The sequence below is a fragment of the Oncorhynchus clarkii genome, chromosome 5, assembly GCF_045791955.1.
Source record: "Oncorhynchus clarkii lewisi isolate Uvic-CL-2024 chromosome 5, UVic_Ocla_1.0, whole genome shotgun sequence".
Classification (NCBI taxonomy): Eukaryota; Metazoa; Chordata; class Actinopteri; order Salmoniformes; family Salmonidae; genus Oncorhynchus; species Oncorhynchus clarkii.
The window spans coordinates 81,474,706-81,546,794 of record NC_092151.1 but is presented as its reverse complement, the minus strand read 5'-3'; the positions used below and the strand labels follow the sequence as shown (position 1 = coordinate 81,546,794).

Sequence of the window (72,089 nt, the reverse complement as noted above, 5' to 3'; positions counted from 1 at the left end):
ATTTTCTCAGATTTCCTCTTTGTTTGAGCTGTGCAGTTGCTACCCAATGCAATACACGCAAAAAAAATCCACCTTCCTAACTACAACATATCCCTCGGTTGACAAGGAATATTATCTGGTGTCTCTACTCCTACTACCAATATTTCTTCCACTTCACTCTTTTCTTCCACTCTTCTCACCGCCTCCGGGGAGACATGCTGTGTTCACTGAACTTTTTTCCCAATTCCTTGATTTGGCCTGTCACAACATCCGAGGATTCCAATTTCAACCAATGGTAATTCCTGAGTCTGATTGACAAACGGTCTACAGTTTCAGTGTTTTGAAAATGACCTTTATTTGTAGCCAGTCAGTGGAGTAAAAATCCTCCAATACATGTTATAATGATGATACTTGAAAAATTCAATGGCACAGCTTGTCTAGAGACGATATCACACTTTACTTACTGTAGCCTACATATTTCCTCTAACTTCATTGGATAGGCCTACGTCCCCCTCCATGATACATTGCAGCTAGTACAAATATCTGTTGATGTTTGGACACAAAGGCCTTTGATAGTCGTGGTTTTTGATTACAATTTTTTTTGGATGATCAGCAATAAATCAGGCATTATGTTTATTATTAATGTGCTCAACAAAACGTTTTATGTGCAAAATTAACACAGAGCTATATTTGTATTAATTGTTCCACAAAGACACAATTCTCTCTGATTGACATTTAAAGTAACAGTTACATTTAAATGGACAACAGACCAGTGCTTCACTCAATGACTGTATGCCTATGTATGAAGGCTGCACTTAAAGGAGCTGGATGGTCAATCTGATGTCTGCATTGGCCGTGCAGCATTTACAGTGAAGGAAGTTGTCAAGGAAAATAGTTTGCGTTAATACAGGACCTCCCACCCCCCACAGGACCGTACTATCTGGGCCTCTGCTCTCCCTAAATTGTGGTATTAAATGGTTCAGCAGACTTTTATCCCTCCATAACTGGCTAGGAGATTATTGCAGTTCTGTGGGTGTAACAATTATTGACCATTTTGATACCGTCTGGAAACAAACGTTGTATTATAAGGAGGATGGGTTCCTGGATCCTTTCACTGCATTATAAGGCTGTGTTGAGACAATGACTTATCAATGACCCAAGTCCAGCTCATTGAATCCCTACCATTGTGTCGCTGAGTTCTCATAATGCTTCAGCAAATGTACATTATCCTAGGGGCGATGGACGACACAATGTAAGTAACCTAATATATGTCCCTCTTACAGCCCTGAATGCCTCTGCTGATCCTACAGCTATTGTATGCAGTAATCACATGCCTATGAACCAGAGTAATACTGTTAGCACTGAGGTGGTGTGCCCGGGTAAGAAGTCCACTGTGTGCAGCTCAATAAAAATAACCTGAGCATGTCTACCTCTGCTAAGCTTCCCAGTAAAGAAAGAAAAACAATCAAGCATCCCAGAAAAGTGTTAAAAATAGCCCACGTCATCATATGTAGCCTAAGAAACAAGGTTCATGAAATAAATTATTTGCTAGTAACAGATGATATTCATATTCTGACAATCTCTGAAACCCACTTAGACAATAACTTTGATGATACAGTGGTGGCAATACATGGTTATAACATCTACAGAAAAGACAGAAATGCCAAAGGCTTATATTCAGAACCACATTCATGTAAAGCTTAGAGAGGATCTCATGTTAAATACTGTTGAAGTACCACCAAGTGCTAACAGTCAGTATCTGGATAATGTGTGAAATGCTTGATAATGTATGTGATATCAATAGAGAGGCATATTCTCTGGGTGATTTAAATATTGACTGGCCACTCAAGAGAAAGGTTCAAACTGTAACTAGTGCCTGTAAACTGGTTCAGGTTATCAATCAACATACCAGGGTAGTTACAAACAGCACAGGAATGAAATCATCAACATGTATTGATCCTATCTTTACTAATGCAGTCAGTATCTGGATAATATGCGTGAAATGCTTGATAATGTATGTGATATCAACAGAGAAGTATATTGTCTGGGTGATTTAAATATTGACTGGCTATCATCAAACTGCCCACTCAGGAAAAAACTTCAAACTGTAACCAGTGCCTGCAACCTGGGTCGGGTTGTCAGTCAACCTACCATGGTAGTTACAAACAGCACAGGAATTAAATAATCAACGTGTATTGATCACATCTTTACTAACGCTGCAGATATTTGCTTCAAAGCAGTATCCAAATCCATAGGATGTAGTGATCACATGGTTGAGAGGGACAAGGCAAAAGGTATGGCAATTAAGTCTGGCAGACAACTGATTGGCAAACATACTGCAAATTAAGAAATCATGTAACTAAACTAATAAAAATAAAAATAAACTACACTATGAAACAAAGATAAATTAAATGAAATTTTGGGGAAAAAAAGCCAACTCGGCTCTTTCATTCATTGAATCAGATGGCTCATTTATCACAAATCCCACTGATATTGCAAACTACTTTAATGACTTTTTCATTGGCAAGATAAGCAAACTTAGGGATGACATGCCAGAAACAAACGCTGACACTACATATCCAAGTATATCAGACCAAATTATGAAAGACAAGAATTGTCTATCAACAATGACAAGCCACCGGGGTCTGACAATCTAGATGGAAAATTACTGAGGATAATAGCAGATGATATTGCCACTCCTCTTTGCCACATCTTCAATATAAGCCTACTAGAGAGTGTGTGCCCTAGAGGGAAGCTAAAGTCATTCCGCTACCCAAGAATAATAAAGCCCCCTTTACTGACTCAAATAGCCGACCAATCAGCCTGTTACCAACCCTTAGTAATCTTCTGGAAAAAATTGTGTTTGACCAAATACAATGCTTTTTCACAGTAAACAAATTGACAACAGAATTTCAGCATGCTCATAGGGAAGGACACTCAACAAGCACAGCACTTACACAAATGATTGATGATTGGCTGAGAGAAATTGATGATAAAATGATTGTGGGGGCTGTCTTGTTAGACTTCAGTGGAGCTTTCGACATTATCGATCATAGTCTGCTGCTGGAAAAACATATGTGTTATGGCTTTACACCCCCTGCTATAATGTGGATAAAGAGTTACTTGTCTAACAGAACACAGAGCGTGTTCTTTAATGGAAGCCTATCAAATATAATCCAGTTAGAATCAAGAATTCCCCAGGGTAGCTGTTTAGGCCCCTTGCTTTTTTCAATTTTTACTAACGACATGCCGCTGATTTTGAGTAAAGCCAGAGTGCCTATGTATGCGGATGACTCAAAACTATACAAGTCAGCTACTACTGAAATGACTGCAACACTCAACAAAGAGCTGCAGTTAGATTCAGAGTGGGTGGCAAGGAATAAGTTAGCCCTAAATATTTCTAAAACTTAAAGCATTGTATTTGGAACAAAACACTCAGTAAACCCTAAACTTCAACTAAATATTGTAATAACTAATGTGGAAATTGAGAAAGTTGAGATGACTAAACTGCTTGGAGTAACCCTAGATTGTAAACTGTCATGGTCAACACATATTGATGCATTAGCAGCAAGATGGGGTCTGTCTACAATAAAGCTATGCTCTGCCTTCTTAACAACACTATCAACAAGACAGGTCCTACAGGTCCTACTTTTGTCGCACCTTGACTATTGTTCAGTCGTCTGGTCAGGTGCCACAAAAAAGGACTTAGGAAAATTGCAGTTGGCTCAGAACAGGGCAGCACGGGTGGCCCTTGGATGTTCACAGAGAGCTAATATTAATAATATGTATGTCAATCTCTCCTGGCTGAAAGTGGAGGAGAGATTGACTTCATCACTACTAATTTATGAGAGGTATTGACATCCATGCATACCCCACAAAACATGCCACAAGAGGTCTCTTCACAGTCCCCAAGTACAGAACAGACTATGGGAGGGGCACAGTACTACATAGAGCCATGACTACATGGAACTCTATTCCACATCAAGTAACTGACGCAAGCAGTAAAATTAGATTTAAAAACAAAACAGATTAAAAAAACACCTTATGGAACAGCGGGGACTGAGAAGCGACACAAACATTGGCACAGACACATGCATACACACACACACGACAACATACACACTGTACATACACATGGATTTAGTACTGTAGATACAGTGCCTTGCGAAAGTATTCGGCCCCCTTGAAATTTGCGACCTTTTGCCACATTTCAGGCTTCAAACATAAAGATATAAAACTGTATTTTTTTGTGAAGAATCAACAACAAGTGGGACACAATCATGAAGTGGAACGACATTTATTGGATATTTCAAACTTTTTTAACATATCAAAAACTGAAAAATTGGGCGTGCAAAATTATTCAGCCCCTTTACTTTCAGTGCAGCAAACTCTCTCCAGAAGTTCAGTGAGGATCTCTGAATGATCCAATGTTGACCTAAATGACTAATGATGATAAATACAATCCACCTGTGTGTAATCAAGTCTCCGTATAAATGCACCTGCACTGTGATAGTCTCAGAGGTCCGTTAAAAGCGCAGAGAGCATCATGAAGAACAAGGAACACACCAGGCAGGTCCGAGATACTGTTGTGAAGAAGTTTAAAGCCGGATTTAGATACAAAAAGATTTCCCAAGCTTTAAACATCCCAAGGAGCACTGTGCAAGCGATAATATTGAAATGGAAGGAGTATCAGACCAATGCAAATCTACCAAGACCTGGCCGTCCCTCTAAACTTTCAGCTCATACAAGGAGAAGACTGATCAGAGATGCAGCCAAGAGGCCCATGATCACTCTGGATGAACTGCAGAGATCTACAGCTGAGGTGGGAGACTCTGTCCATAGGACCACAATCAGTCAGTCGTATATTGCACAAATCTGGCCTTTATGGAAGAGTGGCAAGAAGAAAGCCATTTCTTAAAGATATCCATAAAAAGGGTTGTTTAAAGTTTGCCACAAGCCACCTGGGAGACACACCAAACATGTGGAAGAAGGTGCTCTGGTCTGATGAAAGCAAAATTGAACTTTTTGGCAACAATGCAAAACGTTATGTTTGGCGTAAAAGCAACACAGCTCATCACCCTGAACACACCATCCCCACTGTCAAACATGGTGGTGGCAGCATCATGGTTTGGGCCTGCTTTTCTTCAGCAGGGACAGGGAAGATGGTTAAAATTGATGGGAAGATGGATGGAGCCAAATACAGGACCATTCTGGAAAAAAACCTGATGGAGTCTGCAAAAGACCTGAGACTGGGACGGAGATTTGTCTTCCAACAAGACAATGATCCAAAACATAAAGCAAAATCTACAATGGAATGGTTCAAAAATAAACATATCCAGGTGTTAGAATGGCCAAGTCAAAGTCCAGACCTGAATCCAATCGAGAATCTGTGGAAAGAACTGAAAACTGCTGTTCACAAATGCTCTCCATCCAACCTCACTGAGCTCGAGCTGTTTTGCAAGGAGGAATGGGAAAAAAATTTAGTCTCTCGATGTGCAAAACTGATAGAGACATACCCCAAGCGACTTACAGCTGTAATCACAGCAAAAGGTGGCGCTACAAAGTATTAACTTAAGGGGGCTGAATAATTTTGCACGCCCAATTTTTCAGTTTTTGATTTGTTAAAAAAGTTTGAATAATAAATAAATAATAAATTATCAATAAATGTCGTTCCACTTCATGATTGTGTCCCACTTGTTGTTGATTCTTCACAAAAAAATACAGTTTTATATCTTTATGTTTGAAGCCTGAAATGTGGCAAAAGGTCGCAAAGTTCAAGGGGGCCGAATACTTTCGCAAGGCACTGTATGTGGTTGTGGTGGATTAGGGGCATGAGGGAACACAGTGTGTTTTGAAATCTGTGAATGTCTTGTAATGTTTTTAAAATTGTATAAACTGCCTTAATTTTGCTGGACCGCAGGAAGAGTAGCTGCTGCTTTGGCAGCTAATGGGGAGCCATAATAAATACAAATACAAATAGAAATGCTTCAGAATTTGTTTGAAAGCAGTATCCAAATTCATCAGATGTAGTGATCATAATATAGTAGCCATATCTATCAAAAACAAAGTTCCAAAGGTTGGGCCTCATATAGTGTATAAGAGGTCATACAATACATTTTTAAAGATTCCTGTTGTTGATGTGAAGAATATTTGTTGGTCTGTCGTGTGTAATGATGAGCAACCAGACGCTGCACGTGACACATTTATGAAGTTGCTTATCTGTTACTAATAAGCAAGCACCCATTAAGAAAAGGACTGTAAAAACAGTTAAATCCCCATGATTTGATGAGGAATTGAAAAATTGTATGGTTGAGAGGGATGAGGCAAAAGAGATGGCAAATAGGTATGGCTGTACAACCAATTGGCAAAAGTACTGCAAATTGACTAAATGTGACTAATATGAAGAAAATGAAGAAAAAAACTACACTATGAAACAAAGATAAATGACATAAAGAATGATAACAAAAAGCTTTGGAGCACCTTAAATGACATTTTGGGCAAAAGGAAAACTCTGCTCCATCATTCATTGAAACAGATGGCTCATTCATCACAAAACCCACTGATTTTGCCAACTACTTTAACAAATGTTTAATTGTCAAGATTAGCAAATTTAGGCATGACATGCCAGCAACAAACGCTGACACTACACATCCCAATATATATGACCAAATTATGAAAGACAAGCATTGTAATTTTGAATTACGTAAAGTAAGTGTGGAAGAGGTGAAAGAATGATTGTCTATCAACAATGACAAGCCACCGAGGTCTGACAACTTGGATGGAAAATTACTGAGGATAATAGTGGAAGATATTGCCACTCAACCAGTGCCTTCGGAAAGTATTCAGACCGCTTGACTTTTTCCACATTTTGCCACGTTACAGTTTTCATCTAAAATTGATTACAATTTTTATTTTTCCACATCAATCAACACACAATACCCCATAATGACAAAGCAGTACTTTGTTGAAGCACCTTTGGCAGCAATTACAGCATTGAGTCTTCTTGGGTATGATGCTACAAGGTTGGTATGCCAGCAGCATACCACCCTGCATACCACTGCTGGCTTGCTTCTGAAGCTAAGCAGGGTTGGTCCTGGTCAGTTCCTGGATGGGAGACCAGATGCTGCTGGAAGTGGTGCTGAAGGGCTAGTAGGAGGCACTGTTTCCTCTGGTCTAAAAAAATATCCCAATGCCCCAGGGCAGTGATTGGGGACACTGCCCTGTGTAGGGTGCCGTCTTTCAGATGGGACGTTAAACGGGTGTCCTGACTCTCTGAGGTCATTAAAGATCCCATAGCACTTATCGTAAGAGTAGGGGTGTTAACCCTGGTGTCCTGGCTAAATTCCCAATCTGGCCCTCAAACCATGACGGTCACCTAATAATCCCCAGTTTACAATTGGCTCATTAATCCCCCTCCTCTCCCCTGTAACTATTCCCCAGGTCATTGCTGCAAATGAGAACGTGTTCTCAGTCAACTTACCTGGCAAAATAATGGATAAATAACACCTGTATTTAGGGAGTTTCTGCCACGTTCGCTGGAATAATTATCAGACCAAGGCGCAGCTGATGTTGAGTTCCAAATAATTTATTAGAAAGTGAAACGTAGCAAAACTAAACAATAAACTAACAACGAACCATGACTACAGAGGTGCTACATGAGCTAACTCAAAACAATATCCCATAAAACACAGGTTAAAAATGATCCCCAATTAGAGACAACGATAGCCAGCTGCTTTTAATTGGGAATCATACCAAACACATAAACTAGAACCCCACATAGAAAATAATAACTAGAAAACACCCCAGTCACGCCTTGACCTACTATACCATAGAAAAACAAAGGCTCTCTACGGTCAGGGTGTGACAGTACCCCCCCCCCCCCTGGTTCTGGTGCAGGTCGTAGCCCCCACTCAGCTCGCGGATCTGCCAGCATTGGTGCGGGACAAAGAACCCGCTCATCCCACGGATCCGCCAGCATCGGGGGCGGCTCTGGTGCGGGATGAAGAACCCGCTCAGCTCGCGGATCCACCATCTTTGGTGGCAGCTCTGTTGCGGACCGAAGAACCCGCTCATCCCGTGGATCCTGCCATGGACCCGGGCTGAACACTGCGCCTGGACTGGACCTCGGTATCAAGGAAGGCTCCTGCCATGGAGCGGGACTGGACACCAGATCTGTACTGGACATCAGTGCAGAGAAAGGCTCCGGACCGTGGACCGTCTCAGGAGGTTCTGGACCGTGGACCGTCTCAGGAGGTTCCGGACTGTGAACCGTTGCCGGAAGCTCTGGACTGGGAATCATCGCCGGAAGCTCTGGAGTGGGACTCGTTGCCAGAAGCTCTGGACTGGGGACCGTCGCCGGAAGCTCTGGACTGACGGTCCCCAGTCCTGAAGCTCTGGACTGGGGAGGCACACTGGAGGCCTGATGCGTGGGGCCGGCACAGGTGGCACCGGACTGGTGACACACACCTCGGGGCGAGTGCGAGGAGCAGGCACAGGACGTACTTGACTGGGAAGGCGCACTTGAGGGAGAGTGCGAGGAGCAGGCACAGGACATATCGGACTGGAGAGGCGCACTTGAGGCCAGAAGCGTGGAACCGGCACAGGTTGCACCAGACTGCTAACCGGATCCTCTGGTTGGATGTTGAGTAGAACACACTTGCACAACATCTCTCTCATCTCACTCTCTCCCAACTTCGCAATTGCCTCCCTGACAGTCTCTGGCTCTTCCCTCTGCTCAGCCGCCAGCTCCATTCTGTAGCCGTGAACCCTGTCGTCGTCGCTGACCTCCATTATCTCCTTCCGTCTGTCACCAAGGAAGGGTTTCGCATCTCCCCATCACTTCTTCCCATGTCCAGAAATCCTTTCCTCTTTGGGCCCGCTGCTTGGTCCTGGTTTGATGGGATATTCTGTATTTTGTGTTAGGGTTTGTTATCCCTGCGTGGATTTATTGGCTGATTATTTTTCAGAGTAAAGTACGTTATTTTACCCAGTTCTGTGTCCTGCGCCTGACTCCGTCCTCACCTCTGCACAACTGACACTTAACAGTTTATCCTATTTTTCTTTGCAGATCATCCCAAGCTCTGTCAGGTTGGATGGGGAGCGTTGCTGCACAGCTATTTTCAGGTCTATCCTGAGATGTTTGATCGGGTTCAAGTTCAGGCTCTAGCTGGGCCACTCAAGGACATTCAGATACACCCAAGGACATCCCAAAGCCACTCCTGCGTTGACTTTGCTGTGTGCTTAGGGTCGTTCTCCTGTTGGAAGGTAAACCTTTGCCCCAGTCTGAGGTCCTGAGCGCTATGGAGCAGGTTTTCATCAAGGATGTCTCTGTACTTTGCTCATCTTTCCCTCGATCCTGACTAGTCCCAGTCCCTTCCGTTGAAAAACATCCCCACAGAATGATGCTTCACCATAGGGATGGTGCCAGGTGTCCTCCAGACGTGACACTTGGCATTCAGGCCAAAGAGTTCAATCTGGTTTAATCAGACCAGAGAATCTTGTTTCTCATGGTCTTTGAGTCTTAACCTCTCTAGGCTAGGGGGCGGTATTTTCACTTCCGGATGAAAAGCGTGCCCAAAGTAAACGGCCTGCTACTCAGGCCCAGAAGCTAGGAAATGCATAGTAGATCTGAATAGACAACACTCCGAAGTTTCTAAAACTGTTTAAATGATGTCTGTGAGTATAACAGAACTTATTTGGCAGGCAAAACCCAGAGGACAAACCATCCAGGAAATTTGTTTTTTGAGGTGATAGTGTTTTCAATGAGTTTTCTATGTGGATCTAGATTTCTAAGGCACTTGCTTGAGCCCTTCTTTGGACACTGTGTTAACTAACCTCCAGATAAGCTTCAATGCCATGCAACTCTCCTTCCGTGGCCTCAAACTGCTCTTAAATGCAAGCAAAACTTAATGCATGCTCTTCAACCGATCGCTGCCCACACCTACCCACCCGTCCAGCATCACTACTCTGGAATGTTCTGACTGCAAATACCTAGGTGTCTGGTTAGACTGTAAACTCTCCTTCCAGACTCACATTAAGCATCTCCAATCCAAAATTAAATCTAGAATCTGCTTCCTATTTTGCAACAAAGCATCCTTCACTCATGCTGCTAAACATACCCTCGTAAAACTGACTATCCTACCGATCCTAGACTTTGGCAATGTCATTTACAAAATAGCCTCCAACACTCTACTCAGAAAATTGGATGCAGTCTATCACAGTACCATCCGTTTTGTCACCAAAGCCCCATATACTACCCACCACTGCGACCTGTATGCTCTCGTTGGCTGGCCCTTGCTTCATATCCGTCGCCAAACCCACTGGCTCAAGGCGTTATCTCAGCTCACTGGTCACCATAGCAACACCCACCCACAGAACCGCGCTCCAGCAGGTATATTTCACTGGTCACCCCCAAAGACAATTCCTCCTGTGGCCGCCTTTCCTTTACAGTTCTCTGCTGCCAATGACTGGAACGAACTGCAACAATCACTGAAGCTGGAGACTTATATCAATTAAATTCAATTAAATTCAATTCAAGGGCTTTATTGGCATGGGAAACATGTGTTAACATTGCCAAAGCAAGTGAGGTAGATAATATATAAAGTGAATATATAAAGTGAAATAAACAATAAAAATGAACAGTAAACATACAGAAGTTTCAAAACAATAAAGACATTACAAATGTCATATTATATATATGCAGTGTTTTAACAATGTACAAATGGTTAAGGTATACAAGGGAAAATAAATTAGCATATATCTCCCTCTCTAGCTTTAAGCACCAGCTGTCAGAGCAGCTCACAGATCACTGCACCTGTACATAGCCAATCTATAAATAACCCACCCAACTACCTCATCACCATATTATTATTTATTTTGTTTATTTTTCTCCTTTGCACCCCAGTATCTCTACTTGTACACTCATCTTCTGCACATCTTTCACTCCAGTGTTTAATTTGCCATACTGTAATTATTTTGCCACTATGGCCTATTTATTGCCTCACCCCCCTTATCCTACATCATTTGCACACACTTTCTCTATTGTATTATTGACTGTATGTTTGTTTATTCCATGTGTAACTCTGTGTTGTTGTTTGTGTCGCACTGCTTTGCTTTATCTTGGCCAGGTCGCAGTTGTAAATGAGAACTTGTTCTCAACTAGCCTACCTGGTTAAATAAAGGTGAAATAAAAAAATAAAAAATAAAAACTATTAGGACTATGATAATTGTGGTCCCAGTTTACCAAATGTGAACAGAAAATATGGTTTTGGTTGTGTACACAAATTTGTGTGTCATGCCTCCTGCGAATATTTTTTTTTGTGTGATTAGGAAATATCCTTTTAGAATTGTATTAGGTGTTGCGCTAATATAATATATAATGGAAAAGCAAAATGTCTCTCCCTTTTTCTGAATTCACCCTGCTTTTCTATTTTTGGGCTTTGGCTATTTTCTATCAATAAGACTTTAATGAATACAACCCACTGTAAATGGTTCAGTGACCCCATCGCTCCAAATACTTTTGTATTTCTTGGCAATTTTCTATGAATTTAAATTTACTTTACATTAAAAGTACTTACTTAAAATGTCAATGGCTTTCATCCCATAATGCTTTCATGAATACAACTAGAGAGGAAGCGCAGATAGATATAGATATTCATGGCATGAGGCTGGCAGCATACCATCTATCTCCGTGGAGATTACTGGCGGTTGACTACAACCCTCATCGAATATTCAAAAAAGTATTACAATAATGAGATGTATGCACCAATCCAAAGAAAGATAGGCGGGAGGAAGCCAGCCCGAGGTGCCGACTCCCATTGTTAGGGCGGTTAGACAAGTTTCTTGTCAGTATATCCATATTCTTTGATACACCTACGTTCAATAAAGGTACCCACAATGCCCTATGCAAGAATTAACATGGCGTCTATGGTGCTGTTTTGATCATTACCGCAATGGTTTTGATCCGTGAATGAAAACAACAAAATACTGAGCAGGAAGATTAAGGGAAATTAGACGTATTTTAGAGCTAAAATCTGCATGTTACAGTAAGGCATTGTATATTATTTTTCATGTTCTGGTGCTTTTGTCGTGTGTCAGTTTTATAGGGTCGGGTGGCTAGTCAAACACTTATAGAAAGGCTTACCAGCCGCTGGCCAGCTAGCGGATAGATGGCTAACTTGCTAGCTAGCCATTTATCAGGTACTTCGATTTACGAGGTGGCTAGTTAGCTACCGTTAGCAAATGCAAACATTTGTCAGGTAGCTAACAAGTCTGCTCTAGCTGCACGGTATTTATTTGTCTAGCTGTTATTTTAAATGTCACTTGCCCCGTTTGTTTCCATCTGCAGTGTGTCTCGCTACGCGAGAAGGCCCTTGCAGTATATTGTGGGTTGGTTTCGTTTCATAACAAACACAAGTGCTTCAGCCTAGGTTTTTTCTCAGCTAGCCACTCTTCGTTATATCGTAATAATGTATATTTGCAATAAAATTCGCAAGTTATATTACTACCCTTTATGCACCAGTCTAACTACTGTAACCCATATGTAACTATATATATATATATATATAACTAGGATGTACTTGTTTTGATCAGGCCTTTGTGGCTTCATTGCAAGCTAAATGTTTTGCCACTGGCTACTTTCTCAGTTCATCCTAGCAGATGCAGAATTAGTTCAATATGCTATGTTTTGATAGTATTAAGTGTCTGAATAGTTTAGGCTATTGTTCTTTTAAGATAAATGTAAGTAATGCCAAAAATGTCTGACTTTCATCTCTTCAGATTTTCATTGGACTAGCTGCCTCCCCATCCTCAATACAGAGTAGTAGTTAGTTCTCTTCAGCCCGGGTGAGGGAGAGGACTGGATTGTGGCATGGAGGAATCAAAAAGCCCCCTAAAATTAATCAAGCCCTCACGCAATGAGGACAGGGGAGCCACAGCTCCATCCTCCACCAGCTCCAGGTCCCTGAAAGAGACTCCAGTGACACAGAGAGAGGGGTCTGGCCCCAAGCCTGCCACTGCCTGCCGGAGCAAGGAGAACATCACCACAGCCAGGGAGGACCATAAGGACCAAGGCAGTAACCGTGGGACAGGCAGAGCCTCCACGGCCAGCCCTCAGGACCCAGGGAGAGGGAAGCCTCGCAGGCTGACTGGGAGGACCAGCTCTGGGGAGAGGAGGAAGGGGAAGGTGGGACTGGGAGGCCAGCAGCAGGCTTGGCAGGGGGGTGATGCTAGGCCCATGGTGGCTACAGACAGGAGTCCGGCTGGTGGAGGGAGAGACACAGGGGCAGGTACGGTGGCCACCTCATCTGACGAAGTCCTTACTGCACAGACCAAGACCCCCAAGATGGGGCCGTTGAAGGAGAAGTCACCTGGTGCGTTATTCTATACTTTAGCTACATAACTGTTTAATGTTTGAGCCATTTGCTGCTATAATATGTCTGTGTTAGAGTCCTGTTGCAGTTTTTTGTTTGTTATATAAAAACTTCCTGGTCATAACATTTGTTATCTACATGCTGACTGTAAGTGAAGAGTTGGTTTGTCTGTGTTTTCAGGCGTGAAGGCCGTTGCTGTGTTGGAGACAGGGCAACCTGCTGTGGAGGGGTCAGCGGTCGATGAGAAGGGTCATGGGAGGAACATGACCTCTGAGCAAAAGCTGGGTCTCAGACAGGCTGAAGATCGCCTCTACAGAGACTACATACACAGACTGGTCAAGGTGAGGCGAGAACATAAGTTACTTCAGTTTATCAGTTGTCTGTATTTACAGTGCCTTCAGAAAGTATTAACACCCCTTAATTTTTTCCACATTTTGTTACAAATTGGGATTAAAATGGATTTAATTGTCTTTTTTTTGTCAATGATGTGCACAAAATACTCATGTCAAAGTGGAAGAAAAAATGTAACATGTTTTAAAGATGAGTAAATGCTAATAATCCGTGATTAGATAAGTATTGAACCCCCTAAGTCAATAGATGTTGGAATCACCTTTGGCAGCGATTACAGCTGTGAGTCTTTCTGGGTAAGTCTCTAAGAGCTTCACACACCTGGATTGTTTAAACACTTCAAGCTCTGTTGAGTTGGTTGTTGATCATTGCTAGAAAGCCATTTTAGCCTTGCCATAGATTTTCAAGCAGATGTAAATGAGAACTTGTTCTCAACTAGCCTACCTGGTTAAATAAAGGTAAAATAAAAATTTCAAAACTGTAACTAGGCCACTCAGGAACATTCACTGTCATCTTTTTGTAAGCTAAGCAACTCCAATATATTTGACCTTGAGTTTTCAGTTATTATCCTGCTGAAATGTGAATTTGTCCGCTAGTGTCTGTTGGAAAGTGGACTGACCCATGTTTTCCTCTAGGATTTTTCCTGTGCTTAGCTCTTCTATTTATTTTTATCCTAAAAAAAACTCCCTAGTCCATGCAGGTGACAAGCATATCCATAACGTGATGCAGCCACCACCATGCTTGAAAATATGAAGACTGGTACTCGGTGATGTGTTGGGTTTTCCCCATACATAATGCTTTGTATTTAGGACAAAAAGTTTGCAGTGTAACTTTAGTGCCATATTGCAAACAGGATGCATGCTTCGGAATATTTTTCTCATTCTTTTCATACTTATTGAGTCAATACATTTCAGCTTTGAGTTTATTAATTTGTAAACAGTTATTTGAAGAAATCCACTTTGATTATTGTGGGATATTGTGTATAGATCAGTGGCACAAAATCTCAATTAAATCCATTTTAAATTCTGATTATAACGCAACAAAATGTGGAAAAAGTCAAGGTGTGAATACTTCCTGAAGCCACTGTGTTGTCTGTAACAGTTGACTGGAATTTGTGGACACAACTTTACATTTTAAGGCAACTTCTTAGGTCAGATGTCTTATCAACTTGTTGTTTGTTGCTGAGAACCCTCCACCAGGAATAACAATGTTAATAGTCAACAGTTCAACACATCGCTGACGGGTTTAAAAAAATAATAATAATTTGCATGTGTACAGTGAGGGGCACTATCAGTGACTGGTCTCTCACATATATAATTGGTTTCACTGCTTTCTGTCTCTACAGCCGTCTCCAGAGTACCCTAACTTCCAGTACCTATGCAAGCTATGTTCAATACACATAGAGAACATACAGGGGGCACACAAACACATCAAGGAAAAGAGACACAAGAAGAGCATCATGGTGAGAGAAAAAGTTAGCAACTTTTATTTATTTTGTCATAATTGTCATGTTCTCCAACAACTGATGTGTACTGTAACTTGAAAGAAAATCCTAGGTTGTTATTTCCACCTTTGTTATTTCAGAAGTGGAAATGGTTAATTGAGGTGGAGCTTATTGGTGTATCTGTATACATTCTTACTATTTTGCTGTTTCCTAAGGCTACGTCGGCCATTTTGTATCTCCCCCAAATCCCAAATTCTGTCCACATTCTCTCCAATCGATTAGACGGTGGCATTAGAGGGGATTTGGATTCACCCTGCCTTTGTCCCTCTCACCTGTGTTGTGTTTAGGAGAAGCAGGAGGAGAACGAGCTGCGTGCGCTGCCTGCCCCCTCCCCAGCCCAGATCAGAGCCGTGGACGCAGCCGTCCTTCAGGTCACCCAACAACATGGTATCTCTGACCAGGACTTCCTGATGCGAAAGGAAGTGGTCACCAGGATGGAGCTCATCATCCAGCAGCACCTCTCAGGTAACCAAGTATTTCTATCCTCCCGTCTCCTTCCTGTCATCTAGACTGTTCATATGCCATGTCTAGATGGTTGAAAGTAGCTCATTGTAAGTATCGGCTTACAGGAGTGGCAAAGGTTCCCAGGGTGGCAATAAACAAATAAAATGCAATAGTAGGGAAATGGTATGAATGACATCCTGTTGAATGTATGGCATGAATAGAATACTGTTTAATGTATGGTATGAATAAATCCCTGGTTAATGTATGGTATCAATAGATCCCTGGTTAATGAATGGCTTTTGTTGCCGTTATTTTTCTTTTCAGTTTGCGCCCTCCGCCTCTACGGCTCCTGTCTCACCCGATTTGCCTTCAAGACAAGTGACATCAACATTGACGTCACCTACCCCTCCACTGTAAGTCTTGTCTGTTTCTTAACTTCTTATGGGCAGGTGGGACGGTAGCGTTCCACCTGGCCAACATCTGGTGAAATTGCAGAGCGCAAAATTAAAATTACAGAAATATAAATATTTAACATTCATGAAAATACAAGTGTTTTACATCAAAATAAAGCTTAATTTCTTGTTAATCCAGCCACTGTCATATTTCAAAAAGGCTTTACTGCAAAAGCACACCATGCGATTATCTGAGGACAGCTCCCCGCATACAAAAGCATGAAAAACATTTTTCAACCAGGCAGGTGCGCCACGAAAGTCAGAAATAGCAATATAATAAATACCTTACCTTTTTAAGTTTTTCTTCTGTTGGCACTCCAAAAGGTCCCAGCTACATCACAAATGGTCATTTTGTTCGATTAAGTCATTCTTTATATCCATAAAAACTCAGTTTAGCTGGCGTGCTTCATTCAATAATCCACCGGTTTCCCTCCTTCAAAATCAATCCCAAACGTTACCAATAAATTTATCCAAACAAGTCAAACAATGTTTATAATCAAACCTCAGGTAACCTAATACGTAAATAAATGATACAATTTAAGACGGAGAATAGTATATTCATTACCGGAAATAAATAACAAAGAACGCGCTTTCATCCACGCGCATGGAAACACTACAGCCAAAATGGGAGCCACTTAGAAAAACCACAACTTCTAGCTCATTTTTCAAAAAGCCAGCCTGAAACTCTTTCTAAAGACTGTTGACATCTGGTGGAAGCCCTAGGAACTGCAATCTGGGAGGATTTCGCCTCATAATAAACATGACAGCAATTGAAAACAGTGGTAGGCTGAAATGTTTTTTTGGGGGGGGATGGTTTGTCCTCTGGGTTTTGCCTGCCATATCATATTATACTCAGACATTATTTTAACAGTTTTAGAAACTTTAGAGTTTTCTATCCAAATCTACCAATTATATGTATGTCCTAGCTTCTGGGCCTGAGTAACAGGCAGTTAACTTTGGGCACGCTTTTCATCCAGACGTGAAAATACTGCCCCCTACCCAAGAGGTTAACAACTCACTAATGCAAATTATAATTACGCAATTGCCAGTTTATTTGCTACACCACCCTGTTCACGAAAATGGTTTGCTCCTACAGACAGTAAGTCACGTGGCCTTGGCTTGCTATATAAAGCAGGCAGACAGGCATCCAGTTACTGTTCGATTGAACATTAGTGGACAAAACAAGTGACCTTTGAGTGTGGTATGATCATCTGTGCCAGGCGTGCCGGTTCCAGTGTCTCAAACGTCCTCCTGGACTTTTCACGCATGACAGTGTCTAGGGTTTACCGAGAATGGTGCGACAAACAAGAAACATCTTGTCAGTAGCAGTCTTGTGGGTGAAAACAGCTTGTTGATGAGAGGTCAAAGGCGAGTCATGCAAGGTAACAGTCGGGCCACAAATGGCGCAGAACGGCATCTCGGAATGCACAACTCGTCGGTCCTGGTCAGGGATGGGCTATTGCAGCAGACGACCACACCGGGTTCCACTCCTATCAGCTAAAAACAAGAAGAAGCGGCTCCGGGGGGCATGCAATCACCAACACTGGACAATTGAGGAGTGGAGAAACAGTGCCTTGTCCGACGAATCCCGGTTCCTGAGTCAGGATTGTCGAAATCAGCATGAGACCATGACCCCATCCTGCCTGGTGTCAACGGTACAGGCTGGTGGTGGTGCTGTAATGGTGTGTGGAATGTTTTTTCCTGACACACGTTAGGTCCCTTGATACCAATTGAGCAATGATTCAATGGCCCGTAGAATTCAGGCTGTTCTGGAAGCAAAGGTGTGTCCGACCCAGTACTTGGCCACTGAGTGTAAATTGGCCACTGAGTGTAAATGCGAAGTGTGCAGGTGTTAAATGCAATGTGGGTGCAAGTCAAATGATTTTAAGATCAGTGGTAATCAACATAGGAAACAGGAAGGAGGTTATTCAAGACTATTGGGACACAGCCTTGATTTGCATTATTGCCTTATTGTCAGTCTGTATCGGATGATCTCTGATCTCTTTCACCTTGATTGTCTTCGATATGAATTAACTGATTGGGTATATTTATCAGTTGGAGGGATCCAAGAACCAGTGAATGATTGGACTCCTAGACAGGACACTAAAACAGGACTCAAATGAACTGTGGACTGAATATGATTTGCCTCCACTCCTGTTAGGTCTTTGGGTTCTAGGCTGGGGCCACAGTTAAAGCACTTTGACTGCTGCTGATGATGCATAAACTGCTTTATGAAGACATGTGATTGAATTTAATGTGATAAATGTTGATGCCTTGACTCTTAATAATAAATGTCATGTTTTTGTCTCTCTAGATGACTCAACCAGATGTGCTGATACAAGTATTGGAAATCGTGAAGAACAGTGGTGTGCTAAACACACACACACACACACACACGCACACACACACGCAGTGTTGAGAGAGACTGTAAATTCAGCATAAGAAGCTATATTGAGTTATTTGTTAGCTTGGAGAGCTCATATTAACCACCTCGAATGACGGTTATGAGAAAATAAAATTAATAGAAATCCGAACTAATGCACAGTAGTTTTAATACAAACACCTTTGGTAAATTAGATTGTTTAATCCTTTTCAGGTGTTAAGCTATGTAAATTAGGTAGCCAGCCAGGAGATAATTGTGTTGGGTTTGGGAGCAGTCAAAGAATGTTGGCTTTTCTTTTTCCAGCTCAATATTCTGAGGTTGAGTCTGACTTTCACGCCAAAGTTCCGGTAGTGTTTTGCAGAGATGTCAACAGGTCAGTGGAAGGTTAATTCTACTGTTTTCTATGAGCTCTACTGTTATCCATTTACAACCTACTTTTGTGAAATATCCTCTGAGTTAGTTGTTCCTGGGTGCATTTTTAATTCCTGGGTACAGCGTAGCAAAACATTTCGCAACAAAATAAAAATGAGAGTTCCTTATTGGACAAGTTCAGGTAACCCATCTCTGCTTCAGTCCGTTTTCTTCCGTTTGGTGTCTAATGAATACAACCCTGATCAGTGTTTTGTATCTCCACAGTGGGTTGATGTGCAAGGTGAGTGCAGGTAATGATGTGGCCTGCCTCACCACAAACCACCTGGCTGCCCTAGCTAGACTGGAACCCAGACTGGTGCCTCTGGTCCTGGCCTTCCGCCTCTGGGCTAAGGTAAGGCTGGTCTAGGGAAAATAGTATTTTATGGATACCAGCATATGATATAAATAGCATCTGTCTAGTTGACACTAGTGCTTTTAGTGGAAATAGCAAATGTAACTAAATGTATTGGCATTTGGCATTGATGACTGAACTAGCATTTATGTGTAGAGTGGATTTCATTGTAAATTATTTGGTTGCTTTACCTAACTTAGCATATTGTCGCTTTAGTGGTTTTGATGACAACGACAGCCCCTGACCAGAGAGAATGTGTTCTTAATGACTTACCTGATTTAAATAAAGACTATCGTTTGTGTGCTTGTTTGTCCCTCTAGTTGTGCCACATTGACTGCCAGGCAGAAGGGGGAATCCCGTCCTACTCCTTCTCCCTCATGGTCATCTTCTTCCTCCAACAACGCAGAGAGCCCATCCTTCCTGTCTACTTCGGCTACTGGGTAGGTGACACCACACAAAGGTCGATATTTTATTAAAATAGTCACCACTATTGCTGCACACATTTGAACTGATTCATTTTCTTTCAGGTCATATTTTTTTTGCTTTTGTATAAGATGTTTTTACTGTGCTTGTTTTTGTTAATGCTGTTTATAACTTTGTGGTTGATTTCAGATCGAAGGTTTTGATGTCAAGGCTGTGGATGAGTACCATCTGACAGGGATAGAGATGGATATATTTGTGGGGTGGGAGCACCGGCCCCCCAGTACAGAGGGACGGGGGGACGGCAGGGGGGAAGGAGGGAAGGTCAAGCCTGAGCAGAAGAAACCAGCTCTGAAGAACCAGCATACAGAGGGAATGGTGAGTACTCTCGACAAGGCTTTCATTTTCTTTTTCAAATAAAGTTTTTTCATTCAAGAAATGATATGACTGCACATTGTAATATGTTTCTGTTCTGCAGTGCTAAAAGCAGAGTTCTTCAAAGGACTGAGTGTATCCCCTTTTTTCAGGAGGGCTACAAAGCATTGTATGACTGTGTTAGCTAGACTGATTACTCACCATATTTCTTACACCAGTCCATTTCCTTTTTTATCAATGCCACCTATGGCGTTGAGTGCCTCTGTTTTTCTTTGTGGTTACTGTCCATGTAGTCTTAGGCTTAGTTCATATGTCCCATCTCACTCTGTTCTCGCTCTGCTCCCTCTCAGACGCGCCTGGCCCTGGACCTGGGTAAGGGGGTGTCCCTGGGCCAGCTGTGGCTGGAGCTGCTTCGGTTCTACACTCTGGAGTTCGCCCTGGAGGAACGCATCATCAGCATCCGCCTCAAAGAGCTCCTCTCCAGAGAGATGAAGAACTGGCCCCGACGAAGGCTGGCCATCGAGGGTAAGACTGAGGGAGAGAGACCACTAAACAGACAGGCTGGCCATCGAGCGAGAGACTACTGAACAGACAGGCTGGTGAGGGAGACGGACCACTGAACAGACAGGCTGGAGAGGGAGACGGACCACTGAACAGACAGGCTGGAGAGGGAGACGGACCACTGAACAGACAGGCTGGGGAGGGAGAGGGTGACGGACCACTGAACAGACAGGCTGGGGAGGGAGAGGGAGACGGACCACTGAACAGACAGGCTGGGGAGGGAGAGGGTGACGGACCACTGAACAGACAGGCTGGGGAGGGAGAGGGAGACGGACCACTGAACAGACAGGCTGGGGAGGGAGAGGGAGACGGACCACTGAACAGACAGGCTGGGGAGGGAGAGGGAGACGGACCACTGAACAGACAGGCTGGGGAGGGAGAGGGAGACGGACCACTGAACAGACAGGCTGGGGAGGGAGAGGGAGACGGACCAAAGAACAGACAGGCTGGGGAGGGAGAGGGAGACGGACCACTGAACAGACAGGCTGGGGAGGGAGAGGGTGACGGACCACTGAACAGGCAGGCTGGCCATCGAGGGAGAGACTACTGAACAGACAGGCTGGAGAGGGAGACGGACCACTGAACAGACAGGCTGGGGAGGGAGAGGGAGACGGACCACTGAACAGACAGCCTGGGGAGGGAGAGGGAGACGGACCACTGAACAGACAGGCTGGGGAGGGAGAGGGTGACGGACCACTGAACAGACAGGCTGGGGAGGGAGGGACCACTGAACAGACAGGCTGGGGAGGGAGACGGACCACTGAACAGACAGGCTGGGGAGGGAGAGGGTGACGGACCACTGAACAGACAGGCTGGGAAGGGAGAGGGAGACGGACCACTGAACAGACAGGCTGGGGAGGGAGATGGAGACGGACCACTGAACAGACAGGCTGGGGAGGGAGATGGAGACGGACCACTGAACAGACAGGCTGGGGAGGGAGAGAGAGACGGACCACTGAACAGACAGGCTGGAGAGAGAGACGGACCACTGAACAGACAGGCTGGGGAGGGAGAGAGAGACGGACCACTGAACAGACAGGCTGGGGAGGGAGAGGGAGACGGACCACTGAACAGACAGGCTGGGGAGGGAGAGAGAGACGGACCACTGAACAGACAGGCTGGGGAGGGAGAGGGTGACGGACCACTGAACAGACAGGCTGGGGAGGGAGAGGGTGACGGACCACTGAACAGACAGGCTGGGGAGGGAGAGGGAGACGGACCACTGAACAGACAGGCTGGGGAGGGAGAGGGAGACGGACCACTGAACAGACAGGCTGGGGAGGGAGAGGGAGACGGACCACTGAACAGACAGGCTGGGGAGGGAGAGGGTGACGGACCACTGAACAGACAGGCTGGAGAGGGTGACGGACCACTGAACAGACAGGCTGGGGAGGGAGAGGGAGACGGACCACTGAACAGACAGGCTGGAGAGGGAGAGGGAGACGGACCACTGAACAGACAGGCTGGGGAGGGAGACGGACCACTGAACAGACAGACAGGCTGGAGAGGGAGACGGACTACTGAACAGACAGGCTGGGGAGGGAGAGGGTGACGGACCACTGAACAGACAGACAGGCTGGGGAGGGAGAGGGAGACGGACTACTGAACAGACAGGCTGGGGAGGGAGAGGGAGACGGACCACTAAACAGACAGGCTGGGGACGGAGAGGGAGACGGACCACTGAACAGACAGGCTGGGGAGGGAGAGGGTGACGGGCCACTGAACAGACAGGCGGGCCATCAAGGGTGAGGGAGAGAGACCACTGAACAGACAGGCTGGAGAGGGAGATGGACCACTGAACAGACAGGCTGGGGAGGGAGAGGGTGACGGACCACTGAACAGACAGGCGGGCCATCAAGGGTGATTGAGAGAGACCACTGAACAGGATATTCAGAGTTGAAACATACAGAATGTTGCAGATAGAAATGTAATGAATAGAGCTGACATGATCAATCAATTATGGCATAATGGGTGGACCGGCAACCATTGTGAGTGTACCCATAGGAGCAAAGCAGGAAGTGTACCTATCAATTTGTGCTGGGATTTGTTGATTCAACTCAAATGTCATTACAAACAACACATACAATTGCATGAACCACATCAGTTAACATCATTTCAATGAACTTTCTACTTTACTATGGAAATTATTGCATCACAATACTAGACAGCCATTGCGAGTGTACCCATGAGTTTACCTGTTAAATTGCCTAGGTATGAATAGCTTAAAGTAATGTGGTGGAGTCAGAATCAACGTTTTTTTTCATGGCTAGTTATTTTAGTCAGTTTCTACACACCACTGCTCTACCACCTTTAAACTTATCCTCCTCTATTTCTTCTCAGATCCGTTTGCCCTGAAGAGGAATGTTGCCCGCAGCCTGAACAGTCAGATGGTCTTTGAGTACGTCCAGGAGCGCTTTCGCACTGCCTACAAATACTTTGCCTGCCCGCAGAGCAAGGACAGGGACACAGGAGGGCGCCAGAGAGGCAAGAAGACATGCAAACATGGCGACATGAAACCGGAGGAAGGAGAAGAGGTGGCTGAGAAGAGTGGAGGTGGAGTGCGCAATGGGAAGCAAGGGAACAGTCTGAGCTCTGAGACAGGACAGAAGGAGGATGATGAGGTTGAAAGTGATGAAGAGGATGGAGCAGAGCGGGCATTAAACGCTGGCCTTATGGACTTGGTCCTCGGTGAGGGGGACAGTTCTACAGATGGGACTGGAGCTGAGCCTTCCGCTACCCTGGAGTATTCTTCCGCCTCCCCCTCGCCCCAGAACGGCCTGCTGGACAGTGATGAAGAGGGGGAAGAGGAAGTTAAGCCTGTGTTTAAGATGCAGGGACATATTGCACCAGAGGACCTGCATTATATATTTGACAGGATGATCTTCACAGGAGGAAAGGTACCTGTACAAAATGCTTTTTTGATTGTTTTGAATTGGATAATGAAAATTCTAGACTTGCTTTGACAGAAGTTTAGTGTAAATTCCAGAATTAAGTTCACAGGCTTTGCTTAATTATCTTTATTTATCTTCTCTGCAGCCTCCTACAGTCGTGTGCAGCATCTGCAAGAGAGATGGCCATCTGAAGGACGATTGTCCTGAGGACTTCAAGAAGATCGAGCTCAAACCGCTGCCTCCCATGACCGATCGCTTCAGAGACATCCTGGATGGCCTTTGTAGACTCTGCTACCGTAAGTCATTTGCTGCTTAACATCATTCTGCTGTCTTGGAAGGAGTTTGTTTGAGTGATTATGTCCAGATTTTGTCAAAGCAGATCTTCTATATTATGGAGCTAAGACATGTCTTGAACACTACACTGGTAAAACCTGTATATATAGACTTCACATGCACAAATAGGAATACTCAAACACGTTAAATATACTTGTTCTGATTGTTTGTAGATGAGCTGTCCCCCTCTCTTGGAGAGCAGCAGAAGAGAGAGCAGGTCATGGGTAGTCTGGAGAGGTTTATACGAAAGGAATACAATGGTACGTGCACAACTGAATTGCATATGTAACAGCAGTTCACAAGAATATGGAACTTACTATTCTGTGTAGTACCACCTCGGTATTATAAAACATCTATGATATCATCACACAGACGAGGCCCAGCTGTGTTTGTTTGGCTCCTCCAAGAACGGCTTTGGTTTCCGTGACAGTGACCTGGACATCTGCATGACCTTGGAGGGCCACGACACCGGAGAGGTACGTGGGCTCACTGTGATTGGTGTCCATTTTGAATATTGAAACTCATTCCCGCAGGTCTTTGTCTCCCCAGTCATTCTGAGATGTATATCTGTCTATCCCTCTACTCAACAGAAGTTGAACTGCAAAGAGATCATCGAAGACCTAGCCAAGGTGCTAAAGAAACACGCAGGTAAAAGAGGTTCTTTCATAGCACATTACATTGACCCCTTTCAGGATGCGTGGTTTGACTACTTGTTATGAATGCAGACTGTCATATTTTGTGACTTGGTGATTGATGACCTGTGTTTTCCTCTGTCAGGTCTGAGGAACATCCTGCCTATTACGACAGCCAAAGTGCCTATTGTGAAGTTTGAACACAGACCGAGCGGACTGGAGGCAGACATCAGCCTCTACAATACGCTAGTGAGTAAATGGAGATCATTACTTAACGTTACAGATAGCCATAACAAGGACTGGTAAGGGACAGAGTACTATCATTGGGTAACATGTCATTTGTAAGCTAAGTTGCTGTGTAATCAGTGATTGTGTACTATCCATCTGTATGGATTCATTGGTGTCGCTCCTCTTTCAGGCTCAACACAACACCAGAATGCTGGCTACCTACGCGGCTCTAGACCCGCGTGTGCAGTTCCTGGGATACACCATGAAGGTGTTTGCAAAGCGCTGCGACATAGGTGACGCGTCCAGAGGAAGCCTGTCATCCTATGCATACATCCTCATGGTGCTCTACTTCCTGCAGCAGAGAAAGCCCCCCGTCATCCCTGTTCTCCAAGAGGTACTGTTCACTTACCCTCTGCTAACCCTTGTTACAGGTCCATCCTGTTATAGCCAGTCAGTGTGGATGTAGCTGACACCAACAGAACCCACTCAGTCTTTGTAAAAGCTTTAGGAAATAACCCAATGTCCACCTGTTCCTTAGATCTTTGACGGACATACTGTACCACAGAGGATGGTGGATGGTTGGAATGCCTTCTTCTGTGATGACCTCGAGGAACTGGTGAGTTAAGTCATCAACGCAACTGAATGTAGCAAATCCTACACATACCTGCCTCTCCTAAATGATGACCTTGAATACGTTTGTTGTTTTGCTTACTAGTCATTGTAGTCTAAAGCGTTCTATTAAAGAGTTCTGATAAAGCTCGCTCCCTTGTCCTCCCTCATAGCGTCGTCATCTGCCAGAGCTGCAGCAAAACCGTGAGTCTGTGGGGGAGCTGTGGCTGGGCCTGCTCAGGTTCTACACCGAGGAGTTTGACTTTAAGGAGCATGTCATTAGCATCCGCCAGAGGAAACGACTCACCACCTTCGAGAAGCAGTGGACCTCCAAGTGCATCGCTATTGAAGGTAGTGAAACGTTCCTTCTCACTCACATGGTTGTGATGATGAAAGGACCGATTGATCACTGGTTACTTTTTGTTTGTTCCTTAGATCCCTTTGACTTGAATCACAATCTTGGTGCTGGAGTTTCTCGCAAAAGTAAGTGAACTATGTTTCAGGAACTTCCAATAAATTCCCTAGTTTACCCGAAATCCTGGTTGGAGGTTGTCAGGAGATAATGAGCAGGAAATCCGGAATACGCCATCCAGGATTTCTGGAAAATGACAGAATTTATTAAGAGTAAGGTGGCAAAACTCTCAAGTTATCCTTATCAGGCCAAGTATGTATCATCTACCACAGTATTTCAGTGATTATGGTCTGTGCTCCCTGTAGTAGTTCAGTGATCATGGTCCCCAACACACCCCTTCTCTGTCTCTCCTTAGTGACTAACTTCATCATGAAGGCCTTTATCAACGGCAGGAAGCTGTTTGGTACTCCCTTCTACCCCCAGCCTGGCTTGGAGGCGGTACGGCACACACTAGATACAGGGCTGTATTCAGAGTGCTGATATAGGATCATTTTTGCCTTTTTTAAATGATGATGAACAAGAGGGGGACCTGATCCAAGATCCGCACTCTGAAACCCGTTGTAATTATGGGCATTGTCGCCCGGGCTGTACACTGTTGATGTCAAATTATTCCATTGTCTAACATTGTTTCTTCTGTGGTGCAGTACTACTTCTTTGACTCCAAGGTGCTAACGGACGGGGAGCTGGCACCTAATGACAGGTGCTGTCGGGTCTGTGGCAAGATCGGCCATTATATGAAGGACTGCCCCAAGAGACGCAGGTACACTGGGAGAGAACATCAGTGAGTTTCTTTTGGAACTAGCGTGTGTGTGTGTGTGACAGACCTGGGTTCAAATACTATTTGAAATAATTCCAGGTGGGAGGGCTTTGCACTTTTGAGACTTTTTGTTGCATTGGTTCTGTTGGAAGACGAGCTCAATCAAGCACAGATACAGTATTTGAAATGATTTATAATAGTATTTGAACCTATGTCAAGTGGTGGCTGCATGTTTGAGTGAGCTAATCCTCTGCTTCTGTGTGCGTGTCTGTCTGAACAGGGGGATGAGGAAGAAGGAGAACGAGAAAGAGGAGGATGTGAAGGAGGGAGACGATCATGAGCTGCGGGAGCGTCGCTGTTTCCAGTGTGGTGACATGGGTCACGTACGGAGGGACTGCCAAGAGTACCGTCATCTTAGACAGAGAGCCGCAGTGGGACTAGGTACACACACACACACCTGATCGAGGGTGTATCCACTGGAAGAAATTTGTCCAATAGAAACTCCTGTTTTCGTTGCCAAACCGTTTTCTGTTTGGAGTAAACTGTTTCCGTTGCAAAGGGTTTTGCAACTGTTTGCTATTGTCTTGGTCTAATAATTACACCTCTGGGGTGAATTCATTACGTAAACGGTCTACCATTTGAGAAGCAAACAGAGCAAAACAAGAGTTTCATTTGGACAAATTCAGGTAGGAATGTAACGATTCACCGATACGCATCGGTCCCCAATTCAAATGTTTAAGATACAAGTGTATCAGTCTGCGGACCCTAAACCGATCCAATTGTAGCATGCATCAGTCAGAGGTCATTTAGGTTGTCATCTGTGCGCTGATTTACTCGAATAAAAGTAAGCTACTGGAGAGACAACTGGCTGTTGGCCTCCCTGCTGAACAGGGCTTAAAATGGAGTTTATTTTGATTGTTCAGGTTCACCATCAGCAATATTTTTGATAGTTTTGCTTCGAACAATCAGTGTAAAGTTAATTATTTCATAACGAGGACGGCAATCACTTTTTAAAAATATATATTTTTTACCCCGTTTGCTCCCCAATTCCGTGGTCTCCAATTAGTAGTTAGTCTTGTCTCATCGCTGCAACTCCCATATGGACTCAGGAGAGGCGAAGGTCGAGAGCCGTACGTCCTCCGAAACCTAACCAAGCCCCACTGCTTCTTGACACAATGCCCACTTAACCGGGAAGCCAGCCACACCAATGTGTCGGAGGAAACACCGTACACCTGGCGACCGTGTCAGTGTGCATGCGCTCGGCCTGCTACAGGAGTCGCTAGTGCGCGATGGGACAAGAACATCCCTACCGGCCAAACCCTAACCCGGACGACGCTGGGCCAATTGTGCGCCGCCCCATGGGTCTTCCGGTCGCGGGTGGCTGTGACAGCCTGGATTCGAACCCAGAATCTAGTGGCACAGCTAGCATTGCGATGCAGTGACTTAGACCACTGCTCCACTCGAGAGGCCAGCAATCACTTTTGCGAGTCGCACTGCATGGCCAAAACTAGAGACGACGAGAAGATCAATCTGTAAAAACGGTTAAAACCCATTTGATTTTGAGATGGGAGTGAAATCCAAAGTTGTGCTATATATTCATTGGGTATGTCAGAGCTCATTTGTAAATGATAAATATTAAAAGCTCAAACATGAATCTGCAAAAAATAACAAGCTCAGACAGATCCAGTTCCAAGAGTCCCAGCTCATGAGCTCCATCAGCAGCAGATTTTTAATATAGAATGGAAAATGAATGTGTTTGTGCAACAAATGTTAGTGTATCGAATCGTATTGCACCGAATCGCATCGATTTGTTCTGTATTCAAACCGAATGGCACCGAATCGTTTCAAACTAAAACTTATCGTTCCTGTATTGTACAGGAGCCCATGTACAGTATGTAATTGTTGATTTAAAGACCTGTGTTTTGTCATGACTACTACCTCCCAGCAGAGGACAGCAGTGGCTCGATGACTGAGTGATGTAATGGTTTGCTTCCGTTTCCTCCAGTTCCCCACATGGTGCAAGCCATGGTGAGCTCCCAGTCCATCCCCATCCCCCAGCCTCCACAGGACCGCCCCGGACGCACCAGACAACCCTCCGAATGTGTGAGTACAACTCGGTGTTGTCTCTCTCCCTGAGCCACCCTAACCATGTTCAAACATGCTACAGCTAGCTTCTTTATCTATCAGTACAGACCTCTATGTATGGTGATGCCTTTTAATTGATTTCTCTCTTTCCCTTCCTGTATTTTTTCCTTCCTGACTTTCCCTCTACATCCTTACCCTGCTGTCCCCCGCCCCCCTCCTCAGTCTGATTCCCACCAGACTCCGCCCTACTCCCCCCAGCCCAACCTGTTCTCCCAGGGTTCCAGCCAATCCTCCAGCTCCCCCCAATCCTCCTCCTCCATGACCTCCGCTGGAGTGGGACCCCCTAAGCAGCCCCAACACCCCCAGGTTCCCCTCTCTCTCTTCGGCTTCCCTCCCTCACACCCGGGCCAGTACCACCACTCGGCAGCTCTCACTGCTCTGGGACTGCTGCCTTCCCACCACAACCAGCACCAGTCACATCAGTCCCAGGGGCACCAGGTTCATCACCAACACCACCACCCCTCCAACTCCTGGCCCATCCACGGCCCCATCCTCCAGACTTCCAGTGGCCCTGGTGGGCCCTCCCCGCCCGGCCTTAAATTCCCTCTGCGCCAGGCCCCTGGCCCAGGGAACGGGAACACAGGGCCAGGGGGCTCTTTGGGGGGTGGCAGCCCTAGCCCTATGAACCTAAACGACCCTAGCATCATCTTCGCCCAGCCGGCGGGGAGGCCCATAGGCCTGGGAGGAGGGCAGGGACGGGACAGGCACTGGCACAACCACCTGGCACAACAGGGGGCAATGGTGGCTAACGGCACTGTGGGGAAGTCAGGTACACACTGGGTGGCTCCGTCTCTGTCTGGGCTCTTTCTGTCTCTGCTAGTTGTCAGAACAGTCTGTCTTTGTTGGTTTGTCTGACTAACTGGTCAGATTCTGTCTGTGTCTTTAGCAGTAACTGTCTGTTTCCTTGTTAACTGTGCTGATTGTGTGGTCAGGTAAGAAACACCAGTGGTTTTGGGCTACACACTTAATTCACTGTGCACTTAAACTGGTGCTGGGTCAGAAGGATGATATCAAATTATTGTGGTTGGCTGAGCAGTTTCTTGTTTAAATTTTCCAATTACGTTTTGTGGACCAAATTTAAAGACCTCCCTTTCCCTGTAGACCCAGGCTACAAGACCCAGTTTGGGGGTGTGAGCCAGCAGGGTTCTAGGACCTGGGAGCACAGCAATGCGGCCCACTACTCCCTGTCCCCGTCCTGGCCTTACCGCATGCCACAGAACTTCATCCAGCAGGGCAACGGGGGCTACCCACAACCCGGCAAACCCTTCATGTCCCAAGGTAAGAGGCTCTGCGATAGAGAGATGCGAATTAGAGGTCTTCACGGTTTCAACAGACCCGAAATTCCGAGGTCTCACCCAGGACCCAATCGTGTCCTGGCCCTAAAATCTGACTTTTGGCTCGGATCTGGGTCGGGTCTGACACAATTGCCACGGGTACCAGGTATGTGCAATTAAAATGTATTAGCGATTGGTCCCGATTTGGACCCGTCTTCTGTTAATTACCCTTGTCTACTGTTGATCGTGAAGATTGAGTCATTTTTCATTGAAGTATAACGAAAGTTAGAGGAGAAAGAGAAAAGAGAAAAGAAGTCGACAAGGGGAACGTCCTCAGGGACAAGTTGTGATATTGTAGTTGACAAAGATGAGAAAAATGTTGGCACAGCCAAATGGACTGTGCAATTCGCTATCCAGGTTTGATGCATATTTCTACCTTATTTATTTTCATTTATCGTCCAGTCCATTATTGTTTATTTATTACTATTGTAGGCCTATTTTAATTATCTAAACCAGTTCTTTTAAATTACCAATGCAAAAAGTGTTTCATTTTGTTGAACATTTTTTGTCAACGAAAACGTATCTATATTTTTGTGCCATGTATTTAGTTTAAGGCTAAAAGTAGGCCTGTTGTAAAAGAAATAGCATTAACCTATTACTGTCATTTGTTGGGTAGGCCTGCGGTAGGCAGTCACCTTTGTTGGTATTGAATTTATTGCGGCAATATTCGTATTTTCCCGGTGAACAGTGACTGACTTTTGATATTACCCTAATAAAGTTAAGCAACTTTTGTGATCGTTTGGTGTGGTATGCCTATTCGGCTTAGGTACTGCAGACCTATGAAGGCAGTGCACACCGAGAGTTGAACTTGAGGTGAGGAAGAATGTTTTATGCCTACCTGAGTTACACCTTTAATCTAACAATATAATGCTTATCTTTATAAAAAAATATTTTGATAGAAAATGTACAAATAAAGCTACTGCGTCTGCCTGTATCTGTTTATCAATCTGACAAGGATTTAAAAGATGTCGGGAACATGGCGCTGGAGTATTGCCAAATCTCCCCCTCAGAATCCCCTCCCCCCCTTCGCGTTCTTCATTGCTGCGACTTGCTTGCTAGTTGAGATTTCTGCTCTTCACTCCTTTGTCAGTTTAGCCTACATTCACTGATCTTAGTAGCAGAACGCATTTTTGTCTGCAGTTTTCGGTTTGGCTATTTGTTTCAAGTGTATGTGGCGGTTCTAGCTTGTATAGCGCCCTGGGCGAACCCCCCCTTCAGCGCACACACCCGGGGGCGCCCCGTGCTACCCCCCGGCAAGATGCCGCCATGGGCGGCTGCCCTTGTCGCGTACCTAAATCCGCTACTGATTTTTGTATTGGTCTATAAATAAATCCCTTTGCCAGAATGCTTCATCTCTCCCATGTCTTATTCAACTAGTATTTTTGAAAGTCTATGGATAATAATTCAGCTGTAGTTGTTCTGAAAGGTTTATTGCTTGCCAACATTTTACTCCCTCCATGTTTAATAAAACACACATGCATTAATTATTCATTTTTGGTTGCCTATCCTGACTTGAAGTTCTACAGAAATGATTTGACACTAGCCACAAAATTAAGGAAATTAGAAGAGGGGGGGGGGGGTCCTGGCAGGGGGGAGATTTTCGGCACAACACCGGCATACCTATCTTTTCTGTTCTAGGGCTAGGCCTAAGCTCGTCTTTTTTTAAATATAAAAAAAATAAATGAATGTAATTTTGTATTAGCAAAGTATAGTCCATACGCTACACGTCGAAACACAACTAATCGTTTTTAAAAATAATTTGTTATAGGCAGTTTTTAAGGACACGCAACTGTAGTTAATTTGGCCAACATTGCTAGTTTATTGATGGCGCTGGCAGCGCCCAATTGGATATTTTAAATTGCTTTCTTTAGAATCTGAACGGGTGTCTCGGAACCTGAACAAGCATGGGTCTGTTTGAGTCAGTTTCAAACTGTCCTTTTCGGAACGGGTCGGTCTGTCCTTGAGTCCGTTCAGAACGGGTGTCCGTTTAAAAAATACAATTAATTATTGCATATCTGGTGGGGTGGGAAAGCCACGGATCCACCTCTCATTTAGTATAGTTTGTAATACTTCATTGATTGGTCTACTCTAAATAATTCTCCCCTTCGATTTTTCAAAAATGCCCCTACTGTAGTTAACTTTACTTCCTTCTTTGTCTTGGCCCCGCCCCAGGTTCTGTGGTGCACCCCAATCAGCATTTCCCGCTCCTCCCCCACGGACGACATCACGTCAACCTCAACTACATCCAGCAGAAGAAATGAATTGTGAACTCTGCTCCCATAGCATCTTCTTTCATTTAGGCGTTATGGTCCTTCACCCTGACAAAACAAAAACTATATAATCTTAACTTTGCATCATCTGGTCACAATACTTTTTTAAATGAATTTTATCATTTTTGTACAGTTTTTACATGTTTTGTCTCATTACATTGACTTGTAATACAAATGTAAAATATTTTAATACCCCCATTTCTGAAGGGGTCCAAAAAGTGTTTTATTTTGTGTAAAGGAGGTAAAAATGATCCTTTATTTTTATTAGCTGTGTTCATACTTTGCTTGCTTAAGGATAAAAGCTTTGAATAGACATTTGTTCAAACAAAAAACAACATTTTAACATGCCCACTCCTATCAGATAATTATGTAGTGCCAAAAAGACCTATAGTAAGGGGAAAAAATAAGAAAACAATAAGAAAAAAACAAAGCCATAAAAAATAAATAAAGTTAAATCAAACATTTTGTTTTTGGTGACATTATTTGTTGACTGCAGACAATTTCTGTAAGTTTCCTAGGCATCTTAACTCTTTTCCTGTTCTAAAAGTATTTCCAATAGAGATTCTTAATCAGTTTTTATATATTTTTAATTGCATGCCCTGATATAGCCTGGTCAGGACCGCAAACCGGCCGCTCTACATACAATTCAGTATAGTATCAATACACATAATTTATGATCGGTGAGTTTTATGATTTTACTCATTGTATGAGTACAGATGTTTACAATCCAGCTTTAGTAATAATGTCCAGAACTGCAGTTGCTCTACTACTAGAGCATGAGTTTAATCAGCAGGACATGGACTCTATCGACTTTTATAGCAAAGTCCCTGTACTATTATTATTCATATTGTTCATTGATAGTAAACTTTACTTTGTTTCACGGATTTCTGTTATTACATAATGGTAGTGGTTGTGTCACCAAAGTGAACCTTTTCCTAGAAAAGCCCCTGCGCTGTATTTACTCAGAACCAAACTGGCCTTAATGCTGGAGGGATCAGCTGAACTTTTCCAGTAAGGAACTCTTGTTTTCGTTGCAAACGTTTTGCAACAGTTTCCTATGGTATGCACTAATGAATACACCCCTGGCATGTGTTTTTCTCAATGTTCAATGGCAGGAGCTGTCACACCAGTCTAGCAGTATAAACAAGCTCTTGTAGTGTATTGTCCTGCACTGATGGAAACCCTCTGAACTGAGCTTGGGCTCTCCCTCAAGGCAGTAGAAGTAGTCTGTACAGTCAGCTAGGACTTCTCCTATTTGCCTCAGGAAATAATAACCACCTATATTTCACTGCCAATTTAGTGTTCGTTCCCTTCCATATATTGTAGGGTTTCATAGTCTAAATCAAACAATCTTTTATTTATCTCCTCTGTAAACACTCGCATCCTTGTGGGTGAGGGTCAAGTAATAGTGGATACAAATACAAATTGTAATAAAAATTAATCGGGACAAACTATTACTATAGTAATAGCTTAAACTATTTAATCTTGCATGGCACAAGACTTGGAACTGGAAATCACGCAATTCTATGATCAGTGTGGGCAATTAGGTTATTTTTATTATAACACGTGTAATTTAGGTAGCAGCACCAAACATCGCCAAACTGCCTAAATTAAACTTGCTATAGTGCAAGTTGTATATGTACTGCAATGCATACGTTTGACTACATGCAGAAGACCCAATGTCACTTTGAATGCACTATGGGATATGCAAAACACAAATGTTCAATTTACACTAGTATAATACTTAATTTATTTTTATTTTATTTCACCTTTTATTTAACCAGGTAGGCCAGTTGAGAAAAAGTTCTCATTTACAGCTGCGACCTGGCCAAGATAAAGCAAAGCAGCGGGACATCAACAACAACACAGAGTTGCACATAAACAAACTTAGTCAACAACACAATATAAAAATCTATGAACAGTGTGTGCAAATGTAGAAGATTAGGGAGGTAAGGCAATAAATAAGCCATAGAGGTGAAATTTGCTGCAGGGGATGCTGAGCTGTTGGTAGGGGTAGCCAGGTGGAAAGCATGGCCGGCCGTAGAAAAATGCTTATTGAAATGCTCAATTATAGTGGATTTATCGGTGGTGAAAGTGTTTCCTTGCCTCACTGCAGTGGGCAGCTGGAAGGAGGTGCTCTTATTCTCCATCGACCTTAGTGTCCCAGAACATTTTGGAGTTTGTGCTACAGGATGCAAATTTCTGTTAGGAAAGCAAAGGCTAGCTTTTTCAAACTGCCTGTGTATATTGGTTCTAACTTCCCTGAAAAGTTGCATGTCGCGGGGGCTATTCAATGCTAGTGCAGTACGCCACAGGATGTTTTTGTTCTGGTCAAGGGCAGTCAGGTCTGGAGTGAACCAAGGGCTATATCTGTTCCTGGTTCTACATTTTTTTGAATGGGGCAAGCTTATTTAAGATGGCGAGGAAAGCACTTTTTAAAGAATAACCAGGAATTCTCTACTAACAGGATGAGGTCAATATCCTTCCAGGATACCCGGGCCAGGTCGATTAGAAAGGCCTGCTCGCTGAAGTGTTTTAGGGAGCGTTTGACTGCAGACCCATTTCAGACGCAGGCAATGAGGCAGTGATCACTGAGCTTCTGGTTGAAGACAGCAGAGGGTTATTTGGAGGGCAGGTTGGTTAGGATGATATCTATGAGGGTGCCTGTGTTTACGGATTTGGAGTTGTATCTGGTGGATTCATTGATCATTTGTTCGAGATTGAGGACATCAAGCTTAGATTGTAGGATGACCGGGGTGTTAAGCATGTCCCAGTTTAGGTCACCTAACAGCACAAGCTCTGAAGATAGATGGGGGGCAATCAATTCACATATGGTGTCCAGGGCACAGCTGGGGGCAGAAGGTGGTCTATAGCAAGTGGCAATGGTGAGAGACTTGTTTCCGGAAAGGTGAGCTTCTACTTTTTTAAAATTCAAATTGTTTGGGCACAGACATGAATAGCCTGCAGAGTTCTGTCTTACTATCTCTGCAGTAGATTGCAACACCGCATCCTTTGGCAGTTCTATCTTGTCGGAAAATGTTATAGTTGGGGATGGAAATTTCAGGGTTTTTGGTGGCCTTCCTAAGCCAGGATTCAGACACGGCTAGGACATCCGGGTTTGCAGACTGTGCTAAAGCAGTGAATAAAACAAACCGAGGGAGGAGGCTTCTAATGTTAACATGCATGAAACCAAGGCTTTTACGGTTACAGAAGTCAACAAATGAAGTTACAGATCAGAGGGCCTGTTGTCCGGACCTCTGGCAGTCTCTATGGGGGTGCCACAGGGTTCAATTCTCGGGCCGACTCTTTTCTCTATATACATCAATGATGTCGCTCTTGCTGCTGGTGATTCTCTGATCCTCCTCTACGCAGACAACACCATTCTGTATACATCTGTCCCTTTGGACACTGTGTTAACTAACCTCCAGACAAGCTTAAATGCCATACAACTCTCCTTCCGTGGCCTCCAACTGCTCATAAATGCAAGTAAAACTAAATGCATGCTCTTCAACCGATCACTGCCCGCACCTGCCCGCCTACCCATTTATCACTACTCTGGACGGTTCTGACTTAGTATATCTGGACAACTACAAATACCTAGGTGTCTGGTTAGACTGTAAACTCTCTGCTGTTGTTGGCTGGCCCTATCTTTATATTTGTCGCTCCAGGTAATCTATAAGTCTTTGCTAGTTAATGCCACGCCTTATCTCAGCTCACTGGTCACCATAGCAGCATCCACCCGTAGCATGCGCTTCAGCAGGTATATTTCACTTGCCACCCCCAAAGCCAATTCCTCTTTTGGCCGCCTTTCCGCGACTGCTGACATGCAAAACATTTTGGGACTAATTGATAACAAAATGTTTGAGTGGAGTATTCCTTTAACAGCTGGAAGCTGTCTATAGTGCTGAACACTCCATGTCACCAATGTGACTCTGGTACGGAATGGAGCCGTGTTTTCATGGAGGCCATCTATGCCTGTTCTGGACTGGATCATCTACAGAGGAGGTCAGTGACATGATCACATCTGCGTCCTAAATGACACCCCTTTCCCTATATAGTGCACTACTTTTGACCAGAACCCGAATAGGGTGCAATTTGGGACGCACTCCCATTTGGTCAATCACATTACATTTCCTGTAGCCTCTGCTTTCACAATATTATCCCCTTTATCTTGAAGTGTACACTTGTTTACTACTTCACACAAATCGAAAAGCATTGGATTGGTAGAGGCATGGGCTACCAGTCGTTTCCTTTCAAATCAGTGAGTGAAGGGAAGTGAGCAAGTGCACACTTTAGGGAGGAAGGAGAGAGAATACGGTAATAGCCCAGGCTTGCTGTGGTAACCTGAGGCTGTGGTCCAATCATTTAAAAGACACCCTCGTCCACTTAACCTCGCCTTATGCCCTTGGAGGAATCCTCATTGTCATCTTGGAGGGCGGTCCAAATGATTAGCCAAGCAAGGGAAGTTTGCAGCGTAAGCCTCTCAATTTTGCGACAATTGTACATTCGCTAAGAAAATCTGCGAAAACTTAACATCAATTGAGAAGTCAACCTACAAGTGTAAGTAAAAATGTATGCAAATCATTTAGAAATGATGCTACTAATGCACATGACGTCACAAAAACGACTCGCAAAAAGTAAATATGTTTTTGTTTTGTTACCTTTTGGAAATTGTAGAATTAACTTATTTCTTCAGAAGTTCCAGCTAGGCAAGCTAATGTTAGTTAGCTAATTAATTTGCTAGCTATCATACAGTAGGTGTATATTAATAATTAGATAGTTAATATAAGTAAACATGCAGTCATAATTGACTAGTGCATATAAAGCAGCCACAAGCTACCGGTGGCTGAAAACACAATCATTGTGGGATGAACGAGTGATGAATTTCTGGCCAAGGGTGGTCCATTTAAGTGTATACCAGTCAGATGTCATGATACGTCATCAGAGGTTAAACACTTAAGTGTTTGGACTGTAGCCTGAGACTGCATTTCACGAGGCTGGAATTCAATCAAACATGCACTGAAGAGACAGTATACCCCACTTTTGCTGAGCTAAAAGAAAGCATATTTGAGAGAGTACCAGAATTATTTCTGCAATATTTGCCACCAGGTGTAACTAAAAAGCACACATTTTCCTTTTCATTAATCAAAGATTGTTGCAGTGCTGGAACAGATGGTTTTGATTGGGTCTCTTGCACTCAAGTGCTAGGATGGATATAAAGCATTGACAAGTCACAAAGTCTATCACAAGTGCACTACCTTTGACCATAGCCCAATCGACCCTGGTCAAAAGTTGTGCACTACATAGTGAATAGGGTGCCAGCTAGATATACCCTATACGATTTATTTTGCCACTCAGGGATTTTGATGTCTACAGGGGAAAGTTGGGTGTCAACAGGAAGTTCGCCTTTCTCACTCTTAAGGCCTTCAGTCTGGGCAAGAAATCTCTGGATCATCGGGTCACAGAGGAGGCCCACTACCATATACAGGTGCTACAGAAGGAGGGAGGTAATTCGTTTTTGACAGGACTGCCCCGAAAAGTAATCCTGATTGTGCCACAGACATTTTCTATTGGCTTATTGTAATCTTGTCAGTGGAATATTATATCTACTGTTGTGTGATGAAGGACGCTGACCAGCTGTGTAAAGTTTTCACTGTGATCTGTGGTGGTTTTATCATGAAGAGAATCCATTCAACCCACAACACGTGATCGTGAAGGCCGTGTCCAACATCATCTGCTCAGTGGTGTTCGGACTGCTATGAGTACAAGAACACCGTTTCCACAGCCTCCTGGATATCCGCAATTAAAATCTCTTCCTGACTGGATCTGCTCTCGGCCAGGTACGAGTACGGAGTACCCATAGAAATAAATAAAACATTTGAATGGTTGCAATTTGACTTGTTTGGAATTTATCTTTGACCAAAATGTCTGCCCTTGTAGAGTTATGAAGGTTTATGACATAGGCCACTCTAGTAATGTATCACTACTCTAAAAATATGTAGAGGCAATAGGTGAAAAATGACCATATTAGTAACAGGAACGTTTAACAGCTAATGAGATTCAAAATAAGATTATAGCATCATGTGTACCGTATTTAACTGATGTTTTTTCAGGTAGTTTCTTTCAAAATATTTGGCTTGATACATTTCTTTAAATCTTTTAATCTGTTCCTGTTTATGAAACATTTCCCGGGGCCTCACCAGAGCATCCAGAGGAATGTGTCAGAGCTGAAAGGCTTCATATTGGAGGTGGCCAGGCAGCACTGGAAGACCCTGGACAGGGACAACCTCTGATACTTCATAGACTCTTACCTAATGGAGAGAGTAAGTGACCCATAGAAGATGAAGAGTAACTAAGTGACAAATAGGTCTCTCCAAACACCATCTTTTATATAATGCTTGTTTTTTTCCTATAAGTGATAAATCTGTGAATAGAAGGCTCTCTGGAGGTCATCCTTAAAGCTGCAGTCTGGAATAAAAAATAAAAAAAACTATAGATAAACTATAGTATTTTTGGAAATTTTTAATCCTGTTTGATTTAGCTGTTATCAAACATGGCAACCATAGACTATACATTTTTGTTCAAGTTTCAATTGTCTGTTGTCATAAATACGATGTCATATCTGTCACTATTCCTTGATCTCTGGAGCAGCAGGACTCGAGTCCGGACTCAGCGTACTTCGAGGAGAACATGGTGTTGTCGGTGGCTGATCTCTTCCTGGCCGGGACTGACGCCATCTTCACATCAGATGGGGCCTCATCAACATGATGGAGCACTCATACATTCAAGGTATGTGTGTGTGTGTGTGAGAGATTAAAAGTGCTGATATTAATGTAGGAAATAGGCAGCCATTTCAGACTCAGTCCTGCTGTCCTATTGCTTATCTGTGTTTATTTAAAAATCCCAGAACGATGTCATTAGATTTTTCATGTGTTGGGGTTCGACTGCACCCCCTCAATGGACAACAGGGCATCCCTTCCCTACGTCTATGCCACAGTCCATGAGGTCCGGGGGGGGGGCGGTGTAACGGCGTTCTGCTAGGGGTGGTCCATGCCGCCAGCTCAGTGGCTTCCACCTGTCCAAGGTGAAGTTTGATTTATTTGTAAAAAAAAGATAATGTGGATTTCCATAAGCTGATGCCTTACATTACAAATATTGATGTTTTCTGTCCTACAATAATTATTTTCAATGCTCACAAATATGCGCACCACATAGAAACACAGCTGGACACAAACTACAGTAAACAATAGTATTATACAATTCATTATTGTAGGGTTGGCTTTTACTTACTTTCAATAGTTAGTGCTGAATTCAGGCTATTTGATACCTGTGTCCTACTACCTTACTGTGAAAGAGTACCAACTTTGTCAACTTGCCTGCGATCCTGACGGGAAAAGACCACCGGAAGTACCCAGATACCTTTTAACCCTGCTAACTTTTTGGCCTTTTCTCTGGGTGAGTCCCTCTTCTCATTGGCCCAAATGATATTTTTTTGTTTGGAGAGAACAATATGGCCATATAGAGAATATTGTTGTATGTACATACAGTACAGTTGAAGTCGGAAGTTTACATACACTTAGGTTTTTCAACCACTCCACAAATTTCTTGTTGCCAAACTATAGTTTTGGCAAGTCGGTTAGGACATCTATTTTGTGCATGACACAAGTAATTTTTTCCAACAATTGTTTACAGACAGATTATTTCACTTATAATTCACTGTATCACAATTCCAGTGGGTCAGAAGTTTACATACATTAAGTTGACTGTGCCTTTAAACAGCTTGGAAAATTCCAGAAAATTCCGTCATGGCTTTATTAAGAAGCTTCTGATAGGCTAATTAACATAATTCGAGTGAATTGGAGGTGTACCTGTGGATGTATTTCAAGGCCTACCTTCAAACTCAGTGCCTCTGCTTGACATGGGAAAATCAAAAGAAATCAGCTAAATCCTCTACTCTGACAATTAATCCACACATAAAACGGTCAACCGAATCGTTTCTAGTCATCTCTCCTCCTTCCAGGCCTTTTCATCGTTGAACTTATATGGTGATTGGCATCTAAACTTTCATAGTATTACCACAACAACCGGCAACAGTTCGTCTTCCAATCACCCACGTGGGTATAACCAATGAGGAGATGGCACGTGGGTACCTGCTTCTATAAACCAATGAGGAGATTGGAGAGGCAGGACTTGCTGCGCGATCTGCGTCAGAAATATGAATGACTTCTATTTTAGCCCTTGGCAATGCAGACACTCGTTGACGCTCGCAAGCAGTGTGTGTGCAATAATTGAATAACAGATTTCTAAATTTAATTTGCAGCGCACGCGACCCGAGTTGTGTGGTCAGCCAATAAGGTGTATGTAAACTTCCGACTTCAACTGTATGTACAGTGCATTCGGAAAGTATTCAGACCCCTTGACTTTTTCCACATTTTGTTACATTACAGCCTTATTCTCAAGAATGATCAATGGAAACCAGGATGCATCTGAGCTCAATTTCGAGTCTTATAGCAAAGGGTTTAAATACTTATTTAAATAAGGTATTTCTATTATTTTTAATATATTAGTAAAAATGTCTAGACCTGTTTTTGCTTTGTCATTATGGGATATTGTGTAGATTTCTGAGGATTTATTTATTTGAAACATTTTAGAGTAAGGCTGTAACGTAACCATGTGGAAAAGGGATCTGAATACTTTCTGAATGCATTACACATTGTGACTTCGGGAATTATTCAGACCGCTCAACTTTTTTCACATTTTGTTACGTTACAGCCTTATTCTAAAATGGATTACATAGTTTTCTTCCCCCTCAATCTACACACAATACCCCATTATGACAATGCGAAAAACACGTATTTAGAAATGTTTGCAAATTTCTTATAAATCAAACACGTAATTTACGTACGTATTCAGACCCTTTGCGATGAGACTAGAAATTGAGCTCAAGTACATCCTGTTTCCAATGATCATCATTGAGATGTTTCTACAACTTGAATGGAGTCCACCTGTGGTAAATTCAATTGATTGGACATGATTTGGAAAGGCACACACCTGTCTATATAAGGTCCCACAGTTGACAGTGCATGTCAGAGCAAAAACCAAGTCATGAGGTCGAAGGAATTGTCTGTAGAGCTCAGAGACAAGATTGTGTCGAGTCACAGATCTGGGGAAGGGAACCAAAAAATGTCTGCAGCATTGAAGGTCCCCAAGAACACCGTGGCCGCCGCCATTCTTAAATGGAAGAAGTTTGTATCCACCAAGACACTTCCTAGAGCTGGCCGCCCGGCTAAATTGAGCAATCGAGGGAGAAGGGCCTTGGTCAGGGAGGTGACCATGAACCTGATGGTCACTCTGACAGAGCTCCAGAGTTCCTCTCTGGAGATGGGAGAACCTTCCAGAATGACAACCATCTTTGCAGAACTCCACTGATCAGGCCTTTGTGGTAGAGGGGCCAGACGGAAGCCACTCAGTAAAAAGGCCTGCTTGGCTGATTTTCTGGTCTGAGGAAACCAAATTGTAATCACTACCAACGGTGCTTCAACAATGTACTGAGTAAGGGTCTGAATACTTATGCAAATGTAATATTTCAGTTTTTTTTGCAGAATTTTCTAACAACCTGTTCTTGCTTTGTCACTATGCGGTATTGTGTGTAGGTTGATGAGGGGAAAAAAACACATTTATCAATATTAGAATAAAACTAATGTGAAAAAGTCAAGGGGTCTGAATAACTTTCTGAATGCACTGTATGTGTTTGTGTGTTGAAACTGTGTGTCTCTGTGATCTTTGAGTGTTTTTTGTGGTTAGTTCCTCCTCGGAACACACATCCTAGTTCCACCTGAGGAAGACTTCTGTGAAGCCGGAACATTGTTTGTAATCATATTGCAGGACTGAAAAGCACTAGGGAGCAGCAATATTATGTGTGTGCATCTCCTTTCTTTACCTAGTACCTCATCTCTACAGCATTTTGCCTTGCCCAGGGTTGGGGTCATTTCAAGAAGTAAACTGAAATTATTAAAAAAAAATTATCTGAGTAGCATTGAGTAATTTTTAGAATTTCAATTTACTTCCTAAATTGACTGAATTGAAAAGGACCCCAACCCTGATTTGACTGGCTCCCTGTCCTCTGAAGGCCCGTGGGTGTGTCTGGGGCAGTCGCTGGCCAGGTGGATCTGTCTGTGTTCTTCACATCCCTGCTGCAGCACCTGTGTTTATCCTGGCCCCCCAACCCTTCTCCTCAGGACACGGAGGGCATTCTTCAACCTGATCCACAAACCCAAACCCTTCACCATGCTCTGTCACAGCCTTGACTCCAAACACTGAGACCAGGGGCCGTAGGTATCAAGCATCTGTATCAAAACCCAACCTGAGTTTATAGTAAGCACATAGGCCAAGATTGTCTACCAATGAGTGAATAATATGATGAAACTAATGAGTGAATAATATGATGAAACTAAGTGAAACTAAACTAAATGCTAGCTAATGAAAATGCTAGGGCAGCAGGGTGAATAATGGAATTAAACTTAGCTCATCTCAAAACGTGCTGTGTGAACGACTTTAATTATCAAGGGATTTTTATAACTAATGAGATGTTGAAGTAAAGAGGAAATTCAACAACTCTTGAAGAACAGTGTCTATGAGCCGAAATGTGTTGGTTTGAACAATAGACATTTCTATCAACTTCCAAGAGTTGCAGAATGTTATCTTCAGTTCAGTTTGCTCCTTAATTAAAGCCCCTTGGTTGGAGAGCGAGGTAGTGACAATATTCCTTGCCCTTTGACTAATGATGTTGACAGAGTTAGATAACCATCTTGGGTAACTGCTACAGCTTGCCCTGTGGTGGAGTAATCATGTTAAAACAAAGTAGACTAGAGGGAGAGGAGGTAAAGGTGAATCGGTATGGAGACAGCCGTATAGCACCGTGAGCACTTTTTACATTTTTATTTGATTGAATATTAAACATACAATCTATCTGCAGTGAAGCCGCTCAACATTTACATTACATTGTCATCTAACAGACTCCCATCCAGAGGGACCCACAGAAGCAACCAGGGTCAACGTCCTGCCCAAGGGCATGTCGACAGTTCTCCCACATGGTCAAAAACAGAGGTTCCTGGGCCGGGTTCATCAGCCACCGGCCCAAGTTCCCAACCGCCAGGCCACCAGTCCTCCAAGATCCCCCCCACAGTTCCCGAGAGGGAATGTATGGCACTATTTACGTGTGAATGAATGTGTGTATGCATGCATACCAACACCTGCACGGCATCAGCCTCAGACAAACAGGCATTAAATGTAACAACGTTGCCCCTCAGTGTCATTCAAAGTTTTTGGTTTATTTTGACTTTATTGTACTGTATGTTATAGGTTGTGTGGGAAAGTAAGATGACTAGAGTGTTGAAGAGGTGGTGTGTTATTGTACAGTGCTGTTGAATGGATGTGATCTTAACATGATAGAATAGACCTTGCCTGTTCAGTTTGAGGCAAAAAAAGCACTTTCCATGTTTTTCAGAATGTTTTATTCAAATGTTTAGAAAACTGTTATTATATGATAAAGTATGTCGCTTATCATGCTAAGAAAAATATAATCAAATTGACGCTGCAAAACAGTGATTGGTTTATGTAGCGTTCTAGGTTTACTTGTCTAAAATCTGTCAAACATGAATAAAATTGGGCACAAAGTATCTATGTTCAAACATGTACACTTTAAAGTGAAATCTTGTTTTCCATGATGTATCATAAATATAAAATAATTGAATAAATTGTATTGCCACAGTCTAAAAATGTAAAAAAATCATACATCTGTAATTCACAGGAGTGTGCTTTCATGGTAAGAATGTGTTGATTGTCTTGTAAGACGTACCATTGTCTTGTATGTAGACTTCCCTAATGCTTTTCCCTGATATCGTTATGGGCTGTGTACATTTGAGGTTCTTCCGTTGTCTTGGCTTTGATTGGAATCTTGAAATCAGTCTCTTTGCGGACGGCCTGGTCCCTGCTTGGCATAGGTCGAGAAGGCTAGCGACAATCAACACGACCAGCATCCGTCCCACCTCCACAATGGCTTAGTGCTGGGAGCACCAGGGTCTGTACCCCGATCCCCTGAAGCCTCACCACAGCGGGGAGGGAGGCCAAGAGGTACCTGGTGGAGGGATAGGGCTTAAGTACCTCCGGGTGCAGGAGGAGAGAGCAGGCCTGACTCATACGGGAAAGGGGTACTCCCTCTGGGTGCTGGTTCATCAGGTCATGGAGGCTGCTCTTCAGTCTGGTCAGGTAACTGTTCTGGGCAGTAGTAGGGGCTGCTGGTCTAGCAGAAGTCCTTACTTTTTAAGAAAAAGAAAAGATAATCATCTTATGAGGTTTCACTCAGGTGCTATCCTCTCATTGTTGTAATATAACCAAATTAGGGATAGTTAAAAATGTACTGGGGGGGGTCTGATCCAATCATGACTCCCCTTGTACTGTAAATCACTTGCAGAATCTCTCCCCTCAGAATTAGAAAGCTCGCACACGTAATGTGAGCGGTGTGGTCAGCATGTAACGGCCACAAGGTTGAGGGTTCGTCCAGCACCATGGACGAGCTCGCTCTCCCTGTCTGTCTCATTACACTACAAGAGCCGGCTGCAGACACTTACCAGGTTTCCATACAAACATTTCATTAGGATTAATTACCTGACGCATTAATTTTAAAAAACTGGGCTGATGAAACGACAAATGCTGGAAGAATTTTATAAATGCCGACAGACAATTTGTTTGGTCGACATGGTTGGATATTTTTGTGTGTAAAATGAATTATGTGTGAAATGGCAGTGGAAACGCCTTTATGCACAAATATTGATATAATGACCATGTCGAAGTAAACTTGGGAGTCGTGTTAATGTTAAGTGGTCCTCCCACTACGACTCGTGAAAGCATGCAGTTGATTAGCAGATTAAAGAAATTCTGAACTTCACAGGGTGGTGAGTATCCAAGGTGGTGAGTGTCCAATCAATATTGAGGGTCTTATTCTGGTGACATGATGATCGATGCTTGGCTGCTGTTAATAATGCGCACATTTGCTATAAAACGCAACAGTTTTTGTGACAAAACCATCAGTAATGTTGATAATGCCATGGAACCCATTTAACTTGTATTTTTCATTCGGTACATGAGAATTTAACTGCAGAAGTTATTTTTATGTGCACTAGTCATCACGCACAGCCATTTATCCACAATAAGTTAGTTGGAAACACATCTCCAGTAGGAAAATGCGTATATTGTTTTATGTAGATTTTAGAATATTCACATAATCTGTAAATTGGAAAATAAATTCTATGGAGGATAATTGCAATGGCGGTGCTTAGGTAAAATCACCAGGGAAAGCAAACCAGAGTGAAAAAAAGCCATATTACAACCTATGTGTTGTGAAATTGAGTTGTTTGCTCTATAACCTGTTAGTTCATATGCCTTGCCACCGATATATACAGTGCATTCGGAAAGAATTCAGACCCCTTGACTTTTTCCACATTTTGTTAAGTTACAGCCTTATTCTAAAATGGATCAAATAAAAAAAATCCTCATCAATCTACACAAAATACCTCATAATGACAAAGCAAAAAAAGGCTTTTAGAAATTGTAGCTAATTTATTACAAATAAAAACAAATATGACATTTACATAAGTATTCAGACCCTTTACTTAATACTTTGTTGAAGCACCTTTTGATACTTTGCTCCATTCATCTTTCCCTCGATCCTGACTAGTCTCCCAGTCCATGCCGCTGGAAAACATCCCCACAGCATGATGCTGCCACCATGCTTCATCATAGGGATGGTGCCATGTTTCCTCCAGACGTGACACTTGGCATTCAGGCCAAAGAGTTCAATCTGTGTTTCATCCGACCAGATAAACTTGTTACTCATGGTCTGAGAGTCCTTTTGGCAAACTCCAAGCGGGCTGTCATGTGCCTTTTAATGAGGAGTGGCTTCCGTCTGGCCACTCTACCATTAAGGCCTGATTGGTGGAGTTCTGCAGAGATGGTTGTCCTTCTGGAAGATTCTCCCATTTCCACAGAGGAACTCTGGAGCTCTGTCAGAGTGACCATAAGGTTCTTGGTTACCTCCCTGACCAAGGACCTTCTCCCCTGCTTGCTCAGTTTAGCCAGGCAGCCAGCTCTAGGAAGTGTCTTGGTGGTTCCAAACCTCTTCCATTTAAGAATGACGGTGAACACTGTGTTCTCGGGGACCTTCAATGCTGCAGACATTTTTTGGTACCCTTCCCCAGATCTGTGACTCGACACAATCCTGTCTCGGAGCTCTACAGACAAATCCATCGACCTCATGACTTGGTTTTTGCTCTGACATGCACTGTCAACTGTGGGACCCTATATAGACAGGCGTGTGCCTTTCCAAATCATGTCCAATCAAATGAATTTACCACAGGTGGACTCCAATCAAGTTGTAGAAACATCTCAAGGATGATCAATGGAAACAGGATGCACCTGAGCTCAAGTTTGAGTCTTATAACAAAGGGTCTGAATAGTTACAGTATGTAAATAAGGTATTTCTGTTTTTTAATGTGCAAACATTTCTAAAAACCTGTTTTTGCTTTGTCATTATGGGGTAGATTGACAAGGGAAAAAAACTATTTAATCAATTTTAGAATAAGGCTGTAACGTAACAAAATGTGGAAAAGGGAAGGGGTTTGAATACTTTCCGAATGCACTGTAGGCCTAAGGCCGAGACAATACGTGGTGGAGTCTACAAAGCATATCGCATGTAACATACATTTACATGGCCAATCAAGTTAATATTTCCAACCTTTTCAGACTACTAAACAACTATTGATTTAGAACACAGAAGAGTTACTGCAAGTCGTAGAGGAAACAGAAGCTGACTCCCCTATTCCAGCACCATTTCAACATCAAATCACCTATGCTTAGTCTAGTACAGTGACAACCAAGATACAAAAAACTATTTAGTCCAATCAACGCCAATCAACGTCAGCAAAATATCCTCCATGGTACTAATTTATGTGTGTGTGTAAGTAGAAAAAGAGAATCGCCAATGCCATCCTCCTCTCTTTCATGTTACTCAAACGGTCTATGACTCTACATGCTTTTAGTTTTTGTTGTCCTAGGCTACCAGCTAGTTGACAGCTAGCTACATTTAGCTACATGTTGAACTTCCATCCACAGGCCAGGGGCACAATGTATGAATTTATGGTTGAATCAGAATCGCTGTTATAATCATTAGCCAGTACGGAGAATTAAGTAAAACCACAAGTTCAATTCCCTGTCTCCATCCATGCCTAATTTAAGAAAGGGACGATTTCCATAGAGACCATAGAGCATAAGGGAAATACGAAAACACCTTGATATAGTGGAGGCTAGGATGGAATACATTTTTTGTCAAATCTGCAAAAGAGTGAATGTAAACCGGGGGAAAACACACTACCCTTCCCTGTGCCCAATAAAAAACACACAACCCTCCCCAAAGCAAAAAGGTTGGGTTGTCATAAACTGGTCTTACAAAATACAGTACCCTATCTCATTTAAAAAAGAAAGCTCACCTTTGTTAGATGGTGTTTGAAGGGCGTCTCTATAGCTCATGGTTAATGGTCTATGTTGGTTCTCTTTCCCCATCATCTGTCTTTGCTGCTGGATACTTCAACAATAAATATCTGTTGTAGTACAATAATGTAGTTATGTTCAATGATGTTCAAACCTCAGGCATTTACGGCTACTGTAGTACAATAATGTAGTTATGTTCAATGAAGTTCAAAACTCAGGCGTTTACTGAGCTACCTGTCGTCACTAGGCAGACAACTTTACAGCCATAGGCTCTCGAGCACTGGCTCATTCTTCAACATATAAAACAAGAAACAACAGGTACGAATACTTAACGTAGTTGTAGAATAAAGCTTACCAAACAGTTTTTCAGTTGCTCTCCTCAAGTCGATATTTTACTTTCGGTTTCACAGAAATGAAACAATCAAATACATCCTTGTTGTCCATTGCTTCATGGGAGTGGTTTATTAACATTCTTAACAGCAATACACCTTCCCCGAAAGATAGTATGATTTCAAGCAGTCGGCTAGCCTAGATTTTAAATGTCTTTGCGTTAATCCATACAAATTGTTTAGTTTGCATAATTGTTATTTTCCCATCTTGTAACTGGAAGTGCCGCTGACCAATGCTAGATAGTCCTGAAATCGAAGGTACGAACACATAAGAGTAGAATGAACCAGTCACCCGATGTTCTAAATTACCTCTGGATTCTAGAGCACAACAACAAAAACATCAGGCAGTTTTATTTCGAGATAGCAAGGCGAGTGGACAAAAGATAAGACACTATTCATAACACCTTCATTTTCTTCTTCATTTTCTCTGTTTTCACTCCAAATTATACTGACATTGATGCACAGTGAATTCCACATAGAATCAGAATAATTCAATAGGATCATTGTATTGATGCCACTATATTGACCACCCTTAGGACCTATTCTATCCAGATACAATGCTTCAGTGGGCCCAGTGGTGTGTGCTGAATCTGGTGAGACTGATGCTGTGGCTGTTAGTCCTGGCTATACTGACTGTCCTGGTAGCCCCTGACCTGCTGTGGAGCTTGACTGGGGGAGAGCCATAGGAGGTGTTGACGAAAAGCCTCTTTTTTTTCTACAGCATGTCCCAAAAGTCCACTTCTGTCTGTAAAACCCAGATGAAGGCTACACGCTGAAACAAATTGGTTTTTCAAAACAAATATTTATTTTAAAATCAACTTTGTCCTCCATGAGTGGCTGAAATAGCCTCTTCTATTTAGGTGTGGACAGGGTTGCAGGAGGGTCTGTCTCTGCTCACTGATCATATCCACCCTGCTTGGGATGGCTGTCCTGGCCGTAGTCTCTCTGTACCTGGGCCAACAGGATGCGCCTGGTTAGGACCATGATGGGTCACATCGGAGAGCGTTGGGTAGGGTGGACGGGAAGGCTGAACTCATATATATGGGACATTGAGGATGCTGGAACAGGAGCAGGTAGGCTATAGGAGTCTTATGGAATGCCTGTCGTTGCACTATTATTTATTTTCATGAAACTGGAACACAGTCATTTGCAATTGATTGCACTGTTCACAAAGAAAGTCTAAATGTGTTGTTGTATAAATAATGAAGAAAGTCTTTGGGCAGACGGGAGTTGGACCACCTGGAGATGCTCCACAGAGTGGACAAAGGACACCTTGATGACCAGGATGAGATTGTCCAGCGTTTCCTAGACAACGGCATAAAGTTCCGTGGCTACCACAACTATCTGATGGGCAACATGAAGAACTGTGAGGCCTTGGTGAGGAAATGCAGGTGAGATGCAAAAAGAGACATTCGAAGTATTACACAACTTGATAACATTGCTTGCAGAATAAATGTTTCTACACCTGTCCAGTCTTCATTACGACCACAGCCACTATCTTTCAGCTAGTATTAGTAGAAAGTCTCATATAGGGTTGCAAAGCTACCGGTAATTTACCAAAGTTACCAGAATCTTCAGTAATTTGGGTAATTAACAGAAAATATATGACAACCTGTGGTAACTTTGGTAATTTATACTTGGATAACTGTAAAAAATGTATTCATAAAAAGTATACATGTTTTATATCTGTGTCCATATTGTCCATGAGATTCTAGTAGATAGACCATATGGTTCAACAGAAAATAGCCTAAATATTTTTTTTTTAAAAGCATCTAATCAACAATGGAATTATTTTCCATTAACTCTGCAAGTCTTCCAACTATTTACTTTTTTCACAACTGCCACCAGTTTGACGTCAAAACATTGACATCAAAACATATAAACAATGTAAAAAAAAAACATAAAATACATTTCATGCTGAAACCCTCATATTAAACACCAATGGTATTAACTAAGTTAATGGTTTAAATTTAAGATAATGTTTCACAGCATTATCATTACATGTTTATTTGTGAAATATTTTACATGTGATAAGTCAGGGATAATTACAGACACCTGTGATAATCCAAAGTACCCAAAAGGGCCACTACATGTCTAAATGATCGATATGCAACTGGGCCTGGGACTGATCTGGTACCGATGGGCATTGGGTTGAGGCTTCAGTTATTTTCAAGCCCTTGCACTGGATGGATTGACTAGTCCAATGTGATTCACAGCTAGAGCACCAAATTATTAATACAGTAATGAACTGGAAGTAATCGAGTGAAAGTGTATAGAGAAAAATGTTTTATTTTCTGCCCAAATTTAGCTTTCTAAACAAGACTCACATTACATAGTAGCTACTACAAAGATAATGCCAATATTTACTTAGACAAAAACCTAGTCTTCAACACACACCACACCCCACACATACAGTATTACAAGTCCTCACCAAACACCTTCATCACATTTCCTTTAGGTACTGTAGGGCTGTGTCCAGGTGGACTTTGCCCTGTCTTCTCCCTCCATGACAGTAGGTGACCTCACTGATCCTCAGGGGACTCAGGTTCAGGTTGAAGATGTGGTTGTAGTTCTGAATCAGACGTCTGGCTTTGTCCTGGTCTATGTAACTTGAAATGGCAGACAGATTCCCAATTCTGTCATATACTTGTAATGTAGCTCATTAGTGATGATGTCTCTCTGAAATGAATGTTTACTGTACATTAAATAATATCCCCAATTCATTTAGTAAGAAATTCTATATTTATCATCAGAATTATATCAGTGGTTAAAAAAAATGTTTTGAATTTAGTACAAGCAAGTTATGTTACGATAGTTCCCTATATTTCAGGTAAAACAGCCCCTTATGAATTATTTTGACCTATCAACTTTTAAAACCGTACCGGTGTTCTGGCTGTCACATATGTGCATGGCTCTCTCCATTCTCTGGAACCTTTGGAGCCATCTTTCTGTTTCCATGGGATCCACAGAAGCTGGCGGGGGCTCAGTGCAACCCTTGGGGACTTCTGATGTGTGTGACACATGCCCAAACTCTGCCTGTCAAAATATCAACGAGGACTTTCAGCAAGATTTACAGAAGAGAACTATAGAGATGCAAGGGCTGAGAAAGAAGAGAATGGAAGAGAATAGAGAAAATTAATGTCATCTTGTAGCTCTTTGGGTAACACAATACCACTGAGGAATTGTAGAAGGTCTTTGTAATGCACCTAAAATATCAAATCAAATCAATTGTTATTTGTCACATACACATGGTTAGCAGATGTTAATGCGAGTGTAGCGAAATGCTTGTGCTTCTAGTTCCGACAAGGCAGTAGTAACCAACGAGTAATCTAACCTAACAATTCCAAAACTACTACCTTATACACACAAGTGTAAAGGGATAAAGAATATGTACATAAAGATATATGAATGAGTGATGGTACAGAACGGCATAGGCAAGATGCAGTAGATGGGATGAGTTCAGTATATACATATGAGATGAGTAATGTAGGGTATGTAAACATAAAAGTGCCATTGTTTAAAGTGGCTAGTGATACATGTATTACATAAAGATGGCAAGATGCATTCGATGGTATAGAGTACAGTATATACATATGAGATGAGTAATGTAGGGTATGTAAACATTATATTAAGTATGAGAACAATGTCATACAATAGATACTAGTCTCAGGCTCTCATACAGTTGCACTGATGTGAATGAAATATTAACTATAAACTATAAAATGTTGTAACAGTCAACTTATTTTACTGTAGGCCTTCTGCTTGCCACTACTTTGAATGCCATGCTGCAGTAATACTTGAAGTGGTGAACCACAAGTATTTCCTATAAAAAAACAAGACCCTAAATAAACTCCTTTGTGATGTTTAATTTCAACCCTACCTGATCTGGATGGTCAGCATCACAGAACGTTAGGAGGAGCTGACGGAATGTTGGTAATTTCAGTGGAACCTCGTGTCTCAGAAACGCCTGAGTGATCTGTGATTGGCTGATGGTCCCTTTGAGGGCAGAGTCAATTGCAACCACTTCCTCCTGAATGGTCCTCAGGGGTGAAGAAGCCTGCCAGTCAGCCAGCTGCTCACTGATTGCCAATGAGAGACAGTCTTCCTGTTCTTCCTCTGGTAGATCTCTCTGTGTGGATGTGGGGAAAGGAGGGTACTTAGTAAGTTATACAATTGAATGCATTCAATTGAAATGTGTCTTCCACATTTAACCCAACCCTTCTGAATCAGAGAGGTGCGGGGGGCTGCCATAATCGACATCCACGTCTTCGGTGCCCGTGGAACAGTGGGTTAACTGCCTTGCTCAAAGAGTTTTACCTTGTCAGCTCGGTGATTCGATCCAGCAACCTTTCAGATACTGGCCCAACGCTCTAACCACTAGTGAGCTACATAGAAATATATTTATATAGAATGATTCTATTTCTATGGTGGGGAATCAGAATAAGCCTTTGTTGAGCTCCACACCAGTAGGACGTGATAATCAGTAGAAATAAACAATGCCATACAACTTCATGAAGCGTGGGTATCATCTGTTTTATGTATGAAAGTGGTGATCACTGTGCAGACCACGGTTTTGTTTGAGTAAAATAAAAATGAAATCAAGTGATCACAGTTAGGCCGTAGTTTGGACTAACCTTTTCCTCCTCAGATGCCTTTGCTGCTGTTCCTACTTTGAGTTCAGTTCTTATGTCAGCTGGGTTATTCTGATGGATGTTGGACAGGGAACGGTCACCAGAGGGAGCTGTCATACACAGCCTGTTTGAGGCCTGTAAAGTGAACCCAACACAGTGTTTTGAGCTCTCCACTAGAAAGATACAGCTCACTGTGCACAATGTACTATACACATCAATGAAATCCCGTAACCATAGGGTTTATGTCACCTTTGTCTATCTATCTTGAAATATACTACTCATTCAATGTCATTTTTTTCACTATGTATTATTGTTATATATTTTATTTTTTTATTCAACATTTAAAAGAGGGTAGATACCATTTTTTTAATAATGTACAATTGTGTATTTTTCTAAGCTACATGATAATACATAATAATAATAATAATAACATAACTTAATAACATAAGTATAACCCCTATATTACTGTTCAGGGTTTACCTTGTGGAGCTCAGCCTGAAAAGCTGACCCCACACCCCCCCTCAGCCTCAGCTTGTCTGTGTGACCTGGTCACTATAGAGTCCTGTTTGTCTGGTGGTTCCTTCATCACATTATCCACAACGGCCAGAGGAATAGCTGCTTTATTCACCCTTGTGCAAAGTTAAAGAGACATGCATCGAGATCCAGTTAAGTCACAGTAATAAGCATGTGTAAGATGTAGTGTTTTGATGCAGAATTACCATTGAGACTTTACTGCTACTTTACTTTAGATTTCTGTTTCTCACAAGAATGAAAAGTAAAGTATTCAATCTGTTGTATAGTATTCTATGTTTTTCTATTCTATTCCAATCTATTGTATGTTATTCTATTCTATTTTATGCCATTCCATTCTTAGAACACAGCTTGATCTTTGATCGACCTGATTCAACTCACTTGTCTGTCTCTTCTGTGATGAAATACTTGACCTGTTTGCTGCCTATGATCTTGACTAGTCTGGGGACTGCTTTAGTTCCAGAGGTATTTCTCAGGGCCATGATACAGGTAATGAGATATGTAGGGATCCCCTAGAGAGAGATGGAGGGAGAGGAAAACAGGTCAGATTCAATTGGTCAGAATAGATTACAGAGCAGAAGAAGGCAGTCAAGGTTTCACAGAATTCTTCCCTGAAAATGATAAATGAAATAATTTGACTGTTTGTCCATTGTTCTGAGTGCTATGATTATTTAACCACCTCTCTTCTACACAGCATTGTGAAAGATATTTGGCTGTGTTCCATATTGGACACAGGCCAATGCCTCACAGCCACTACATATCACAGAGTAAAGAGTATTACTCACATGAGCAATTAGTCCTTACACGTCCACACCTAGGCTATATGTTAACCTTTGAAAATCACCATGTAGATTATTTCACCATGAGCTATGTCCATCATCTCAATCAATCATCAGGTGCTAATGTACTGTACTGTGAAGCCCTCTGTGTGAAGGGTGAAGCTAGGTAGACCGTCTCATAAAACTTCTGGCTTCTGTGCTGTGTATGTCCTTTCTGCACCTTGGTTACCTGCCTTATCCCGCCTCTCCCCTGAGCTGTGAGCAGAGCAGCAACATAGGCCCAGTGCTCAGCAGGCTCATAATCAATAATGGAAAATGAAAACGAGCATTTCTTATTGGACAACTTTCTTGTTGGACAGACAGTTCCTAAGCATTCGGGCCATTTTTTTTCTTGTTTGTGCCTAATGAATACGACCCAGATGACCTTGTGTGTGTCAAATGACTAGCTGGCCTGGGTGAGAGAGTTATCTAAGTGTCCAGACTTTGGTGATTTATGGCAGTGTGTTTTTATTGACACGGCCTGCATCAGGGAAAAATAATAAAGCATGGGGACGGGGAAACAGAGAGCAAGATGAACAGGACCGAATGGAGAGAGAGAGAAATAACTTGTTTTTAAGATCCATTGCTAGTCAGTTCAAATGAATCATTACAATGAGGTGGTGGTGCATGGTTTTGCCACCCCATGGAACTTCCATAGCCTTGAACACACCTGTCGAACATAATCTTTTTTTGTTTTTGTTTATCCGTTTTTGTTTATTTATTTTATTTCGCTTTTGTTTATTTATTTTTCAGTTTTTGTTGATCAGGTTTCTCTAAAATCTTATGTCATATCCTGTGATAAAAAATTTTTTCTTTGTGTGTTTGTTTGTTTGGAAACAACTGAGTGTGCCGTTCCCATTCTAAAGCCCATTCTAGCTTTACCGAAAAGGGAAATCTGTCCTACTACTTGAGCCAGACTAACTGTGAATTCATTAAATCATCATTAATTGGAATGGATTTCTAATTAAATGTGTGTCCATGATAAGGAATCAGGCCTAACTCTTGATAAGAGGCCTGGATATAGATAAAGAGGGAGCCTAATTGACATACTTACTTTATATTCCTTATGGAAAACAGTCTGAATCATTCAAGTTCTAGTACCATTGTAATCTTTTGATTAAGTCATGGAATACAGCACAGAATTTTTTGCCATATCTGGCATTTGGACTCCACCATTCTAGTGTCCATTGCTCATGTTTCTTGGGCCAATCAAGTCTCTTCTTATTATTGGTGTCCTTTAGTAGTTGTTTTTTTGCAGCAATTCGACCATGAAGGACTGATTCAAGCAGTCTCCTCTGAACAGTTGATGTTGAGATTTGTCTGTTACTTGAACTCTGTGAAGCATTCATTTGCTGCAATAGCCCAAATAGGGCAATCTTCTGTATACCAACCCTACCGTGTCACAACACAACTGGTTGTGAGAATGCCAAGAGTGTGCAAAGCTGTCATCAAGGCAAAGGGTGTCTACTTTGAAGAATCTCAAATATAAAATATAAACACTTTTTTTGGTTGCTAGATGTGTCCATATGTGTTATTATAGTTGTGATGTCTTCACTATTATTCCACAATGTGGAAAATAGTAAAAATAGAGAAAAACCCTAGAATGTGTAGGTGTGGCCAAACTTTTGATTGATACTGTACAGTGCCTTGCGAAAGTATTCGGCCCCCTTAAACTTTGCGACCTTTTGCCACATGTCAGGCTTCAAACATAAAGATATACAACTGTATTTTTTTGTGAAGAATCAACAACAAGTGGGACACAATCATAAAGTGGAACGACATTTATTGGATATTTCAAACTTTTTTAACAAATCAAAAACTGAAAAATTGGGCGTGCAAAATTATTCAGCCCCTTTACTTTCAGTGCAGCAAACTCTCTCCAGAAGTTCAGTGAGGATCTCTGAATGATCCAATGTTGACCTAAATGACTAATGATGATAAATACAATCCACCTGTGTGTAATCAAGTCTCCGTATAAATGCACCTGCACTGTGATAGTCTCAGAGGTCCGTCAAAAGCACAGAGAGCATCATGAAGAACAAGGAACACACCAGGCAGGTCCGAGATACTGTTGTGAAGAAGTTTAAAGCCGGATTTGGATACAAAAATATTTCCCAAGCTTTAAACATCCCAAGGAGCACTGTGCAAGCGATAATATTGAAATGGAAGGAGTATCAGACCACTGCAAATCTACCAAGACCTGGCCGTCCCTCTAAACTTTCAGCTCATACAAGGAGAAGACTGATCAGAGATGCAGCCAAGAGGCCCATGATCACTCTGGATGAACTGCAGAGATCTACAGCTGAGGTGGGAGACTCTGTCCATAGGACAACAATCAGTCAGTCGTATATTGCACAAATCTGGCCTTTATGGAAGAGTGGCAAGAAGAAAGCCATTTCTTAAAGATATCCATAAAAAGTGTCGTTTAAAGTTTGCCACAAGCCACCTGGGAGACACACCAAACATGTGGAAGAAGGTGCTCTGGTCAGATGAAACCAAAATTGAACTTTTTGGCAACAATGCAAAACGTTATGTTTGGCGTAAAAGCAACACAGCTGAACACACCATCCCCACTGTCAAACATGGTGGTGGCAGCATCATGGTTTGGGCCTGCTTTTCTTCAGCAGGGACAGGGAAGATGGTTAAAAATGATGGGAAGATGGATGGAGCCAAATACAGGACCATTCTGGAAGAAAACCTGATGGAGTCTGCAAAAGACCTGAGACTGGGACGGAGATTTGTCTTCCAACAGGACAATGATCCAAAACATAAAGCAAAATCTACAATGGAATGGTTGAAAAATAAACATATCCAGGTGTTAGAATGGCCAAGTCAAAGTCCAGACCTGAATCCAATCGAGAATCTGTGGAAAGAACTGAAAACTGCTGTTCACAAATGCTCTCCATCCAACCTCACTGAGCTCGAGCTGTTTTGCAAGGAGGAATGGGAAAAAATTTCAGTCTCTCGATGTGCAAAACTGATAGAGACATACCCCAAGCGACTTACAGCTGTAATCGCAGCAAAAGGTGGCGCTACAAAGTATTAACTTAAGGGGGCTGAATAATTTTGCACGCCCAATTTTTCAGTTTTTGATTTGTTAAAAAAGTTTGAAATATCCAATAAATGTCGTTCCACTTCATGATTGTGTCCCACTTGTTGTTGATTCTTCACAAAAAAATACAGTTTTATATCTTTATGTTTGAAGCCTGAAATGTGGCAAAAGGTCGCAAAGTTCAAGGGGGCCGAATACTTTCGCAAGGCACTGTATATGCAAAAGTATGTGGACACCTCTTCAAATTAGTGGATTTGTCTTCAAATTTGATTTGTCTACTAGCCACAACTGTTGCTGACAGGTGTATAAAATCGAGCACACAGCCATGCAATCTCCATAGACAAACATTGGCAGTAGAATGGCCTTACTGAAGAGCTCAGTGACTTTAAACCTGGCACCGTAATAGGATGCTAACTTTCCAACAAGTCAGTTCATCAAATTTCTGCCCTGCTAGAGCTTCCCCGGTCAACTGTAAGTGCTGTTATTGTGAAGGTGAAACATCTAGGAGCAACAATGGCTCAGCCATGAGGCGGTAGGCCACACAAGCTCACAGAACGGGGCCGCCAAGTGCTGAAGCACTTTACGCATAACAATCGACACTCACTACCGAGTTGCAAACTGGAAGTAACGTCAACACAAGAACTGGTATTCGGGATCTTCATGAAATGGGTTTCATCGCCGAACAGCCGCACACAAGCCTAAGCTCACCATGTGCAATGCCAAGCATCGGTTGGAGTGGTGTAAAGCTCGACGGCAACTGACACTTGAGCAGTGGAAACGCATTCTATGATGTGATGAATCACCCTTCACCATCTGGCAGTCCGACGGACAAACCTGGGTTTGGCGAATGCCAGGAGAACGCTTCTTCCCCCAATGCATAGTGCCAACTCTAAAGTTTGGTGGAGGAGGAATAATGGTCTGGGGCTGTTTTTCATGGTTTGGGCTAGGCCCTTTAGTTCCAGTGAAGGGAAATCTTAATGTTGCAGCATACAATGACATTCTAGACAATTCTGTGCTTGACTGGCCTACACAGAGTCCTGACCTCAACCCCATCAAACAGCTTTGGGATGAATTGGAACACAGACTGCAAGCCAGGCCTAATCGCCCAACATTAGTGCCCAACCTCACTAATGCTCTTGTGGCTGACCGGAAGCAAGTCCCTGCAGCAATGTTCCAACATCTAGAAGAGTGGAGGCTTTTATGGCAGCAAAGGGGGGACCAACTCCATATTAATGATTTTGGAATGAGATGTTCGACGAGCAGGTACTTTTGTTCATGTAGTGTATATAGCCAGTGGGACATTGCCTGCCTGCCTGCTTTGCCTGCCTTTTGTGCTGTTCCCTTGAAGGGTTTGGGGGCCTAGGATACACATTTCTCAATATAGTCTACTACCCCAATGTGGTCCCCCCTTTGATTTGCAGGAATTAAACCGTGAACCCACGGTAATGACTGTGGAAATGACTCCTCATTCTTCAGTGCATTGTCAGTCTCTACACGCCCCCATCCCCCTTTAAACGTCCTAATACGATTGAAGTGTGAAAGTCAAATGGTAAATCCCTGATCTTAATGATCAAACGAGCACTCACAAAAAGGCTAAGCAGGTGTGTGCGTGCGGTGCAGTTCGGAAAAGAGAAGAGAGATTCAGCGGATATCGGACACCAGTTAATTAAGGGCCCGATTACAGACGGCAGAATCCTCAAAGGTGCATTTGGGTAGGTGTGGGTAAAGCGTGAAATCACTATCCAAACTGAAAAGTCAGTCGACGTGAAGCGTTCAACCACAGACTACTAGAGGAAACGAGGAAAGACTTGAGGCAAGATGATGCTTTAAACCAGTCACTCTCCTACATGCAGCCATGCACTAGCATTTTGTTTGTTAATAAACCAAAATACTTCCTTTACTCCTCTCCTAATCTCAGAAACCCATAACTAAAATATCATGTAGTTGCATCAGATGTTACAATACCATTTATGTTATGTTGTCTGTCCATAAGAGGTTAATAATCTACAGATAAAAAACACATTCCAGATACCTCGTGGGAGGGACCATTCAATCAAACCTAGTAGGTAAGTTCAAACAGTAATGTAACATATGTCAGCTAATGTGACATAACTGTAGACCAAAACCATAAACTAAAATGACATACCTTTATAAGTAAAATGCATAAATGACAATATTTAACTATGTTAAATGATACTGAATTTTATTGAACTGTGGATCCTATGTTGGGTTGGACATGCATGGGGTATTGAATCAAGAGACTTACAGTTTGTTCAGCAGGAGACACTGCACTAGACAGGAAAGAAGTATGTTACGACAGGAGACGCCCTAAACAGGAAGGAAGGATGTTATAACAGGAGACACTGCCTTAGACAGGAAGGAAGGATGTTATGACAGGAGACACTGCCCTAGACAGGAAGGAAGGATGTTATGACTGGAGACACTACCCTAGACAGGAAGGAAGGATGTTATGACAGAAGACACCCTAAACAGGAAGGAAGGATGTTACCACAGGAGACGCCCTAAACAGGAAGGAAGGATGTTATGACTGGAGATGTTGCCCTAAACAGGAAGGATGTTTTGACAGGAGACACTACCCTAAACAGGAAGGAAGGATGTTATGACAGGAGACACTGCCCTAGACAGGAAGGAATGATGTTATGACAGGAGACACTGCCCTAGACAGGAAGGAAGGATGTTACAACAGGAGATACTACCCTAGACAGGAAGGAATGATGTTACAACAGGAGACACTACCCTAGACAGGAAGGAAGGATGTTACAACAGGAGACACTGCCCTAGACAGGAAGGAAGGATGTTACAACAGGAGATACTACCCTAGACAGGAAGGAATGATGTTACAACAGGAGACACTACCCTAGACAGGAAGGAAGGATGTTACAACAGGAGACACTACCCTAGACAGGAAGGAAGGATATTACAACAGGAGACACTACCCTAGACAGGAAGGAAGGATATTACAACAGGAGACACTACCCTAGACAGGAAGGAAGCATATTACAACAGGAGACACTACCCTAGACAGGAAGGAAGGATATTACAACAGGAGACACTACCCTAGACAGGAAGGAAGGATGTTACAACAGGAGACACTACCCTAGACAGGGAGGAAGGATGTTACACCAGGAGACACTGCCCTAGACAAGAATGAAGGATGTTACAACAGGAGACACTGCCCTAGACAGGGAGGAAGGATGTTACAACAGGAGACACTACCCTAGACAGGGAGGAAGGATGTTACACCAGGAGACACTGCCCTAGACAGGGAGGAAGGATGTTACACCAGGAGACACTGCCCTAGACAAGAATGAAGGATGTTACAACAGGAGACACTACCCTAGACAGGGAGGAAGGATGTTACAACAGGAGACACTACCCTAGACAAGAATGAAGGATGTTACAACAGGAGACACTACCCTAGACAGGGAGGAAGGATGTTACACCAGGAGACACTACCCTAGACAGGGAGGAAGGATGTTACACCAGGAGACACTACCCTAGACAGGAAGGAAGGATGTTACACCAGGAGACACTACCCTAGACAGGGAGGAAGGATGTTACACCAGGAGACACTGCCCTAGACAGGGAGGAAGGATGTTACACCAGGAGACACTACCCTAGACAGGGAGGAAGGATGTTACACCAGGAGACACTGCCCTAGACAGGGAGGAAGGATGTTACACCAGGAGACACTGCCCTAGACAGGGAGGAAGGATGTTACAACAGGAGACACTACCCTAGACAGGGAGGAAGGATGTTACACCAGGAGACACTGCCCTAGACAAGAATGAAGGATGTTACACCAGGAGACACTGCCCTAGACAGGGAGGAAGGATGTTACACCAGGAGACACTACCCTAGACAGGGAGGAAGGATGTTACACCAGGAGACACTAACCTAGACAGGGAGGAAGGATGTTACACCAGGAGACACTACCCTAGACAGGGAGGAAGGATGTTACACCAGGAGACACTGCCCTAGACAGGAAGGAAGGATGTTACAACAGGAAACACTGCCCTAGACAGGGAGGAAGGATGTTACACCAGGAGACACTGCCCTAGACAGGGAGGAAGGATGTTACACCAGGAGACACTACCCTAGACAGGGAGGAAGGATGTTATAACAGGAGACACTACCCTAGACAGGAAGGAAGGATATTACAACAGGAGACACTACCCTAGACAGGAAGGAAGGATGTTACAACAGGAGATACTACCCTAGACAGGAAGGAAGGATGTTACAACAGGAGACACTACCCTAGACAGGGAGGAAGGATGTTACAACAGGAGACACTACCCTAGACAGGGAGGAAGGATGTTACACCAGGAGACACTACCCTAGACAGGGAGGAAGGATGTTACACCAGGAGACACTGCCCTAGACAGGAAGGAAGGATGTTACAACAGGAGATACTGCCCTAGACAGGGAGGAAGGATGTTACACCAGGAGACACTGCCCTAGACAGGGAGGAAGGATGTTACACCAGGAGACACTACCCTAGACAGGGAGGAAGGATGTTACACCAGGAGACACTACCCTAGACAGGAATGAAGGATGTTATAACAGGAGTCACACAGCCCTAGACAGGAAGGAAGGATGTTACACCAGGAGACACTACCCTAGACAGGAAGGAAGGATGTTACACCAGGAGACACTACCCTAGACAGGGAGGAAGGATGTTACACCAGGAGACACTACCCTAGACAGGGAGGAAGGATGTTACACCAGGAGACACTACCCTAGACAGGAATGAAGGATGTTATAACAGGAGTCACACAGCCCTAGACAGGAAGGAAGGATGTTACACCAGGAGACACTGCCCTAGACAGGAAGGAAGGATGTTACACCAGGAGACACTACCCTAGACAGGGAGGAAGGATGTTACACCAGGAGACACTACCCTAGACAGGGAGGAAGGATGTTATAACAGGAGTCACACAGCCCTAGACAGGAAGGAAGGATGTTATAACAGGAGACACTACCCTAGACAGGAAGGAAGGATGTTACAACAGGAGACACTACCCTAGACAAGAATGAAGGATGTTACAACAGGAGACACTACCCTAGACAGGGAGGAAGGATGTTACAACAGGAGACACTACCCTAGACAGGAATGAAGGATGTTACAACAGGAGACACTACCCTAGACAAGGAGGAAGGATGTTATAACAGGAGTCACACAGCCCTAGACAGGAAGGAAGGATGTTACACCAGGAGACACTACCCTAGACAGGAAGGAAGGATGTTACAACAGGAGACACTACCCTAGACATGAATGAAGGATGTTACAACAGGAGACACTACCCTAGACAGGGAGGAAGGATGTTACACCAGGAGACACAGCCCTAGACAGGGAGGAAGGATGTTATAACAGGAGACACACAGCCCTAGACAGGAAGGAAGGATGTTACACCAGGAGACACTGCCCTAGACAAGAATGAAGGATGTTATAACAGGAGTCACACAGCCCTAGACAGGAAGGAAGGATGTTATAACAGGAGTCACACAGCCCTAGACAGGAATGAAGGATGTTACAACAGGAGACACTACCCTAGACAGGGAGGAAGGAAGTTACACCAGGAGACACTACCCTAGACAGGAAGGAAGGATGTTATAACAGGAGTCACAGCCCTAGACAGGGAGGAAGGATGTTATAACAGGAGTCACACAGCCCTAGACAGGAATGAAGGATGTTATAACAGGAGTCACACAGCCTTGACAAGAATGAAGGATGTTATAACAGGAGACACTACCCTAGACAGGGAGGAAGGATGTTACACCAGGAGACACTGCCCTAGACAGGAAGGAAGGATGTTATAACAGGAGTCACACAGCCCTAGACAAGAATGAAGGATGTTATAACAGGAGTCACACAGCCCTAGACAGGAAGGAAGGATGTTATAACAGGAGTCACACAGCCCTAGACAGGAATGAAGGATGTTATAACAGGATTCACACAGCCCTAGACAGGAATGAAGGATGTTATAACAGGAGTCACACAGCCCTAGACAGGAATGAAGGATGTTATAACAGGAGTCACACAGCCCTAGACAGGAATGAAGGATGTTATAACAGGAGTCACACAGCCCTAGACAGGAATGAAGGATGTTATAACAGGAGTCACACAGCCCTAGACAGGAATGAAGGATGTTATAACAGGAGTCACACAGCCTTGACAGGAAGGAAGGATGTTACACCAGGAGACACTGCCCTAGACAGGAAGGAAGGATGTTATAACAGGAGTCACACAGCCCTAGACAGGGAGGAAGGATGTTATAACAGGAGTCACACAGCCCTAGACAGGGAGGAAGGATGTTATAACAGGAGTCACACAGCCCTAGACAGGAATGAAGGATGTTATAACAGGAGTCACACAGCCCTAGACAGGAATGAAGGATGTTATAACAGGAGTCACACAGCCCTAGACAGGAATGAAGGATGTTATAACAGGAGTCACAGCCCTAGACTGGGAGGAAGGATGTTATAACAGGAGTCACACAGCCCTAGACAGGAATGAAGGATGTTATAACAGGAGTCACACAGCCCTAGACAGGGAGGAAGGATGTTATAACAGGAGTCACACAGCCCTAGACAGGAAGGAAGGATGTTATAACAGGAGTCACACAGCCCTAGACAGGGAGGAAGGATGTTATAACAGGAGTCACACAGCCCTAGACAGGAATGAAGGATGTTACAACAGGAGACACTGCCCTAGACAAGAATGATGGATGTTATAACAGGAGTCACACAGCCCTAGACAGGAATGAAGGATGTTACAACAGGAGTCACACAGCCCTAGACAGGAATGAAGGATGTTACAACAGGAGTCACACAGCCCTAGACAAGAATGAAGGATGTTATAACAGGAGTCACACAGCCCTAGACAAGAATGAAGGATGTTATAACAGGAGTCACACAGCCCTAGACAGGAATGAAGGATGTTACAACAGGAGTCACACAGCCCTAGACAGGAATGAAGGATGTTACACCAGGAGACACTGCCCTAGACAAGAATGAAGGATGTTACACCAGGAGTCACACAGCCCTAGACAAGAATGAAGGATGTTACACCAGGAGTCACACAGCCCTAGACAGGAAGGAAGGATGTTACACCAGGAGACACTACCCTAGACAGGAAGGAAGGATGTTATAACAGGAGTCACACAGCCCTAGACAGGAAGTAAGGATGTTACACCAGGAGACACTGCCCTTGACAGGAAGGAAGGATGTTATAACAGGAGTCACACAGCCCTAGACAGGAATGAAGGATGTTACAACAGGAGTCACACAGCCCTAGACAGGAATGAAGGATGTTATAACAGGAGTCACACAGCCCTAGACAGGAAGGAAGGATGTTATAACAGGAGTCACACAGCCCTAGACAAGAATGAAGGATGTTATAACAGGAGTCACACAGCCCTAGACAGGGAGGAAGGATGTTATAACAGGAGTCACACAGCCCTAGACAGGGAGGAAGGATGTTATAACAGGAGTCACACAGCCTTGACAAGAATGAAGGATGTTACAACAGGAGTCACACAGCCCTAGACAGGGAGGAAGGATGTTATAACAGGAGTCACACAGCCTTGACAAGAATGAAGGATGTTATAACAGGAGTCACACAGCCCTGACAAGAATGAAGGATGTTACAACTGGAGTCACACAGCCCTAGACAGGGAGGAAGGATGTTATAACAGGAGTCACACAGCCCTAGACAGGGAGGAAGGATGTTAAAACAGGAGTCACACAGCCCTAGACAGGGAGGAAGGATGTTATAACAGGAGTCACACAGCCTTGACAAGAATGAAGGATGTTATAACAGGAGTCACACAGCCTTGACAAGAATGAAGGATGTTACAACAGGAGTCACACAGCCTTGACAAGAATGAAGGATGTTACAACAGGAGTCACACAGCCCTAGACAGGAAGGAAGGATGTTATAACAGGAGACACACAGCCTTGACAAGAATGAAGGATGTTATAACAGGAGTCACACAGCCTTGACAAGAATGAAGGATGTTACAACTGGAGTCACACAGCCCTAGACAGGGAGGAAGGATGTTATAACAGGAGTCACACAGCCCTAGACAGGGAGGAAGGATGTTACAACAGGAGTCACACAGCCCTAGACAGGGAGGAAGGATGTTATAACAGGAGTCACACAGCCTTGACAAGAATGAAGGATGTTATAACAGGAGTCACACAGCCTTGACAAGAATGAAGGATGTTACAACAGGAGTCACACAGCCTTGACAAGAATGAAGGATGTTACAACAGGAGTCACACAGCCCTAGACAGGAAGGAAGGATGTTATAACAGGAGACACACAGCCTTGACAAGAATGAAGGATGTTATAACAGGAGTCACACAGCCCTAGACAGGAAGGAAGGATGTTATAACAGGAGACACACAGCCTTGACGTGATCAAGTTAACTGAAGTTGGATGATTGCGTCTTGACATTCTGCTGACTTCTAAAATCCCATACCAAATTGTAGATTTTTAAAGACCATTTTTCCCTCATTCTTGTTGACATGTGATCCTGATAGTCCCACGAAAGGAACAGCCTTGACGTTTCAGTCGTCTGAGCAGGATGCTTTATCATATGGAGTTCAAATTGTGTCCCCAAAAGTGTCTAAGTGAACGATAAGACAATAATGACGTGGTTGTGAATGATACAAAGTACACTAAGATTTTTCTGTCATTTCAACAGTAAAACACTGTAAGATGCACAGTATAATACCATAAATGTGTCTTACAGCATTCATGCTGTAGATTGCACTGCGTTATGGGTAAAATGCTGAAAAATATTCTTATTAACTGTAATTTGGAAGCCTCCTGTAAAAATGACTCTAACATACTGTATTTATTTACAAGAATAGCTTATGCCTTCTAGAGGTTCAAATGATCAGTTTCAGGTGACAACATTATGCTGTCAGGTGAGACACATGAAGCTCAGACAGTTTTAGTAAATATCTTCTTGAAGCAGCTGTGAAATGGAAGAATATTTTCAGCAGATGCTGGGTAGGTACGTTGACTTGTTTATAAGTATATTTATTGCTAGCTAACATTGACTTACTGTACATTTCCTTAGCTAACCTAACTAGACAGCTGGCAAATGGTATGCTCTAAATTGCTCGTAAATATCTAGCTGTGCAATGTAGAAAAACATCACCCATAGAAAAAGATTGTGATTATAGGCTGTATTCCAGCTCCTGAGTGCCATAGAAATACACTGAGCACAGATTCGTGACCGCTATGTTTCCACCATTACTACAGAGAAATGGCTTGTTTCTAGCAGTTGTAAAGATGACCCATATTTTGTTCGTATTGACGGGCCGCATCTTGCATAAACCAGGTTGTGGGCCGTATTCACGAGCTGCTAAAGCCGATGCGAATGACCAGTGCATTATGTGGTATTGAGGTGCTTGCCAGCCTAAGGTGCAGAGCAACTGGTCGGCTGTAGCCGGCGGCGGAAGCTAGCAACATGGCACATTTTTTCCCCGCCCAAGATGATACAGTATTTCAAGTAGGATAGCAGCCTACACAAGAAATAACTAATATTAGTCGCCATCTAGATGTCACCATGATATATTCTTCTCAAAGGGGAGAGCATAAATGACTCCAGGACAGAGTCCTTCCTAGGCTGTCACAACCCTGTGGGATTCCATTCACTTGGCTCTCATCTGCGCTACATATTGTAAGTCATCGTTTTGCAGGCCAGGAGTGTCCGTATAGCCTCTCCTGCATAGCCGTGGTAAGTAGGGATGCTGAGGGTGCTGCAGCAGCCCCTGAAAAATCGGAATATTATTTATATGTTTTTATTCACAAAAGTAGTGCACTGGGCCTTTAGTAGTCCTGCGTTAGTGGACCGATATAGCCGTCTGAAGCGCCGGGCAAAACGTTTTTCCAGCACCCCCACCCCCAAACTACTTCCTGCAGCTATGCTCTTCCACTATCCATTTGTTTAATTTAAACAATATTGTTCCATAATGTTACAGTATTAGCTAAACCTGTTCACTTTACCAGTAGTATGCAAACATCTGGTGGCACAGCTAGAAAGGAACATGTTGTGAGTCTGGTAAAATAATCTGTGATATTGTGTAGCCTATAGTGATGTTGTATTAGTTTGCTAGGGTTTGATGTAGGTGTATCTAGCAGTCTTATTTGTATTTGTTCAATGCCTCATTTGATTTCATAAACTAAAGTGAATATATGCTGTAGGTTCAAATCAACCCAAGATGATGAATCCTGAAGAAGTGCATGACAAGGTGGCCCAGAGGAAGCCAGCTGTTTATTCTCAATCCCTACCATGCCCCATTCTTCCAAGAGCTCACTGAGTTTGAATGAAGATCTCTAGTGAGGTAAGGACATATACACGACACCAGCTTGATATGTCCCTTGTCCCCTGTCTTTTTAACCACAGAGTAGCAGCCCTGGTGCTCTCTGTCTCTCATTCTATTATTTTTTTTTCTATGCTTGTCCTAGGGGTGAGAGGAGCTGACAAATCAGAATTGAGGAGGTTTGTTACAGGGCTCCATGAGGAACACCTAATGCTGCGCTGACTTCTCTCTCCTGGATGCTCTCCGGCCCAAACTGTCCTGTTATGCGTTTAGCAACTCCACCACCGCAGACCGCAAGGCACTTCAGAGGGTGATACACACACCCGAAAGCACCATTAGGTGCACACTGCTTGCCTTCCAGGACACCTACAACACCAGGTGTCGCAGGAAGGCCAAAAAGATCATCAGGGACCCGAGCCACGGCCTGTTCTCCCAGTTTCCATTACTCAGACACGGGCAGCACAAGAGCAATATGGCGAAAACTGGAAGCCGCTACTAGTCAGTTATCTGCTTTTTATTGTTTCACTTGGTCCCCACACTCCCTCTACGGTCGTTTAGTCAGCCTGCTGTTCCCACTATGGTCAATGTCCACCCCAATGGATATTTATTCATTCACAACTGCTACAGTTGTTATTATGTATATAGTACTATTTCTGTTTTTGTTTTTCTGTTTCTGCAACACTCACTACAGAGTCCCAAACTGTGTCTAGAAGCCACGTCAGCATAATAACTGTTCGTTGAGAGCTTTATGAAATATGTTTCCATGGACGAGCAGCTGCATACAAGCCTAAGATCACCATGCACAATGCCAAGCGTCAGCTGGAGTGATGTAAAGCTTGCCGTCATTGGACTCTGGAGCAGTGGAAACGCGTTCTCTGGAGCGATGATTTATTTTTTAATTTTTTTGTTTAACTAGGAAAGCCAATTAAGAACAAATTCTTATTTACAATGACGGCCTACCCTGGCGACGCTGGGCCAATTGTGCGCCGCCCTATGGGACTCACAATCACAGCTGGATGTGATTCAAACCAGGGACTGCAGTGATGCCTCTTGCACTGAGATGCAGTGCCTTAGACGGCAGCACCACTTGGGAGCCCCAAATGAATCATGCTTTACCATCTGGCAGTCCGACGGATGAATCTGGGTTTGGCGGATGCCAGGAGGACTCTACCTGTCTGAATGCATAGTGCCAACTGTAAAGTTGGTGGAGGAGGAATAATGGTCTGGGGCTATTTTTCATGGTTTGGGCTAGGCCCCTTAGTTCCAGTGAAGGAAAATCTTAACACTACTCCATACAATGACGTTCTAGACGATTCTGTGCATCCAACATAGTGGCATCAGTTTGGGGAAGGCCCTTTCCTTTTTTTGCATGACATTGCCCCTGTGCACAAAGCAAAGTCCGTACAGAAATGGTTTGTCGAGATCGGTGTGGGAGAACTTCACTGATTTGAAAAGAGTCCTGACCTCAACCCCATGGAACACCTTTGGTATGAATTGGAATGCCGACTGCGAGCCAGGCATAATCGGCCAACTTCAGTGCCCGACCTCACTAAAGCTCTTGTGGCTGAATGGAAGCAAGTCCCCGCAGCAATGTTCCAACATCTAGTGGAAAGCCTTCCCAGAAGAGTGGAGACTGTTATAGCAGCAAAGGGGGACCAACCGCATATTCATTTTTGACGAGCATGTAGTGTACTGTACGTGTTCACTTTTGTTACTTCTGTTGCCTAAATTCTGTTGTTAATGTTGTTACCACATTGAATAAATACATTTTATGTACAAATCTATTGTTTTTCTTACGTTTAGATTTCAGGTAAAATTTTACTGTGAATTTACAGCATTATCCTGGCACCAGAGTTGACAGCTTAATACTGTCATTTTACTTACAGTACTGTATTCCTTACTGTAAAACATTACAGTATCCCTGTAAATGTACAGCAAGGATGCTGTAATATGTCTTTACAGTAAGGAAAATAGTACTGTAATTTCTGCTGTAAAGCAAAAGCAAAAGTATTAAGTTGTCAACTGTGGTGCCATTATAATGCTGTAAATTTACAGGGAAAGGTTTTACAGTGCAGTAGAAACTTTTTTGGCACAAATGGAACTAACGGGGCTGTTTGTCCATCGTTTGCCCTGCTAATTAATTCGAACCTCTGTACACACACTCTTTTGACATAGATGAGGCTGGAGAAAATCAAAGCTCATTACAAAAGCAATACCTCCACGCCGCCTGTCCAGTGTCTAGTCATACATTAGTCAGATCTATTCACAAGCCCTGTATTGTAATGTGGCTTTCATTCCTTTGGCCTCATTTATGCGGCTGGCCGAAGGGAAGTGTGTGTGTGTGCGTGCGTACACTGTGTGTGTGTGTGCATGCACCGTGTGTGTGTCAGTGTATGTGTGCTCTTCTGTGCGTATGTGTGTGTTGTTGTGTGTGTGCATGTTCTTGTGTGCTTGTGTGTGCGCACACAGGCCATAATTGATTAGCAGGCAAATTAAACACAGGAGATAGATGGGGCCGGCCTGGCGATGGAGCAGAGGAGGAGGGTGACAGAATCACAGCTCTTTTTCTCTCCTTCTGAGTGAGTCATTCTTTTACAGAGGACCTACATTGGATTTGCTCTGGACAGTTAATGGCCGTCCGGGCAACCTAAACATGCACCCAGAAGACATCTCAATCTAAACATGCACCCAGAAGACATCTCAACCTAAACATGCACCCAGAAGACACCTCAACCTAAACATGCACCCAGAAGACATCTCAACCTAAACATGCACCCAGAAGACACCTCAACCTAAACATGCACCCAGAAGACATCTCAATATTAACATGCACCAAGAGGCCAGCTCAATCTAAACATGCACCCAGAAGACAGCTCAATCTAAACATGCACCCAGAAGACATCTCAATATTAACATGCACCAAGAGGCCAGCTCAATTTAAACATGCACCCAGAAGACATCTCAATATTAACATGCACCAAGAGGCCAGCTCAATCTAAACATGCACCCAGAAGACATTTCAATCTAAACATGCACCCAGAAGACATCTCAATATAAACATGCACCAAGAGGCCAGCTCAATTTAAACATGCACCGAGAAGACATCTCAACCTAAACATGCACCAGGAAGACATCTCAATATTAACATGCACCAAGAGGCCAGCTCAATCTAAACATGCACCCAGAAGACAACCCAATCTAAACATGCACCCAGAAGTAATCTCAATGTAATCATGTACCCAGATGTCACCTCAATCTAAACATGCACCCAGAAGACATCTCAATCTAAACATGCACCCAGAAGACATCTCGATATAAACATGCACCAAGAGGCCAGATCAATTTAAACATGCACCCAGAAGACAGCTCAATCTAAACATGCAACCAGAAGGCAGTTCAATCTAAACATGCACCCAGAAGTCAGCTCAATCTAAACATGCGCCCTGATGAAGAGCTCAATCTAAACATGCAACCAGAAGCCAGCTCAATCTAAACACGCATCCTGATGACAGCTAAATCTAAACATGCAACCAGAAGCCAGCTCAATATAAACATGCACCCAGAAGACAGCTCAATATAAACATGCAACTAGAAGGCAGCTCAATCTAAACATGGACCCAGAAGCCAGCTCAATCTAAACATTCATCCAGAAGCCAGTTCAATCTAAACATGCAACCAGAAACCAGCTCAATATAAACATGCACCCTGAAGACAGCTTAATATAAACATGCAACTAGAAGGCAGCTCAATCTAAACATTCATCCAGAAACCAGCTCAATATAAACATGCACCCAGAAGCCAGCTCAATATAAACATGCACCCTGAAGACAGCTTAATATAAACATGCAACTAGAAGGCAGCTCAATCTAAACATTCATCCAGAAACCAGCTCAATATAAACATGCACCCAGAAGCCAGCTCAATATAAACATGCACCCAGAAGAAAACTCAATATAAACATGCAACTAGAAGGCAGCTCAATCTAAACATGCAACAAGAAGGCAGCTCAATCTAAACATGCACCCAGAAGCCAGCTCAATATAAACATGCAACTAGAAGGCAGCTCAATCTAAACATGGACCCAGAAGCCAGCTCAATCTAAACATTCATCAAGAAGCCAGCTCAATATAAACATTCACCCAGGAGCCAGCTCAATATAAACATGCACCCAGAAGACAGCTCAATATAAACATGCACCCAGAAGTCAGCTCAATCTAAACATGCACCCTGATGAAGAGCTCAATCTAAACATGCACCCAGAAGCCAGCTCAATCTAAACATGCATCCTGATGACAGCTAAATCTAAACATGCAACCAGAAGCCAGCTCAATATAAACATGCACCCAGAAGACAGCTCAATATAAACATGCAACTAGAAGGCAGCTCAATCTAAACATGGACCCAGAAGCCAGCTCAATCTAAACATTCATCCAGAAGCCAGCTCAATCTAAACATGCAACCAGAAGCCAGCTCAATATAAACATGCACCCAGAAGACAGATCAATATAAACATGCAACTAGAAGCCAGCTCAATCTAAACATGCAACCAGAAG

The 72,089-nt window shown here is 43.2% G+C and overlaps 1 protein-coding gene, 2 long non-coding RNA genes and 1 pseudogene across 5 annotated transcripts; 2 read left to right on the top strand and 2 right to left on the bottom strand.

The window, feature by feature from the left end:
• The first annotated feature begins 11,774 nt into the window (after positions 1 to 11,774).
• LOC139409441 (terminal uridylyltransferase 4-like) lies at positions 11,775 to 32,672 on the top strand. 3 transcript variants are annotated; one of them, XM_071154602.1, is made up of 29 exons: positions 11,775 to 11,865; positions 12,757 to 13,349; positions 13,530 to 13,690; positions 15,043 to 15,159; positions 15,489 to 15,666; positions 15,970 to 16,058; positions 18,412 to 18,463; positions 18,784 to 18,853; positions 19,117 to 19,243; positions 19,564 to 19,683; positions 19,856 to 20,041; positions 20,389 to 20,563; positions 22,940 to 23,496; positions 23,636 to 23,786; positions 23,997 to 24,083; positions 24,196 to 24,299; positions 24,414 to 24,471; positions 24,601 to 24,704; positions 24,874 to 25,077; positions 25,222 to 25,299; positions 25,466 to 25,643; positions 25,728 to 25,775; positions 26,060 to 26,142; positions 26,349 to 26,485; positions 26,742 to 26,902; positions 28,467 to 28,564; positions 28,769 to 29,375; positions 29,708 to 29,884; positions 32,113 to 32,672. In XM_071154602.1, exons 2-29 carry the CDS (start codon positions 12,848 to 12,850, stop codon positions 32,199 to 32,201), a joined length of 4,698 nt encoding a protein of 1,565 aa, XP_071010703.1. In that variant the 5' UTR covers positions 11,775 to 11,865; positions 12,757 to 12,847; the 3' UTR covers positions 32,202 to 32,672. The 3 variants fall into 3 exon arrangements, with proteins under 3 accessions (XP_071010703.1, XP_071010702.1, XP_071010704.1); XM_071154601.1 differs by having other exon boundaries at positions 11,826 to 12,023; XM_071154603.1 differs by having other exon boundaries at positions 11,826 to 12,023; positions 26,349 to 26,464; positions 32,113 to 32,670.
• A 3,452-nt stretch (positions 32,673 to 36,124) lies between these two features.
• Positions 36,125 to 42,530, top strand: LOC139409772 (cytochrome P450 2J1-like; annotated as a pseudogene).
• Positions 42,531 to 43,135: 605 nt separating this feature from the next.
• On the bottom strand, positions 43,136 to 48,202 carry LOC139410248 (uncharacterized). The gene is made up of 3 exons (XR_011634463.1): positions 48,109 to 48,202; positions 47,753 to 47,863; positions 43,136 to 44,527 (listed from the first exon to the last, which is right to left on the bottom strand). It is a non-coding gene; the product is annotated as an uncharacterized lncRNA (long non-coding RNA).
• Positions 48,203 to 52,863: 4,661 nt separating this feature from the next.
• On the bottom strand, positions 52,864 to 54,116 carry LOC139410247 (uncharacterized). Its single transcript, XR_011634462.1, has 4 exons — positions 54,090 to 54,116; positions 53,686 to 53,816; positions 53,254 to 53,402; positions 52,864 to 52,908 (listed from the first exon to the last, which is right to left on the bottom strand). It is a non-coding gene; the product is annotated as an uncharacterized lncRNA (long non-coding RNA).
• Between the last annotated feature and the right edge of the window lie 17,973 nt (positions 54,117 to 72,089).

Coding starts and splice junctions, on each gene's coding strand:
- LOC139409441 (XM_071154602.1), top strand. CDS start 12,848: ATGGAGGAATCAAAAAGCCCCCTAAAATTAATCAAGCCCTCACGCAAT. Junction 20,042..20,388: donor ACCAGCATACAGAGGGAATG/GTGAGTACTCTC, acceptor GCTCCCTCTCAG/ACGCGCCTGGCCCTGGACCT. Junction 29,376..29,707: donor CGGCACTGTGGGGAAGTCAG/GTACACACTGGG, acceptor CTTTCCCTGTAG/ACCCAGGCTACAAGACCCAG.